This window comes from Giraffa tippelskirchi, chromosome 12 (genome assembly GCF_054371585.1).
Source record: "Giraffa tippelskirchi isolate mGirTip1 chromosome 12, T2T-mGirTip1v1.2.pri, whole genome shotgun sequence".
Classification (NCBI taxonomy): Eukaryota; Metazoa; Chordata; class Mammalia; order Artiodactyla; family Giraffidae; genus Giraffa; species Giraffa tippelskirchi.
This window is the reverse complement of record NC_137286.1, coordinates 52,329,189-52,401,277: the sequence shown is the minus strand read 5'-3', so window position 1 is coordinate 52,401,277 and position 72,089 is coordinate 52,329,189. Positions and strand designations below refer to the sequence as shown.

General features: G+C 45.5%; 1 long non-coding RNA gene across 1 annotated transcript; it reads left to right on the top strand.

Moving 5' to 3' along the window:
• Positions 1-17,867: 17,867 nt before the first annotated feature.
• LOC145529760 (uncharacterized) lies at positions 17,868-64,424 on the top strand. Its single transcript, XR_014071330.1, has 10 exons — positions 17,868-17,965; positions 25,202-25,257; positions 25,782-25,945; positions 29,234-29,359; positions 30,352-30,408; positions 42,397-42,483; positions 43,012-43,197; positions 58,665-60,458; positions 61,330-61,459; positions 63,135-64,424. It is a non-coding gene; the product is annotated as an uncharacterized LOC145529760 (long non-coding RNA).
• Positions 64,425-72,089: the final 7,665 nt, after the last annotated feature.

Sequence of the window (72,089 nt, the reverse complement as noted above, 5' to 3'; positions counted from 1 at the left end):
GTTGAAAAGGCAAGTGTCCAGGCATTTACCAGACCTGCTGAACTGGAAACCCCGAGGGGGCTGGTGACGATCTATAATTAACAAGCAATTAGTGATTCTGAGGCACCCTAAAAATACCTTACCTCCTGGCCTTTTAAAGGCTGAGGAAAGAGAATCTGTGTTTTTTAGTGCGAACTCCGTGCCAGGCACTAGGGTTAGGCATTTTCTTAATTCTGTGATGTAATCCTCCCACATTTTACAGGAGACTGAACCAGCAAATTTCCCATGTGTGTAAAATGTTAACGTTTGTGCACAATGGTTGGTATAAGCTTACATGTGCTACTGTATTTGCTTGTACTTCGTATGCATAAAATATCCCTAGGAGGAGATCAAGAAGTTGTTGATAGTGCCTTCAGTTCAGTTCAGTCGCTCAGTCGTGTCCGACTCTCTGCGACCCCATGAATTGCAGCACGCCAGGCCTCTCTGTCCATCACCAACTCCTGGAGTCTACCCAAACCTATGTCCATCGAGTCAGTGATGCCATCCAACCATCTCATCATCTGTCGTCCCCTTCTCCTGCCCCCAATCCTTCCCAGCATTAGGGTCTTCTCCAATGAGTCAACTCTTCGCATGAGGTGGCCAAAGTATTGGAGTTTCAGCTTCAACATCAGTCCTTCCAATGAACACCCAGGACTGATCTCCTTTAGGATAGATTGATTGGATCGCCTTGCAGTCCAAGGGACTCTCAAGAGTCTTCTCCAACACCGCAGTTCAAAAGCATCAATTCTGCGGCGCTCAGCTTTCTTCACTGTCCAACTCTCACATCTATATATGACCACTGGAAAAACCATGGCCTTGAGTAGACAGACTTTTGTTGGCAAAGTAGTGTCTCGGCTTTTTCATATGCTATCTAGGTTGGCCATAACCTTCCTTCCAAGGAGTAAGCGTCTTTTAATTTCATGGCTGCAATCACCATCAGCAGTGATTTTGCAGCCCCCCAAAATAAAGTCTGACACTGTTTCCCCATCTATTTTCCATGAAGTGATGGGACCAGATGCCATGATCTTAGTTTTCTGAATGTTGAGCTTTAAGCCAACTTTTTCACTCTCCCCTTTCACTTTCATCAAGAGGCTCTTTAGTTCTTCACTTTCTGCCATAAGGGTGGTGTCATCTGCATATCTGAGGTTATTGATATTTCTCCTGGCAATCTTGATTCCAGCTTGTGCTTCTTCCAGCCCAGCGTTTCTCATGATGTACTCTGCATATAAGTTAAATAAGCAGGCTGACAATATCCAGCCTTGACGTACTCCTTTTCCTATTTGGAACCAGTCTGTTGTTCCATGTCCAGTTCTAACTGTTGCTTCCTGACCTGCATACAGGTTTCTCAAGAGACAGGTCAGATGGTCTGGTATTCCCATCTCTTTCAGAATTTTCCACAGTTTTTGTGATCCACACAGTCAAAGGCTTTGGCATAGTTAATAAAGCAAAAATAGATGTTTTTCTGGAACTCTCTTGCTTTTTCGATGATCCAGAGGATGTTGGCAATTTGATCTGTGGTTCCTCTGCCTTTTCTAAAACCAGCTTGAATATCTGGAAGTTCACAGTTCACGTATTGCTGAAGCCTGGCTTGGAGAATTTTGAGCATTACTTTACTAGCGTGTGAGATGAGTGCAATTGTGCGGTAGTTTGAGCATTCTTTGCCATTGCCTTTCTTTAGGATTGGAATGAAAACTGACCTTTTCCAGTCCTGTGGCCACTGCTGAGTTTTCCAGATTTGCCGGCATATTGAGTGCAGCACTTTCACAGCATAATCTTTTAGGATTTGAAATAGCTCAACTGGAATTCCATCACCTCCACTAGCTTTGTTCGTTGTGATGCTTCCTAAGGCCCACTTGACTTCACATTCCAGGATGTCTGGTTCTAGGTGAGTGATCACACCATCGTGATTATTTGGGTCGTGAAGATCTTTTTTGTATAGTTCTTCTGTGTATTCTTGCCACTTCTTCTTAATATCTTCTGCTTCTGTTAGGTCCACACCATTTCTGTCCTTTATCGAGCCTATTTTTGCATGAAATGTTCCTTTGGTATCTCTAATTTTCTTGAAGAGATCTCTAGTCTTTCCCAATCTGTTGTTTTCCTCTATTTCTTTGCACTGATCGCTGAGGAAGGCTTTCTTATCTCTCCTTGCTATTCTTTGGAATGCTGCATTCAGATGGGAATATCTTTCCTTTTCTCCTTTGCTTTTCGCTTCTCTTCTCTTCCCAGCTATCTGTAAGGCCTCCTCAGACAGCCATTTTGCTTTTTTGCATTTATTTTCCATGGGGATGGTCTTGATCCCTGTCTCCTGTACAATGTCACGAACCTCTGTCCATAGTTCATCAGGCACTCTGTCTATCAGATCTAGTCCCTTAAATCTATTTGTCACTTCTACTGTATACTCATAAGGGATTTGATCTAGGTCATACCTGAATGGTCTAGTGGTTTTCCCTACTTTCTTCAATTTAAGTCTGAATTTGGCAATAAGAAGTTCATGATCTGAGCCACAGTCTGCTCCCGGTCTTATTTTTACTGACTGTATAGAGCTTCTTCATCTTTGGCTGCAAAGAATATAATCAATCTGATTTCGGTGTTGACCATCTGGTGATGTCCATGTGTAGAGTCTTCTCTTGTGTTGTTGGAAGAGGGTGTTTGCTATGACCAGTGCATTCTCTTGGGAAAACTCTATTAGCCTTTGCCCTGCTTCATTCTGTACTCCAAGGACAGATTTTCCTGTTACGCCAGGTGTTTCTTGTCTTCCTACTTTTGCATTCCAGTCCCCTATAATGAAAAGGACATCTTTTTTGGGTGTTAGTTCTAGAAGGTCTTGTAGGTCTTCATAGAACTGTTCAACTTCAGCTTCTTCAGCATTACTGGTCGGGGCATAGACTTGGATTACTGTGATATTGAATGGTTTGCCTTGGAAATGAACAGAGATCATTCTGTCGTTTTTGAGATTGCATCCAAGTACTGCCTTTCAGACTCTTTTGTTGACCTTGATGGCTACTCCATTTCTTCTAAGGGATTCTTGCCCACAGTAGTAGATATAACGGTCATCTGAGTTAAATTCACTCATTCCAGTCCATCTTAGTTCGCTGATTCCTAGAATGTCGACGTTCACTCTTGCCATCTCCTGTTTGACCACTTCCAATTTGCCTTGATTCATGGACCTAACATTCCAGGTTCCTATGCAATATTGCTCTTTACAGCATCAGACTTTGCTTCTATCACCAGTCACATCCACAGCTGGGTATCGTTTTTGCTTTGGCTCCATCCCATCATTCTTTTTGGAGTTATTTCTCCATTGATCTCCAGTAGCATATTGGGCACTTACTAACCTGGGGAGTTCATCTTTCAGTGTCCTATCTTTTTGCCTTTTCGTACTGTTCATGGGGTTCTCAAGGCAAGAATACTGAAGTGGTTTGCCATGCCCTTCTCCAATGGACCACATTCTGTCAGACCTCTCCACCATGACCCATCCGTCTTGGGTGGCCCCACACGGCATGGCTTAGTTTCATTGAGATAGACAAGGCTGTGGTCCGTATGATCAGATTAGCTAGTTTTCTGTAATTTTAGTTTCATTGTATCTGCCCTCTGATGCCCTCTCACAACACCTATCGTCTTACTTGGGTTTCTCTTACCTTGGACATGGGGTATTTCTTCACGGCTGCTCCAGCAAAGTGCAGCCGTTGCTCCTTACCTTGGACAAGGGGTATCTACTCACGACGGCCCCTCCTGACCTTGAATGTGGGGTAACTCCTCTCGGCCCTCCTGTGCCCACGCAGCTGCTGCTCCTTGGGCCTGGGGTAACTCCTCTCACCGCCGCCCTCGGCCCCTGGCCCCCGGCCCGGCCTAGCTCCTCTCGGCCACGCTTCTGCGTGGAGCCATCGCAGCCGCCTCGCTTCCAAGTGCGTCAATAAGGACGATAAGGACGATAGTGCCTTACGTCCAAGGAAAGGAGGCGGTTTGCCAGAAGGACTGAGTTGGGAAGATTTTTTTTTTTTCTGTAAGGCTTTGTAAATTTTGAATGTCTGCCACATTGCTTATGAAAAATTAATCACTAGTCAATGTAAGAAAGAACTGGAAATTTTATTTGAGCCAACCTGAGGGTTGCAACCTGGAAGACATTCAGAAAGCTGGGAGGACTGTTCCACCTGTTAGATGTCAAAGCACAGTTATGTAAGTTTTTGAGGCAAAAGGATAGTTTGTCAAATGACGTGTTGTTATTGACCATTTGCAAACTCTAAATCTATGTATACAAAGTGAGTCAGTATGGGTCGTGGGTCAGTACGACCCTTTACCAGATTAAGAAAGATGGTTATCGCATAGGGAATTATGACCTTTCATAAGATGAAGAAGGAATGTTATCTCCTAAGAATGTCTGGTTAATGCAGGTGAACATCATACACTGATACACTTCGAGGGAGGAGGCCCAAGCAGGCAGAGAAAAAAAACTTACATTTAAATTTTCATCTCTTGCTTTAAGGTATGAATTTTATTTCATCAATATGAATCTATATCTTATTCCAAATAAAATTAAACAGAAAATTGGTGTTCAGAATAGTATTAGAGGGGAAACTAGTATCGGCATTCAGATCTGACTGAATTCCAGTGATCTACTGACTACACCTGATGCACTTTTTTTTTTTCTGACGCACTTTTAAACATAAAATTCTCTACAAATTTGAGGTGGTGTTAGGTTATTAATAATGAAATATTAGTTAGAAATTTAGTTTCTATTTTTAACCTTTGAAAAATGACCCTAACTCTGGTCCATATATACATGACACATTGGTGAATGAAATTGTTCTTATGTTGATTACTAATAACAGCTATACAATAACTGTAAAACAGACCATAAATGTAATACCTAGCCTCTGAGGAATATTGATGTATCATTAATTGACAATTGCCAAGAGATTGGAGCTCTTTCAGTAGCAATGGCAAAGTGTTCTTATTCCCAAGACTAGTCACTGGGAAGAATTTTATCGGTATATTTTATATCAGGTTCCACTTAAAATTAATTATGTATAAATAATGCTTTTTATTTTTTCATGAATCTGTATCTAAAGTATATGAAGAACATCCGGGGGTTGGAAGATTGATCATTTATTCTGCTAACGTTTTTTTTTTTAATTGGAGGATAATTGGTTTACAATGGTGTGTTTGTCTCTGCCATACAGCGACATGCATCAGCCATAAGTACGTGTATAGTCCCTCCTTCTTCAGCCTCCACCCCCCATGCCACCCCCCCATGCCACCCTACCCCTCTGGGTTGTCACAGAGCATGGAGTTGAACTCCTTGTGCTATGCAGCACCTTCCCACTGGCTATCTGTTTTACACAAGGGAGTGTATACTTTTCAATGCTGCTGTCTTAGTTGATCCCACTCTCCCCTTCTCCCGCTGTGTGCAAAGTCTGTCCTCTATGTCTGCGTCTCTATTCTAGCCCTTATTCTGCTACTCTTTATGGGAAATTACAAAGGCAGTTCAGGGCTGTGTGTCTTTGGCATGTTACTTAACCTTTCAGTGTTCCAGGTTTCTCATGTGTTGAAACAGATCGTGAAAGTACTTGCCTTAGAGGCCTGTTGTGAGGATAAATTGAGTTAAGGTATGTTTTGCGCTTGGAACAGGGCTTGGCACAGAGATAAATCTTTACTTGAAAAAATAAAAAGAGATAGAAATATAGCTTGATGACAGTCCAGAGGAGGAAGATGTCAATGTTTGCTCTGTGCCTGGGTGCATGCTCAGTTGCTCAGTTGCATCCGACTCTTTGCAACCCCGTGGACTGTAGCCCGCCAGGCTCCTCTGTCCATGGGATTCTCCAGGCAAGAACACGGGAGTGGGTTGCCATTTCCTCCTCCAGGGGATCTTCCTGACCCAGGGATGGAACCTGTGTCTCTTGCATCTCCTGCATTAGCAGGCAGATTCTTTACTACTGTGTCACCTGGAAAGCCGGATGCCTAGAACTGTTCTGTGCCTAGAATTTTATTGTTAAAGGGCTTGTAAAGATGTATGAGTAGACAATTGCTCCTTGCAGTGGCATTTGGTCCCTGAAATTAGGAAATTGGCTCTCTGTAGTGATTCCCTAAGGGCTTCCCAGGTGGTGCTAGAGCCTGCCTGCCAATGGCAGGAGACCTAAGAGACACAGGTTCGATCTTTGGGTTGGGAAGAGCACCTGGAGGAGGGCATGGGCGTGTGTGCAGTGCACGCAGTGATCCTCTAAAAGCTACAACTTTTCTCCGAGAAGAGACTGCAGTTTCCCTTAAACCCATGGCTGGGAGGTGCAGTGACATACTGGGGTCGGCTGGTGGGGATGAAGGCGCACTTTTGGTGAGATCATGTTGGCAGCTTGAAATTGGTGACAATGCAATGATTTATCCCCCAGAAGTAGGTGGACACTACAAATCCAAGGCTTTTGCGGGAGAACTGCTTATTAAACATGTATCAGCAAACCACAGCGCGTCCCCCCACTGCCGCTGCTGGGAGAAGCCCAGAGCGGGTACCTAGCTCCCCTCAGGTTGCCCGGGGTTACAGTCTGCCTGGACTCGGCAGTCCCTTAGTGGTCTTGGGGCCAGTGTTTCAATAGCTTTAGTCTCTTAAACCAAGCTAGAAGCAAAGGGTGGATCACGAGCTTTTCTGGGTCAGTCCAGTATTGCAGAAGTTATTTCCGGGGACAGAAGAGAAATCATGCAGTCTGGGCAGCCATCTGTTCCTCCTGAGGAAACTTGCATCCTTAGCAAAAGGGAACTTGCGACCAAAAGGGCGGCGGCGGCGGCGGCGGCGGCGGCGGCGCCACAGTCTTCATGATGGGAGTGTCTGTGTTTCTGGAATTGAGTACTCCAAAAACTGTGTGTGTGTGTTTAGACCTTTTTGGAAGTGGAGTATTATAGATAGAAGGGTCTCTGCCTAGAGGGCTTTATCTAAAGTCAGTCAGGGAAGGAGGTGGATGGAAGAAGAGGGGATTTTCTACAATAGAGGAAGCCATTTGTTCATTCATTCATTCAACAAACCAATAATAAGTGCCCATCTCAGTGGTTTTCACATCTACATTAGAATCACATGAAAGAAAGAAAGAAAGTGAAGTCGCTTAGTTGTGTCCGACTCTTTGCGACCCCATGGACTGTAGCCTACCAGGCTCCTCCATCCATGGGATTTTCCAGGCAATAGTACTGGAGTGGGGTGCCATTTCCTTCTCCAGGGGATCTTCCCGACCCAGGGATTGAACCCGAGTCGCCTTCATTGTAGACAGATGCTTTACCATCTGAGCTACCAGGGAAGTCCAGAATCACATGGGAAACTTATAAATTTGCTTCAGTCTATGCTGATGGTGTTTGGTTGTCTGGGAGGCTGAATGACGGCTCCCCTCAAAAGACATCCTGATCCTTGGAATCTGTGACTGTTTCTTCATTGTGTTTAAAACAATAAAAGTCTTTGCAGATGTGATTAAGTTAAGGATCCTGAGATGGGGGCAAGATTTAATCTTCCCCAGAAGCAGAGAGAAAGGAGTGGGACAGATTTTCCTTTTCTGTTTAAAAAAAATTATTTATTTTTAATTGGAGGACAGTGACTTTACAATATTGTGTTGATTTCTGCCATACATCAACAGAATGTTCCTATGTCCCCTTCCTCTTGAACCTCCCTCCCAGCCCATCCCACCCCTCTAGGATGTCACAGAGCACAGGATTTGAACAAATTCCCCCGGCTATCTATTTTACATATACTGATGTATATGTTTCAATACCGCACTCTCAGTTCGTCCCACCCTCTTCTTCCCCCACTGTGTCCACAAGTCTGTTCTTTGTGTCCACGTCAGATTTTCCTTTTGAATCTTCAGAAAGAGCCCGGCTCTGCCAACACTTGAATTTTGGACTTCTAGCCTCTGGAACTGTGAGAGAACAAATTTCTGTTGTTTTAAGCCCTCCAGTTTGCGGTAAATTGTCACCACAGCTGTAGGAAATGAATACAGGGTGGAAGACTGGTTTTGAAGTAGCACTTTACGTATGATTTAGCAAAGATCCATGCTGGAGATAAAGGGTCGCTCCTGGTAAACGTCACAGAGGTTCATCCCTTGACTGTCCCTGCTGTGTACAGATCAAGAACCCTTCCACAGTAGGTCTGGGTCTTAGGAAGCTGTATTTTGAAACAAGAAGGAAATAAACCCTCCTATGATTCCTGCACACTTGCACCTCCATCCATCTGTTATGTACCAGATGTTATGGTAGACATTAGAGATACAAAGAGGATAAATAGATGAATCGCCTGTCCTAAGGGAGCCTACAGTCTAGCAAGGGAAAGATGCAGGAATAGGATCATTTCAGTAGAGTCTCTTAAGTGTCAAGTGATAATAAATATTTGTCGAGCCGTTTCTTGGTGCTAAGTGCCCTCTCTCTATGCCATCTCTCCTAATCCTCCAGCTCCAGGAGGAAGGTATTAATATCCCCTTAGAAAAGGGAGTCTTAGAAGGTGAAGCAGCTTGTTTAATTGCACCCAGCTGGTGAGTGGAAGAGCAGGATTGCTAGGGCAACGCTGGGAGGGGCATTCCAGGTGTGAGCTACTGCATGGTCAAGGGCAAAAAACATGACCGTAGGGGAGAGAGCCGAGTCCAGCTGGGAACTGCCCGTAGGTTAACGTGGCTGGAACGTGGAGCGATGGAAGAGGGGTGAGACAGATGAGGCAGGAAAGACAAGTGGGAGCCTGCACCTTCAAACTAGGGCAGGCTACTTCTCAACCGAGGTGCCAGACACCCCCTCCCCGCCCCAGGTAGCCTGGAGGAAGGAACCCTGGAACCTCAAGAGCTTGGCCAGAACAGTGTGGGATGAATGTGCCCTTGCAGGAGACTCTGTCTTCCTCCATTTATCCCTCCCCCACCCCCCAGCATTCTTGTGGCTTAGGGTTGGTGTGCGTGCAGGAAGGGAAGTCCTTTCAGCTGTCTTATCCTTAAATGCAACAATAGTGCAAAACTTACAACTAGTCATCAGCAATTTTCAGATGTTTCAAAATGAAGAAGACAAACCAGCAAAGTCCGTCTTACAGCAAATATGAAAAGAAAATTGCACTGTCAGGCGACCTTTGTCCCCTAGGGCAGAAGGGCAAATGGGAATATAAGTGGGAAGGGACTAAGGACCAGAGTCCACTAAACAAACAACAGAACTGTGTGCTGGTACTTTGTATATCATTTACTCCACAGGGCAACCCTGTTTTAATTTTAATCTATTTAATTGATTATTTTTGCCATACCACACGGCATGTGGGATCTTAGTTCCCTGACCAGGGATGGAACCCACGCCCCCTGCATTGGGAACATGGAGCCTTATTCATTGGACCACCAGGGAAGTCCTCTTTTTATGTTTTGGTTCTTTTGACATCTTCCCTATTTCTGCTCCAGTCTCTGTTAGATTTCTTGTGCCTCCTTCAGCATACCCATCTTTCCACATTCAGTTGCTGGATTTCTGCGCCCAGGGCGTTGGCCTCATCCAAGTGGCCTTCCTTTCCTGTCTTCATGCCCTGATGGTCTGGTCTCACCCAGCCCAACCGACTCACTTGATTCTGTCTTTGAGCTCTAGACTCAAAGTTTCCTTTGCCTTCTGGAATTTTCACTGGGATATCTCAAAACCCCCTCAAAGTCAGCATGTCTGAAACTGAACTCAGGCTCTCTCTGCTACCCAGCTACCATTTGAGACCCCTGCTCCCTTCATGTTCCCTTCCACCTGCTGGCCTGTCTGAGCTAGACAGTGAGGGGGCATCTCTGGCACCCTCCTTTCCTGCACGAACCCTAGCCTTTGGGTTCCGGTCCTTTCCCTACCTCTCAATCCTTTCCCTTCATCTCCTTGTCCCTGCCCTGATCCAAGACAGATCCTTCCCTGGATTCCTGTGGTAGCTCTCAAACTGCTCTCCAGGCGTCCACGTGGCTCCCCCTTCAGCTGAATCCCCGGGGCAGACCCAGTTCACTTGTCAAAATGCAGATCTGACGTGTGTGTGTTCAGTCACTCAGTCATGTCTGACTCTTTGCCACCCCGTGGACTGTAACCTGCCTGGCTCCTCTGTCCATGAGATCTTCCCAGCAAGAATACTGGAGTGGATTGCCATTTCCTTCTCCAGGAGATCTTCCTGACCCAGGGATTGAACCTGGGTCTCCTGCATTTCAGGCAGATTCTTTACCTGCTGAGTGACCTTATCAAGTACAGATCCAATCTAGTCACCCAGCTCTCTCCTCCTTGGGCTTTAAAACCCATCAGTGGGTTCCTGCTGCTCTTTGCATCTAGACCCACATCCCCCCAAAGAACAAGGCCCTTCATGGCCTGCCTCCTGCTGGTCCCTCCGGGATGGGCAGCTCCCATCCTGCCGCCCTGCTCTTTGGGCTAACTGTGGCCTGCTCTTTGGGCCAACAGCCAAGTGGCCTAACAGTCGTCCTGCTCATTAGGAGTTGTTGATAGGCCCACCCCTCTGCCTGAGCACTGCCTTCCCACCGCTCACCTACCAACTGCTGTTCTTCCTGGGATCTCGGCTCCTCCGCCTTTTCGTCACCCCTTTCTTAGGGACGCTTTCCCCACCCCACCAGGCTGGCTCTTCCCCAATGCGCTCTCACAGCACTTACTGTGTGTAAGGAATAGGTCTGCTATTTTATTTTGATGTGATGCTCTGCCTGTATCCTCACTTAAGACTATCAGGTCCATAGACAGGGTCGATGTCTTCCTTCATTGATCCCTGTATCCTAACTGTGGTGCCAGGCAAATAGCAGGCACTGGATACACACTTGCGGAAAGAATGAGTGAGTCAACCCTGAGTGACAGAAGTAGTGCCGGGTTCTGAGGACCAACATTAATAACCAATTACTTAGCACCGTTATTGCCATCTAGTGGTGACTGATGTTACTATGCCCTTGGGCCTGTTCTCTGTCTTTTGGTTGCCCTTGACGGAGACCTGTCACAGTGCTCCCGGAGGGAATCAAAGCATGAATAATAGATTCTAGTTAAGAATTTGCCTTGTTTCCCATATTGTAGTAGGCACTCAGGACACTACCTACCTGATTCCTCAGCAGAGGGCATGTAAGCTGCCTTCTCAAGGTCTCAGGCTAAGGAAGAGACCTGGAATTCAACACCAGGGTAGAGAGGCTGCGTTTTTCCACTGTGCCCCACTGCTTCTGTGTTTCTGTCATTTATTACATGGAACGTATGCGTAAGAAAACTGCAATCATTGTAGTGGTTGCAGAGGGACTGAACAAAACTCCCTTCAATGGCAGAAAATATATTTTGTAGCCAGAGAGGCTTCTAGGGGGCTCTTGTGGTTCAATAACACGTCTGAATTCACAGACAAACGCTGTGAATAACTGGTTATGCTGCAACCAGTGAGTGCTCTCATTTTAAAGGCCCCAGGACAATTTGATACGCAGTATTTCTGGATGGTTCACGGGTCTTTCTCGACATATCTTTCCTAGGCTTTTTGACTTTGTGGCCTAGGCAACTGTGGCCTTCAAGTCTCTACAAATTTTCAGGTCTTTTATGGAGTAAGTTTTTTTTTTTACATCTTCATAAACTGCCTTTGAGATCTGTTACCACAGATCTACCTTGAATGTTTTTTGAAACAAGATAGAACATATGTAAAGCGTATAAAACAGTAGTTCTTTCCTTTATGTTTATGACAAGTTTATGTAAGTAAATTTGGAGGCGTGGGTAAATTTGATAACATTTTCTTTCTATCTGTTGAGTAAATTGTGCACTTACTGAGGAGCCAAAGGAGTTAGTAAAGGAGCCAAAGAAAGTGAAAGTGAAAGTCACTCAGTCGTGTCCGACTCTTTACGACCCCATAGACCATACAGTCCATGGAATTCTCCAGGCCAGAATACTGGAGTGGGTAGCCTTTCCCTTCTCTAGGGGATCTTCCCAACCCAGGAATCGAACCCAGGTCTCCCACATTGCTGGTGGATTCTTTACCAGCTGAGCCACAAGGGAAGCCCAAAGGAGCCAAAGTAGTAACTAAAAAGAATCTACTGTACAGCATAGGGGATTCTACTCAGGGGTCTGTAAAGGCCTACATGGGAAAAGAACTGAAAACAGAGTGGAGAGGGGCTTCACTGGTGGTCCAGTGGTTAAGACTGCCAGTGCAGGCGACGTGGGTTTAATCCCTGGTCTGGGAACTGAGATCCCACACGCCACGCAGCACGGGAAACTAGGATCCCCCCACGTACTGATTGGCGTGGCCAAAAAAGGTAAAAAAGAATGGATATATGTATATGTATAACTGATTCACTTTGCTACAAACCTGAAATTAATACAACATTGTAAAGCAACTGTACTCCAATATTAAAATTTAAGAAAGAAATGGAAAAAAAAAAGGAGCCAGAGTGTTAACTTGAATCAGCAAGTTGGGTGGAGGAGTAAGAAATGTACTGTTTAAAAGACACCCGTAGTGAATTACGTAATAGGGAGAAGGTTTTAAACTTGAACTTGCATCAGCATCACCTCGATTGCTGGGGTCCCAGCCCTAATTTCTGATTCCTATGGGCTTGAGAATTTGCATTTCTAACCAGCTCCCAGGTGATGCTGATGTGGCTGCTCCAGGGACCGCACTTTGACAGCTAGAGCAGTGTGTTGTCATTGTTTAGTGCTCAGTCGAATCCGACTCTTTGCGACCCCATGGACTATAGCCTGTCAGGCTCCTCTGTCCATGGGTTTCTCCAGGCAAGAATACTGGGTGGGTTGCCATTTCCTTCTCCAGGGGATCTTCCCAACCCACAGATCGAACCCAGGTCTCCTGTGTTGGCAGACAGATTCTTTACTGCTGAGCCACCAGGGAAGCCCACTAGAGCGGTGACTTATATCCTAATTTACTGCTGTTTCCTGCTTTCTGTCCTTGGACAGGTCAGGATTCCCCAAGCTTCACTGCTACTCTTCTCCCTTTGGAGGGAAGCAGGACAGAGGGATTCCTTTTCAGCTTCAGTCTCCGTGGCTCTGACCTGGCAGCGGTCAGTGAGCCTGGGCTGGCTCCCCTGGTGCTCCGGAGTGCTTCACTAATAACCTCTATTGTGGCCAGGTGGGGATCTCACACTGGTGGCCTTGGGAGGTCCTCTGGTCCAGTGGTGTTAGCCTTTCTGGAAATGCCTGTGCCTGCCCCCTGTTGATGTGTGCATTTAAGACCTTTGGTGGAGGTTGTTATCATTTCTTTCCTTTTTTTTTTTTTTTTTAAGAATTGAACATTTAATTAATTAATTTTTGGCTGCACTGGGTCTTCATTGTGACGCACGGTTCTAGTTGGTCTGAGGCTTGTGGGATCTTAGTTCCCTGACCGGGGATCAAACCCAAGTCCCCTGCATTGGAAGGCAGATTCTCAACCACTGGACTACCAGGGAAGTCCTTTGTCATCATTTCTTCCCAAGGTTGTGCACCCATCTCCTCTGGGCCTGGCCTCCTGCCTGGCTCCCTCAAGTCCAGTCTCCACACAGAAGCCAGAGCCCTCATAACACACAGGTTAGATTGATGATCTGCATAAACCTTTCAGAGTATTTACTTATTCTTACAGAACGAAACCTCCTCTTTTTAGCACGGTACCTGACGTCTTTATGTCTGGCTTCTGCTTATCTCTCCATTCTCTTCATTAGTGCAGTTTTTTGATTTCTGACATCCTGAACTTTCTGCCTAGAATGTCCTCATGTCATGTCTTTGCCTGTTTAATTCCTTTTTGTCTTTCTTAGCACACGGATAAGTCTTATATAACTCTGTGTGATTCTGGCACACAGGTTTATGGAAAGATTGGACAAATGTGTGCATAAATAAATAAGAATACAGAAAATGGTCTTTTAAAAATTATGGTAAAATATAAAATTTATCTTCTGAACTATTATTTAGTGTATGTTAAGTATATTCAGAGGCTTCCCTGGTGGCTCAGACAGTAAAGAATGCACCTGCAATGCAGGAGACCTGGGTTCAACCCCTGGGTTGGGATGATCCGCTGGAGAAGGAAATGGCAACCCGCTCCAGTATTCTTGCCTGGAAAATCCCATGGACAGAGGAGCCTGGCGGACTACAGTCCATGGGGTTGCAAAGAGTTGGACGTGACTGAGTGACTAAGCATATACAATATTCCACTGTCTGTATACCTAATCTTGTTTATCTTTTCATACAGAGAATGGATTTTTTTTAAAAAATATTAAGTTTATTTATTTCTTTGACTGTACTGGGTTTTAGTTGCAGCATGTGACCTCTCAGTTGTGGCATGTGGAATCTTGTTCCCTGACCAGAGATTGAACCTGGGCCCCCTGCATTGGGAGCTTGGAGTCTTAGCCACTGGACCACCAGGGAAGTCTTCAGAGAAAGGCCTTTTGTACAAAGATTTAATTTGCAGCATTGTTTGCAATAGCAAAAGGTTGGAAACCATCTAATTGTCTATGTGTAGGGGATCAGTGACTTAAAATAACCTTACAGTGGAATACCACGTGGCTGTGATAAAGAATGGGCCTCTCCATCTGTACTGACAAGAACAGTCACCACGATAGAATACTAGGTAATGAAAGCTGTACAGAGCTCTTTACTTTTGGTATACGACCCAGACAAAACAGAAGCAGGGCCTGTGCACAGACTCACGTGCTTTCCACAGTGCCAAGGCCGCCTCTGGGAGGCGGAACTGGACGATGTCCTTTTCTCTAGGTGCTTTTTTATATCTTTTGCATTTTGTACCACGTGTTATGTATTATTAAATAAGAGAAAAAAAATAAATATAAATAAATAAATAAGAATGTTGCTGCTGCTGCTGCTGCTAAGTCACTTCAGTCGTGCCCAACTCTGTGCGACCCCATAGACGGCAGCCCACCAGGCTCCCCCATCCCTGGGATTCTCCAGGCAAGCGTACTGGAGTGGGTTGCCATTGCCTTCTCCATAAGAATGTTGAAAAGAAAGCAAATAACCTTGTCCAGAGGGAGAAGAGCTTAGTTCCCTGTAGATCTCACACGGTGAAGGGTGCTTTATACTTACAAAAAATTATTAAAAAGCCCATAAGAAAGACCCACATTAAATTAAACTTGGTTAGTCAATTCTCCTGATTCTCAAGAAAGATTAACCTTGGATCTAATTCTTTGACCACCTCAGGAACTTTATCGTAACTAAATCTTAGCAATGATATAGCAATCAGATCTATGCAACTGACCTGAAAAAGTTCCATCCAGATGAACTGAAGGACAAAGCCTCAGCTTTTGACCCTGTGGCTCTCAGTAGCTGTGCTTTCTTTCATTTTTTAAAAGACTTTATCCTTTATTTATTCTTGGCTGTGCTGGGTCTTCCTTGCTGTGTGGGATTTTCTCTCATTGTGGCGTGTGGGCTTCTCATGGTGGTGGCTTCTCTTGTTGCGGAGTGCTGGCCATGGGGCACACGGGCTTCAGTAGTTGTGGTTGCCCGGCTCTAGAGCACAGGCTCAGTAGTTGTGGTGGACCAGCCTAGATACTCCGAGGCTTGCGGGATCTTCCTGGATTAGGGATCAGACCTGTGTCTCCTGCATTGGCAGGCGGATTCTTTAACCACGGAGCCACCAGGGAAGCCCCCCTCAGTAGCTGTTTAATGCAGGTTTCTGAGCAACTGCTCCTGTAAAGCATTCTGAAGCAGCAAGGAGAGCTGCTTTGAGATGAATTTGATAGTCTGGGCCCAAAGGGGCCATGGTCTCCAGATCGGCGTAAAGGATAGGCCTGCCTGCAGAATGAATGTTTGTTCATGACTGAAGTACCTATTTGTATTAATCGCCATCAACTGTATCACTGTCTCATCAATGTCCGAACAAGTCAGGCCCATCTGCCAGTGTTTCCTCTGACTTAGGTTCGATTCCTGGCCAGGGAACTAAGATCCCACATGCCGTGTGGTGCAGCTAAAAACAAGCAGATGAAAAACACCAGAGACTTCCTCTCTTCTGCTTCTTTCTGTTGCAGGAAGGGGGACTGCTTCCAGGGCCTGAGAGTGGGCTTTTGTCTAACACTCGGAAATGAATTGTCCAAGGAGACAACGCTTGCTGACAAAGCAAGAAACTTTATTGGGAAGGGGTACCCAGGTGGCGAGCAGGAGGGTGAGGGAACCCAGGAGGATTGCTCTGCCGTGTGGTTCACAGTCTTGGATTTTATGGTGATGGGATTAGTTTCCGGGTTGTCTCTGGCCCATCATTCCAATCAGGGTCCTTCCTGGTGGTACATGCATTGAGAGGGATGGATTCCAATGAGAAGGATTCTGGGAGGCTGGTGGGACATATGGACTGGCATCTCCTGTCTTCTTTTGACCTTTCCCGAATTCTTCCCATTGGTGGTGACTTGTTAGTTCCATGTTCGTTACCAGGACCTCCTGGTAAAATAACTCATGCAGATGGTTACAGTGGTGCCAGGGTGGGCAGTTTCAGCCAGTGGTTTCCCCTAACACTGTATTTCTATGACAAGCTGTAGAAATGGATTCACTTCTAGGAGGGTACGTAGCATAGGAGCCAAATGGTACAGTGCAGGAAGAGATAGTGATGTGTTTGAGTGTCAGTGATGTGGACGAAGAATGGCGCCTGTCACATTAGTAAACAGAGGAAGTTGCCGTCAAACCATTGGCCAACACAGCTGCCTCAATGGTGCACCCTGAGGGGATTCAGGATGGGGAAAAACAGAATACCGGCCCTAGATAGCTAAGGTGCGTATCAAACGAATAATTTCACTAAGCCCAGACTGTGGCATCTTCCCATACATAGAGAAGTGCTAAATTCATTAACTTGAGATTTTTCTTTAATTAGCAGTAATCTTTGATGTTTGACTACCTGAGTTTTTTGTTTGTTCATTTAAAAAAAACATAATTTTATTTATTTTTGGCTGTGCTGGGTCTTGATTGCTGTGAAGGTTTTTCTCTATTTGCAGTGAGTGGGGGCTACTTTCTAGTTGCGGTGCACAGGCTTCTCATTGCGGTGGCTTCTCCTGTTGCAGAGCATGGGCTTTAGGGCGTGTGGGCTCCGTAGTTGTGGCACTTGTGCTTGGTTGCTCTGAGCCATGTGGGGTCTTTACAGATCAGGGATCAAACTCGTGTCTCTTACATTGGCAGGCAGATTCTTTACCACTAAAAAGGGAAGCCCCATGTGGTTAGTTGTTTGTTTTGCAAAAGCTCCTATACATTCTAGCTCCTCCCTTACCTCTTTGGAATAGTCTCTCAGATGCTGTATGCATCCCAGAATTAAATCCCCACTAAGTCCACCAAATAAAACATAGTTCTCAACTTTTAGGTTGTGCAGTTGTTTTCAGTCAACAGTGAGTATAATGTATCCACTCAAATCAGGGGTTACAGGTCTGTATGGGGTTAAGAGTCACTGGGAGCTTGTCAGAGACACTTGGGATCTTTGGCAACCAGGACCAAGCCACTTCCTGCTGATATTTAGCCTACAGATGCAGAAGCACCTGTTCTCTCCACCAAGACACATGAACTTTGTGAAGCTTGGTTTCACATTTCAAATGCAAAGAAAATCGCCATCCCCAGCCCCAGAGTGAGGTAGCAAACGTGGAAGGAGCTCTGAGATGTGGAGATGACCCTGGGTCCATCACTTTCCAGGGGAGATGCTCTGCACAGCAGGAACTTGAGATTTTTTCCCAGTGTAAAGTGGGGCTGATTATATAGGGCTATGGATTTAGCAAGGCTTCCCAGATGGCTCAGTGGTAAAGAATCTGCCTGCCAATGCAAGAGACGTGGGGTTCTATCCCTAGATCAGGAAGATCCCCTGGAGGAGGAAATGGCAATCCATGCCGGTATTCTTGTCTGGGAAATGCCATGGACAGAGGAGGCTGCTGGGCTACAGTCCATGGGGTCACAAAGAGCTGGACGTGGCTGAGCGACTGAGCATGCGTGCGTGGGTTTAACAAAGTTCTGTTGAGACCAGGAGCCTGCTGGATCTGCTCCTGTGACTTGCGGTGGATGAGGGAGGAACGGAGGGAAGAGAGGGCTGCCCTTCTTGGATTGGAACACGGTGGGTCTCGGGCCATCCAGTGGCTTGATGGCTGCTGTACAAGTGGCTCCTCATCTCTGAACTGTGCTAATCAAACAATTCCAAAGGGTTGCCCGCCCCAGTGGAAGGATATGTAAATCTGACTCAATTCACAGCGTCTCTTAACAGTTCAATTGAAACTGCATCTCATTTAAGCTCATTCATAACCGTCATTGATGGAAATAGCAGCAAATGTGGAGGAGCCCACCACAAGGCCTGATAATTACCTCACAATGAAAACCCAACTGTAGGAACATCACCGTTGCCATGACAACCACGAGGGAAGCCTGGTTGCCCACGGTTACCTATGTTACCAGATGTCAGTGGCGCCTGAGTCTTAGCTTTGAATGAGCCTCAGGAGCATAATGGGGAAAGGCAATGGGAGCTGTATGAGTGGTTTAGAATGAAAGAATCTCGCTGCACCCACAGGGATCTTTTAATATCCTTTTATTTTGTTTTTAGCCCTGATGGGTTCATGAAGAGTCTGTCTCATTGCAGGACCATTGAGTTGTCATCTTGGAGCCAGAGAGTTCTAAAATGAGTCCTCCTCTGAAAGGCCTTTCTTTTTTCATTTAAATAGTCTTTGTTTAATTAAAAAAATAAGGGCTTCCCTGGTGGTTCAGTGGTAAAGAACCTGCCTGCCAGTGCAGGAGACAGGGGTTCGATCCCTTGTCCAGGGAGATCGCATACACCGCAGAACAACTAAGCCCATGTTCCACAACTATTGAGCCTGTGCTCTAGAGCCTGGGAGCTGAAGCTATTGAGCCCACACACCACAACTACCGAAGCCCGAGAACCTAGGGCCTATCTGTGCTCCGCAACAAGAGAGGCCACCAAAATGAAAGTCCATGCACTGTAACTAGTGAGTAGCCCCCACTCTCCCACAACTAGAGAAAGCGCCCAGGCTGCCATGAAGACCCAGCACAGCCAAAAATAAATTAAAATTATATAAAATATTTTAAAAACACGTAATGCAAATATGTGGTTTAAACCTCAAAAATGCAAAACGTATAAAGGAAGCTCTCTTTCTCATCATTGCTCTCCATCTTCCTTTTTCCTATCTTGCCCCAGAGATATTTTTTTATGTGTGTACAAGTCAATATAAGAACTATTCCTTTCCCTTTTCTTTTTACATGAATATGTAATATACACAAAAGAATAATGTATCACACACATTGTTCTGCACCTTGCTTTTTTCCTTCATGAATCTTGATTTTGTCTCATGTCAATCTGTAGAGTGCTTCCTCAATCTTTTTAAAGTGTAAAGTATTCCATTATACGAATGTGCCAAATGTATTCAAGCAGCTTCTGTTGATGGGCGTTAAGGCTGTTTTCAAGACTTTACCATCACAAAGAAGGTTGCGAAGATGAGCCTTAACTTAATGCCATTTTGCATGTGTGAGTTATCTGGAGAATAATTTCTAGATGTAGCTTTGCCAGGTGTATAGGTTTGTCACTTTAAAGTGCCATCCAGAGATCTTGAACTGATTTACATCCCCTCAATAAAGGATGTGAAGCCGTTTCTCACAGCCTCATGGAGTATCTTGTCAAACTTTTGGGTTTGTGCCAAATTGGTCTGTGAGAAATGGTATCTCGGTAGGGTTACAATCTGCAATTTTCTTGTATGTATTTAATTTTAGTGAGCTATCTATTTAGAAGGGCTTCCCTCATAGCTCAGTTGGTAAATCATCTGCCTGCAATGCAGGAGACCGGGGTTCCATTCCTGAGTCAGGAAGATCCCCTGCAGAAGGAAATGGCAGCCCACTCCAGTATTCTTATCTGGAGAATCCCGTGGACAGAGGAGCCTGGTGGGCTACAGTCCATGGCATCGCAAGAACTGGACATGACTCAGCGGCTAAACCATCACCACCAGCCATCTATTCAGAGGTTTTGCCTATTTTTCTGTGGTGTTATTGGCCTTTTTTCTTAGAGGGAACTCTTAACATATTAAGGAGATTAGCCCTTTGTGATATGAGTTTCAAAGTTTTTTTCTTCCAGTTTGTCATTTTTACATTTGACTTTTGACAATAGAGCGTAATGGGTCAGAGCACAGGTTCTTGCACCCCGCTGTCTAGCTTCAGTGTCCGGCTCTGCCCATAAACAGGCTGGGAGGCTTTGGATGCTTGCTTCTCTGTGCTTCATCTCCCTCTTCTTTGAAATGGGGATCGTAGTACTGACTGTATATGGCTTTTTCATCTTTTACGTATCTTTAAATTGTCTTGTCTCAATCTGTAAAGTGCTTCCTCAATCTTTTTAGAGGGCAAAATATTCCATTATATGGATGTACCAAATACTAGTCAACCAGTTTCTTTAAAGATTAAATGCTTAATATATTTAAAGTGTTCTTAATGCTCTCTATATAACATAGTAAATTCTATATTTGATACCTATTATTATTATTTAAATTCATCACATCAAGGCAAATAGATGGGGAAACAATGGAAACAATGACAGACTTTATTTTTTGGGGCTCCAAAATAACTGCAGATGGTACTGCAGCCATGAAATTAAAAGACACTTGCTCCTTGAAAGAAAAGCTATGACCAACCTAGACAGCATATTAAAAAGCAGAGACATTGCTTTGCCAACAAAGGTCAGTCTGGTCGAAGCTATGGTTTTTCCAGTAGTCATGTATGGATGTGAGAATTGGACTATAAAGATAGCTCAGCACTGAAGAATTGATGCTTTTACACTATGGTGTTGGAGAAGACTCTTGAGAGTCCCTTGGACTGCAAGGAGATACGACCAGTCAATCCTAAAGGAAATCAGTCCTGAATATTCATTGGAAGGACTGATACTGAAGCTGAAGCTCCAAGGCAACGGCCACCTGATGCGAAGAGCTGACTCCTTGAAAAAGACCCTGATGCTGGGAAAGATTCAAGGCAGGAGGAGAAGGGGACGACAGAGGATGAGATGAGATGAGATGGTTGGATGGCGTCACCGGCTCGATGGACATGAGTTTGAGCAAGCTCCGGGAGTTGGTGATGGACAGGGAACCTTGGCTTGTTGCACTCCATGGGGTTGCAAAGAGTTGGACACGACTGAGTGACTGAACTGAACTGAATTATTTAAATTATTATTTAATGGTTCCTGGATTTTGTGTCATAGTTAGAAAGGCCTTAAGAAACTTTCCCTATGCCCTACTTTGCACTTTCTGTTGTTCTTTTCTTTTTTTTTTCGGCTGTGCTGGGTCTTCCCTGTGGCGTGGACTTTTTCTAGTTGTGGTGCATGGGCTTAGTTACCTGTGTGTGATTTTGGCTCCCCATCCAGGGACTGAACCCATGTCCCCTGCATTGGAAGGAGGATTCTTAACTACTGGACCACCAGGGAACTTCCCTTTCTGTTGTTCTTTTCATGGATCTTTATCAGGGAAGCAGCATAGCCACCTGGTTATGAGTCAGACAAACCTGAGTTTCAGTGGCAGCTCTGGCACTGACTAGCTAAGTGATCCTGAGCAAGTCACACTGCTTCCCTACATGGGGATTAAAATGCCACCTAGTCACAGGCAGCAGTGTGAACTGGTGCTGTGGCTGGCACTTGGTGAGTGTGCACGCCAGATAAGTGGAGGATGCTGCCTTTAATATCATGGTGCCAACAATACTTCAGCCCAGTTAGTTTCACTTCTCTCTTTCCCATTGCCTGAGGACAGGGATCGCATTTCAATCTGTACCTTCAGAAGGGTACCACAGAAAGGGAAAGGGAAATCGCTCAGTCGTGTCCGACTCTTTGCGACCCCGTGGACTGTAACCTACCAGGCTCCTCCGTCCATGGGATTCTCCAGGCAAGAATACTGGAGTGGTTTGCCATTTCCTTCTCCAGGGGATCTTCCCGATCCAGGGATCGAACCCAGGTCTCCCGCATTGGAGGCAGACGCTTTAACCTCTGAGCCACCAGGGAAGTCCGCGGTACCACAGAAGAGGCTCAACAAATCCTAGTTGATGAATGAACAGAGAAACCAGCTCAAAGCACTGCAGAGATTGCTTTAGTTTAGATCATTCCTGGCAGTTTGCAAAGGAGAAAACCGAGGCAAAGTGATTTGTCCAAGGTCAGAGTCGGAACGGAACGTGGAGCTTTTGTCTTCAGTCCAAAAGGCAGCTGTTGGCCTGCCACCTTCCATGCCATGTTGGTCCCAGGCTAGGAAGGGCAGGGCTCAGTGTCCTTCATAGCAGACATCCCTGCCCATCAGAATATGTCAGGGTCCTCCACTCCAGCTTCTGAAGCATCATTTATCATTCTTGTTCATAGTGGACCCATTAAAATAGAAACACACACACACACACAAAATGTGTGGACTTGAATTGAATTTCTCTGGATCTTGTTTCCTCCATCTCTAAAATGGGAGCGATCATTCATTTGTTCACTTGTTCATTGAACAAATGTTGATAGAGCCTCTGCAGACTCTTTCTGGAACTATGGTAGACACTGCTTCTACAGAGATGGACAGAGTGAGAGCTGTGTACACAGCGAGCTCAGAGATGTGCAGAGCAACCGCCTGGATGGTCCAACAACAATGCCTGCCTCTTCTTTAGATTGCTCAGGCCTCTATAGGACCATGGATGTGGGACTTTGGAGAACACAGCCAAGTCACAGTTTGTTTGGCATGCGGTAGAGTTAAAGAAACTTCAAAGAGGATGTGACATTTGAGCTGCCTTTTGAAGGACACCTAGGTGTACCGAGTTTATTGACCGTGGTGTCATTTATAGATTTTTCTTGGCTGATGACTCCCTTTATATGACAGGCTCTGTTGGGAGCAGCTACAGAGGTTGGGCAGGAACTCTGGTCTTTGTTCTTTGATGTGTTGATGCTCCCTCTAGCCAAGTTCTTATAACCCCCACTTCAACTTTTGCCCCCACTGTGCAGTTGCCAGAATTGACCAATAAAAATACAAGACTCCAGGCACATGGGAATTTCAGATAAAGAATCTTGGCAGGGGACATGCTTACAATAAAAATGTATTTGTCATTTATCCAAAATGCCACCTTAACTGGGGACTTGTATTTTATCTAGCAAACCTACCCCAGTAGTGCATGCAACAAAAAATTACTGGAGTCCCTTTTTTTCCCTAGCAAATTGCTTTCTTGCATAGAGAAAATTCAGAATGATTCTAGCCCTGATGTTTCCCTCAGCACCCAGAGTTTGTCAGTGGAAAGCAAAAACCCCATAAACTGGTTTAATGACAAAAGGTGGCATGGATACACATGTTTCCTGGCTCTTTCTGCTGAGAGGGCCTGAAAGAGTGACACCCCAGTAACAAAGAGCACCCTCAAAGCCTGCATCTTAGTCTCTAAATCCCACTCCCCAATAAAAGGGACTAGGGTCCCTTGGAAATACCACTGATTGTAGGATTGCAGTAAGGAAATTATAAGATGATCCTGGAGCATCTTGTAATGACAGAAAGTAAAAAAGTGGCCAAAAAATAGAACAGAAGGAAACCAAAAATGGATGAAGATCAGTCAAAAGGACTTCGGTTTTCTCCCTCTATTGGCTGGCAGGAGGTGAGCATCGAAGGACAGTTTGTCTACTTTTTAGTAAGCTCTGAGGGTAATCTCAGAGTCCTCTACTTTGGGACTGTAAGTAAAACTAGGGGGCAGCAGACCAAGCAACTCGATATCCTATAATACAGCATGTTCAGGTGGGCGGGACATGGGTAAGTCCATGCTGATCTTTCATAGACACCAACACATACTGTAAGGCAATTATCCTTCAATTTAAATAAATAAAATCCTATAATACAGGCTTTCACTGAGAAGACAAGGTGAGAAGAAAGACCAGTATTTTATATGAGCTGTTATAGGACACACTGTTAACTCTTTCTCCTCTAAAATGTATTAATATTTTGGCAGATATATCCAAAATTTTCAAAACAGCCATGCCCCTGTGATAGAACCTTCTAGAAATTGCAATATATTTCAAGGAAGTCATCTGAATGCAACAAAAAACTGCTCAAAGATATATATATTTCACTGTTATTAATAATGTGAAAAAATAGGGACTAATTTAAAGTAAATAATGGATTTTGCCCAGCCATAAAAATAATGTTCATTAAAATACAAAGGTCATATGGAAATATGTTTATATTATGAAGTGAGGTGGAACTAAACTGGTTTCACTATTGCATAGTCTGAGCAACCTAGAAAATTTGGAGAGAATATATATACAGCAACATGCTAACTATAATTATTATAATAATACCATTGGGTAAAAAGATTTTTCATTCATTTGGAAAAAAAAATATTTTTTTCTATCTAAGTGCGGAAAAGCATAAGGAAGAAAAAGCACATGGGTGATTTTCTTCTTAGTTTTGAGTTTTCAAAAAAAAGAGTAATTTGATAATTTAGAGTCAAGAAGTACTGGAAAGGACTTTCCTGGAGGTCTGGTGGTTAAAGCAGGAGGTCCACCTGCCAGTGCAGAAGCCATGGTTTCAATCCCTGGTCCAGGAAGATCTCACAGGCTGCAGAGCAACTAAGCCTGTGTGCCACAACTCCTGAGCCCTCCCAGCAATAAGACCCAGTGCAGCCAAAAAAAAAAAAAAAAAAAGAAGTACTGGAAAACAAAAGTATGAAAAAGAGTGGGCCCCTCCCAACTTCTCCCTTCTCTCCTTGGGAACACTGTTCAAGCCTTTAATTCTTCCCACCCTTCGTCACAATATCATGCTTAGGTCGCCATTTCTTGGTTTATTGATTTTAGACATTATCTGTCGGCTTCCTGATATGGTAGGTGGAAATTTAGTTCTCTTATACCCATATAGTGGATGAATAGTGGCCTCCCAAAACTCACGTCCACTGGAACCTTAGAATGTTGTCCACTTTACTTGGATATACTAGAGTGTTTTCAAATGTTAAGGATCTTAATTTAAGGTGGGACATAAATCCAGGGATTGGTGTTGTAAGAAGAGGAGAAAATATACATAGAGACACACACAGAAAAGGCCAGGCTTTTGTGGAGGCAGAGACTGGAGTCAACGCAGCCCCACCCAAGGACTGCCAAGGTTTTCTGGGATCTACCAGAAGCTGCAAGAGAAGCATGGAACAATCTGTCAACACCTTGATTTCGGACTTTGGGCCTCCAGAAATGTGAGAGAACACATTTAAGTCCCGCAGGTCGTGGCAGTTTGCTACCAGCAGCCCTAGGACATGGGTACAACTGCATCTCTGTCCGTTAACCTCCGTGTGTACACTATGACTTCTTCTAACCGTGTTTTCTTTTCAAACTTTCCAGTGATGAGCACACGTGACATGTATGAAGAGAGAAAATGAACTCTGATAGGAAAGAGGGTGAGGATGTGAAAATGCAAAGCTAGAGGAAGAGCAGGCCCACTCAGCGTCCGACTGTGTGCTCAGGCCCGAGATGCACGTGCGTGAGCACTCAGGATGAAAGACCAGCCAGCTGTGTCAGCAAGATGGCTGTGCATTCCAGAAAGTGCTTTCCCAGGAAGAAAACACTGTAAGCCATTCAGTATTTCACTGTTTGTTTTGGAAGTTCCTGAAAACCAATTTATTCAAATAAGGGCTTGTGCATTGGAACACATAGCCCCATTCTCAGAACAACTGGCTGCTCACCTAGACAAAACAACCACCAGCCAAACAGCTGTTTACTAACAGACACTGGCTCTAGGGCCCTTGCCTTCCTGTGGCCACTAGTCCTAAACTATAACTTCATGAACTCTGCCCAGTCTTTTTTTTTTTTTAATGTTATTATTTATTTATTTACTTATTTGGCTGCACCAGCTCTTAGTTGCGGGACGGACCCAGGACCTTTGATCCTTTTTACAGCATGTGGAATTTTTCTTTTTTTTTAGTTGCAGAGTGCGGGATCTTTAGTTGCAGCATGTGGGATCTAGCTCCCTGACCAGGGATCGAACCCAGGCCCCCTGCGTTGGGAGTGCATAGTCTTAGCCACTGGACCGTCAGGGAAGTCCCTTTGCTCGGTCTTGAACCACTTGAGCTCAGACACCAAAACCCTGTAGGTATCTGCCCTGATCTCCCTGTTCTGAGACCCTCCTGGGGCTGGTCAGACTGGAGAGGCTGTCTGTGACTGTGGTCAGGAAAAGGTCATGGCTGTGTGATGGCCAAGCTGTTCTGGTGGTCCTTTGGGGAGGTCGGCAGTCACCAGCATGTACGTCTTTGAGCGTGTGTATTGGGTGCTTGCTTGTGTGAGAGTGTCTGTGGGAGGAAATAGGTGTGCATGTGTGTGTTAGGCCGTTGTTGCTATTTAGTCACTAAGTTGTGTCTGACTCTTTGCAACCCCATGGACTGCAGCCCGCCAGGCTTCTCTGTCCATGGGATTTTCCAGGCAAGCTTACCCCGGGTGGCTCAGTGGTAAAGAATCCCCTGCCAAGCAGGAGAGTCAGCTTCGATCCCTGTGTTGGGAAGATCCCCTGAAGAAGGAAATGGCAACCCACTCCAGTATTCTTGCCTGAAAAATCCCATGGACAGAGGAGCCTGGCAGGCTACAGTCTGTGGGGTTGTAGAGTTGGACCTGACCGAGCTACTGAACAACAACTACAAATAATGGAGTGGGTTGCCATTTCCTTCTCCAGGGGATCTTCACCTGGAGATCGAACCCACCTCCCCTGTATTGGCAGGTAGATTCTTTACTGCTGAGCCACCAGGGAAGCCCGCTTGTTAGTCTGTAGAGCACAGTAATTTATGAAAGGTTTTTCTCTCGCAAAGTCAGTGGGATCCTAGAGGATTTTAGAGAGAGAGAGGATGACATGTTTAAATCAGTGTTTTGGAAAGGCCTGTGATCTCAGGTTTGAGATAACTCCCAGGGCCATGGAAAAAGGTTTAGAAGATAGTCATACAGTTCGAGCATTGACGTGGACACCACTGCTAAGCAATGGTGAAATGGATTAAAAAGATGGATGTGCATTCTTTGCTGCTCTCCCATCAACAGGTAGAGCCTATTTCCCTGCTCTTTGAATCTACGCTGGCATTGGGACTCATTTTGACCAACTGAAAGCAATGAAAGCGGCACTGTGTAACTTCTGAGACTAGGCCTTCAGAGATCGGCGGCGCCTGCCTTCATTGCTGGAATGCTTTCTTTGGAAGGCTCATTCAGAATGCTGCCTTTTGAATCAAACTGTATAAAGTCTGAACACCTTGAGACCACCATGCTGTGAGGAAGCCCAAGCTAGCCGTGTGAAAAGAGAGGAGCCACATGAAAAAACACAGAGGAGTGAAGCCTTGAAAACGCCCCTCCAGTTCAGACCCAGCTGAATTTAGCTGAGTGGATGACCCTGGGAGATGCTGTGTGGAGCAGAAAGCCACCAGTGGGGCCCTCTGAGTTCCCAACTCACAGAATCCAGAGCAAGCCGCATGCTTGTTTGATGCCAGTTGAGTCACGGAGTAGTTGTTTATTTGGCTGCACTGGGTCTTTGTGTGGTTTTCGGGCTTCTCATTGCAGTGGCTTCTTTTGTGGAGCACAGGCTCTAAGTGTGTGGGCTTCAGTAGCTGTGATATTGTAGGCTTAGTTGCTCCTTGGCATGTGGGATCTTCCTGGGCCAGGGATTGAACCTATATCCCCTGCACTGGCAGGCGGATTCTTAACCACTGGACCACCAGGGAAGTCCAATACAGTAGTTCTTTATGCAACACCTGGCAACCCAGACAAACAGATAACATTTCTTGATTATTCCATGCAGTATAGTGCCAGGCAATAGTGTTAAGATGTCCTATATCCACGATTTGCTGTGCAGATTCAATATGATCCCAGCCACTTAGACTTTAATCTTCATGATTAGCATTAGCTATTTTCTTGAAAGTTGTTGTTGTTCAGTTGCTAAGTCGTGTTCAACTCTTTAAATGCACAAAGAATGCACATCCATCTTTTTAATCCATCTCACCGTTGCTTGGCAGTGGTGTCCACATCAATGCTCGAATTGTATGACTACCTTCTAAACCTTTTTCCATGGCCCTGGGAGTTCTCTCAAACCTGAGATCACAGGCCTTTCCAAAACACTGACTTAAACATGTCATCCTCTCTCTCTCTAAAATCCTCTAGGATCCCACTGACTTTGCGAGAGAAAAACCTTTCATAAATTACTGCGCTCTACAGACTAACAAGCGGGCTTCCCTGGTGGCTCAGCAGTAAAGAATCTACCTGCCAATACAGGGGAGGTGGGTTCGATCTCCAGGTGAAGATCCCCTGGAGAAGGAAATGGCACCCCACTCCATGAGCTGCAGTATGCCGGGCTTCCCTGTCCTTCACCATCTCCTGGAACTTGCTCAAACTCATGTCCATCAAGTTGGTGATGGCATCCAACCATCTCATCCTCTGTCGTCCCCTTCTCCTCCTGCCTTCAATCTTTCCCAGCATCAGGGTCTTTTCCAATGAGTCAGCTCTTCAAATCAGGCTCTTCACATTCTTCTTGAAAGTAATATCTGTTGTATTCCTAACTTTTCTTTTTATTCATAAGTAATTACTGAATGAAAAATTTCTATGTCAAATAAGATGTGAGCCAAAAAGAATCTAAATTTGAATCCTGAATTAGTCACAGATGCTATCTTTCAATAACTCTTTCGGAGGAAAGAAGGTAGAGAACTAAGCCTCCCCTCCTTAATTCTTGAGGCCAGAGGGGGATGCTGAAGATGAGGGGAAGGATGTGAGGGAGAGGAAGGGTGGAACTGAAGGAATTTTGGATCCAGGCAGAGGGGAATCAGAAAACGCAATTGAGAGGGAGCACCAGAGAAAAGAGATGGTGTGGAGAAGCCTGGGGCTCCTGCTCTTGGTCTGGGCTTCCTTGGCAGGCTCTGAATCTCAGAGAGGGATGCTAACTTTGGATCTGAACTGACTCCTGGCCTGAAGTGTGTTTCTCGCTTCCTTCCTCCAGAATCCTCATTCAATGGCCATCCAGCTCCCGACCCCCATAGAATTCCCATGGAAAACCTGGGTTTGGATGAAGACTTACTATTTTTATTTTTTGGAGGTGAGAGGTTGGTAGTAGGTAAAGAGAGGCTACTTCTACTGAACTGATTAGTTGAGAAATATTTGCCTCCTTGTATTTCAGTAGCCTGGGATAATCCACCCCTTAATGAGGAGTTCCACCAGCTATGAATTGATATGCAAATCTATGCAAATAACATGCAACTCTTCCTGGGGTTCTGGAGACAGGTCTTTGTTTTCAACAGGATTACTTTACTGGGCCAATTCAATGGGGTAGAAAAAGCCCTTTGCAAATGAGATTTTCATATTAATAAGAGCTGCCATGGATTGAATATCTGACACTTGATGTATCTATCTGTTTAAAAGCCTCCAGCACAGAACTGGGCAACCTCCAGATACTACTTAGGAGCGAGAGCCCAGCTCTGCCTACCAAGCCAAAGAATGTGAAAACCACGATCTTCGAGAATGCTCCACCTCTGCTATTAGCCTGAGGTATTTCACCCAAAGAGCCAAGTTTAAAAGCTAAAATGTCAGTGTCAGTTTCTTAATTTCAACTCGAGAAAACTTACAGAGTAAATGTATGATAAGAGTGTTTAAAAACAGCACTTTCTTTTTCTGATGATAAAATAATAACTATTGACAAGCAGATAAAAATGGGAGTTAGGTACACATTCTGAGGCTACGGACCTAGGTTTGAGCTCAGGTCTACCACTTCCTAACCGTGAGAAAGGGGCCAAGTGACCTTTTGTTTTTTTGAACAGTAATCCTTTTTTTCTTAAACATATATATATATATGATTTATTTTGACTGTGCTGGGTCTTCATTGCTGCAACTGGGCTTTTTCTGTAGTTGCAACTCTCTAGTTGTGGTGTGCAGGCTTCTCATTGCAGTGGCTTCTCTTTGCTTTTTTTTTTAATTTCTATTTATTTATTATTTATTTATGTTTTTGTCTGCACTGGGTTTTTGTCGCTGTATGTGGGCTTCCTCTGGTTGCAGCTGGTGGGGTCTACTTTCTAGCTGCGGTGCTCGGGCCCCTCACTGCCGCAGCTTTTCTTGTGGAGCCCGGACCCTAGCGCGCAGGCGGGCTCAGTGGTTGTGGAGCGTGGGCTTAGCTGCTCTGCGGCCTGTGGGATCTTCCCGGAGCAGGGATCGGATCCGTGCCCCCTGCGTTGACAGGCAGATTCTTAACCTCCCGACCACCAGGGGTGTCCACCAGGGGTCCGCGGGTGGGCTTCGGTACTTGCACTCCGGCTCAGTAGTTGTGGGTCGTGGGGCCAAGTGACTTTTAACCTCTTTCTGAGTCTCAGTTTCTCTGTCTCTAGTCTGGAGATAACTCACAGGCTTGATGTAAGGATCAACTGAGTTTATCCATGTAAAGCCCTTGATGCTTTTGATATTCACGTTGTACCATCTATAGCCAGTGAGGATCCTTTAAGTTGGCTTATGTGCCATTTTGAAATGACCCCATTTTTCTTGATAGATAGCCTCCCTGCTTTCTGCACAGCTGTCCCTGATATGTCCTTCCTCAAACTGAGAACCAGGTACGTTTGCATGATCTCTAGTTACCTTTGTGGGGAATGGTTATTAGATGCCACAGTCTGAGAGGTACCATACTCTGTACTACTATTCAGGCTTTTTCATTGTTTCTAAACCTTTTCAGTGGCAAAATAAAAATGAATAATGTGTTAATACTGATACAGATGGATCATTACAATCCGGATGGATCATTCTGAGGCTTTTACATAACCTCTTAGGTTTTATCCTTGTGTCTGTTTCCCATAGAGTGAAAATTTTGATTTCTAATCTCATTAATATAAAACCCACAAACCTATAGCTAGATTGATTAAAAAAAAAGGAGAAAGAGCTCAAATTACTAGAATCAGGAAAGAAAGAAGACCGTTATGAGTGATCTTACAGAAATAAAAAGTGAATCTGAAAGGAGGTACTATGAACAATTGTATCCCTATAAATTAGATAAACTAGATGAATTGGGAAAATTCTTAGAAAGATAAAAACCACTAAAACTGACAAGAAGAAGTAGAAAATCTGAATAGACCTATGACAAGTGAAGAGATTAATAATCAGAGAACTTTCCACAAAGAGAGGCCAGGCATTGAAGGCTTTGAAGGCTTCACTGGTGAACTCTTTCTTCTTTTTCAAGACACTCAGTCATGTCCCACTCTTTGTGACCCCATGGGCTGTAGCCCACCAGGCTCCTCTGTCCATGGAATTCTCCCGGCCAGACTACTGGAGTGGGTTTGCCATTCCCTTCTCCAGGGGATCTTCCCGATCCAGGGATCAAACCTAGGTCTCCTGCACTGCAGGCGGATCCTTTACCATCTGAGCCACCAGGGAAGCCCTTTTCACTGAGTGGAAGCCATTCCCAAGGGAATAAGGGAAAATTATTCAGATTCTTTCTATGATTCTAAAATGAGACGAAGACATCATAAGAAAAGACAGGGGAATGGCTACCCGCTCCAATATTCTTGCCTGGAGAATCCCATGAACAGAGGAGCCTGGGGGCCACAGTCCATGGGTTGCAGAGTCGGACATGACTGAAATGACTAAAAATACTGTACACCACAGGGAACTTTATTTTATTTTAAAATGATTTCTTTAAACACTTTTCTAGTTTGAGTATGTAACATGATTGTAAAAAATTAGAAAAATTATAGAATTGCAATTGTTAATGTGGAAAGTCCAAATTGGCCATAATCCAACTCCTAGAAATAATCTTTGTTACTGGTCTGACATATATTCTACCAGATTTTTTTTCCTTCACTCAAGGAGAAAAATCATTTCTCAAGTTACTTTTCAATGAAATTACCTATTATGTGATTCTTTATTAGCACTAGGTTTTTGTGAAGATTATTCAGTGATGCTTTGCACTGTGTCTCAATCCTCTGAGAAGTTTAGCCATTGTTAGAAAGTCGTGGAGAAAGGTGATATGTTAATTGTTTCAAGGAATCAAATGTGGGAGATGGTGTATGTTTTGCAGGGTGAAGAATATAGCAGTGGGGAAGTCTCAGATCCAGAATAGAAACACTTGGGCAAAGCACGCAGGGCCAAGCCTTGCCCCAAGCTCTAGATTCCATCCAGTAGGACATAATCTAATGGGCGTGGTGAGTCTGGGGCCCAGCAGAAGCAAGGAAGATCTGTTATTCCAGTGCCTACATAACACTGGACCATTTCTTCAAATTTTCTGTCTCCGTGCAGATTTCAAGCCTCTCACTCTTCCCTCCCATCCTAGGAGCAGGCTGTGGATTTGATGCATACATCATCTGTCTTATGTTGTTCAACTGTAAATTAAAAAAGAAAAAGATAATTTAAATGCATAAGCCCTTCCTTCCATAAGTTGAATCATTACAGAAATTCTTTTATACCATAAATTCTCTGTTTTTGAGTTCTTAATTTTGACTTTTCTTTCAGCTGGCCTTAGTATGTCTTCAAGTAATTTTTTCACAAAGCAACATGCAGGATATGTTTTCTAATCCTTAGACATCTGAGAATAACTCTCTGTTGCCTTTACACGTGAAAAACCTTTTTACTAGGTTGAAAAATGTTTGCAACCTTGCTACTCAAAATTGAGTAGATATTACTGTATTGTCTTTTGGGACTTCTTACTATTGTTGCAGGAACCCTGGGCAGTGTGAGTTTTATTCCTTTGTAAGTGACCTAGGATTTATGCTGGAGTGTTTCTTTTTTTTGTCTTTTATTTATTGTTTTAAAATTAATTTAAAAAATTTTTTTTGTTTTTTGGCTGTGCTGAGTCTTTGTTGCTGTGAGCAGACTTTTCCCTAGTTGTGGCAAGCAGGGGGCGGCTCTCTAGCCATGGTGCTTGGGCTTCTCCTTGTGGTGGCTTGTCTTGTTGCAGAGCATGAGCTCTGGGGCTCGTGGGCTGCAGTAGTTGTGGCTCGAGGGCTCTAGAGTGAGTGATCAATAGTTGCGGCACACAGACTTAGCTGCCTGTGGCACGTGGGATCTTCCTGGACCCGGGATTGAACTCGTGTCCCGTGCATTGGCAGGTGGATTCTTAGCCACTAGATCACCAGGGAAGTCCTCCTTTATCTTTTAAATCGCTTACTGGGATATATTTAGATGTGTGATCTAGATATTCCGTTTTCCCTCTAGATCCAGTCTCCATTTACCCCAGCCTGCTTCGGTCCTGGGATTTTTACACACGGAATCAGCTGACTCCCATGCCCCTGAGCTTCTACTTAGTTGGGCCACTGGACGGTGTGGGAAAGATCAGGGGCAGGAGAACGCTGGCATTCCTTCTACAACTCTCTCTGGGTTCTGATACCACGCCCCTTCGCCTCTTTACACCTAGGGATGGTCATGACGAGTAAATTCTCAGCTGGTTCTGTATGAGTCCCCTTTTCTTGATTATTCTGGGGACTGCGGCTTGTATGATTTCTGTTGACTGATTTCCAGGATCTTGATGATTCCTTCTGTTATAGCCAGTCTACACGCGAACTATTCAGTGGTTTCTGTTTGTTTCAATTTCAGATTTTGCATTTTTCAGTTCTAGAATTTTCATTTGGTTGCGTTTTAGAGTTTCCATTTCTTTGCTCATATTTTAATTTGTTCATTCATTGTGATCATATTGTTCTTTAAGTCTTTGAACATATTTATGTGCGTGTGTACTAAGTAGGTTTAGTTGTGTCTGACTCTTTGCAGCCCTGTGGACTGTAGCCCGCCAGGCTCCTCTGTCCATGGAATTGTCCAGGGAAGAATACTGGAGTGGGTTGCCATTCCCTCCTCCAGAGAATCCCCCTGACCCAGGGATCGAACTTGTGTCTCTTCTGTCTCCCACACTGGCAGGCAGGTTCTTTACTGTTGGTGCCACCTGGGAAGGGATTGAACCTTCGTCATGGCAGTGAAAGTGCCGAATCCTAACCACTGGACCCCTAGGAACCCTTATAGTAGCTAATTTAAAGTTAATGTCTACTAATCCCAACTTCTGAGCCATCCTGGAATCAATTTCTTATCTAGATCTAATTAGATGTCTTATTTTTATGATTTATCTTATTATTATGTCTCATTTACTTTTGTTTTCACCTGTCTAATAATTTTTCTTATTGACACTGGACTTTGTGGGGGACGTACTGTAGGGAATCTCAAATCTGTCTTCTACCTTTGAAGAATGTTGAGTTTTGTTTTAGAAGGTAGTGAAATTACTTTGTTGTTGTCATTCAGTCACTCAGTTGTATCCGACTCTTTGTGAACCCATGGACCACAGGACACCAGGCCTCCCTGTCCATCACCAACTCTCAGAGTTTACTCAGACTCATGTCCATTGCAGAGAAGGCAATGGATGGTGGAGCCTGGTAGGCTACAGTCCATGGGGTCGCTGAGAGTCGGACACGGCTGAGCGACTTCACTTTTACTTTTCACTTTCACGCATTGGAGAAGGAAATGGCAACCCACTACAGTGTTCTTGCCTGGAGAATCCCAGGGACAGAGGAGCCTGGTGGGCTTCCGTCTATGGGGTCGCACAGAGTCGGCCACGACTGAAGTGACTTAGCAGCAGCAGCATGTCCATTGAGTCAGTGATGCCATCCAACCATCTCATCTAGTCCCCTTCTCCTGCCCTCAATGTTTTCCAGAATCAGGGTCTTTTCTAATGAGTTGGCTGTTTGCATCAAGTGGCCAAAATATTGGAGTTTCAGCTTCAACATCAATCCTTCTAATGAATATTCAGGATTGATTTCCTTTAGGATTGACTGGTTGGATCTCCTTGCAGTCCAAGGGACTCTCAAGAGTCTTCTCCAACACCACAGTTCAAAAGCATCAATTCTTCAGTGCTCAGCTTTCTTTATGGTTCAACTCTCACATCCATATATGACTACTGGAAAAACCATAGCTTTGACTAGATGGACCTTTGTTGCAAAGTAATGTCTCTGCTTTTTAATATGCTGTCTAGATGTGTCACAGCTTTTCTTCCAAGGAGCAAGTGTCTTTTAATCTCATGACTGCAGTCACCATCTGCAGTGATTTTGGAGCCCAAGAAAATCAAGTCTGTCAATGTTTCCATTGTTTCCACATCTATTTGCCGTGAAGTGAGGGGACCAGATGCCATGATCTTAAGTTTTTTGAATGTTGAGTTTTAAGTCAGCTTTTTCACTCTCCTGGTTCACCTTCATCAAGAGGCTCTTTAGTTCCTCTTCACTTTCTGCCAAAAGGGTGGTGTCATCTGCATATCTGAGGTTATTGATATTTCTTTTGGCAGTCATGATTCCAGTTTGTGCTTCATCCAGCCTGACAATGAAATTACTCTACATCACCATAATCTTGTGGAGGGTTGATTTTGCACTTGTTAGGGCAGGTCTGTTTTAGTTTTACCATTGCTTTTCAAGTGAATACCTTTGTCCTAGGAGGTGGTCTTTATTCCTTCATCTGGTCTTTATGAAGTTTCAATGAAAAGCTCTTCTGTCTTGGGAGGACGTGATCTACAAACTGTTTTCCCTGTAGTGGGCATGTGCTGAAATCTCAGCTCAGCTCTTTAGTCCTTGCAGCTGTTTTCCTCTTGGGGTCTTTGTAGTCTTGCCCTATACGTGTGCAGTTCTGGGGTCAGCCAATAATTTGAAAGGGGTTGCGATGGAGAGTTTGAGTTTACCTCCTCTGTGGCTTCCTCCATTTTGTGGAATTCTGTGAGTCCCTCCATTCACTAACCAGTTGCTTTTGCAGCCCTTGAACTTCTCCTATGATTCCACGGACCAACAAATCTCCAGGCTCTGCCTGACTCTATCTGCCATGCCAGACAGACTGGGGAGTGAGCAAAGGCAGGAGCCATATACACGTGGACCTCACCTCACGTGATTCCCTTTCTTCCAAATGTTAAATCTTTTTCTCTTTCTGTTTGTGCTGGTCATTCCACAAGTGTCTTCAAACAACTGTATTTATTAACACCCAGAGCTTATAACTGTGACCATCAGGAGGAATAGTCTAAAGTCATGCTGAGTTACCATGCTATTACCGAGCCACTATTATTTCTTGCCTGTATTTTTAAATTTGCTTTCTTGTACCCTTGCTCCTATAGCCTGTCTCACCTCAGTAAGTAATCCCATTAGAACATTGAATCTGACGATGCTATTTTTTTCCTTATAAGCCAACCACTGGCAGCCCATCTCCCTCAGAATAAAGCCCCAATCCTTGCAGTCAGCTGCACTGCCCTCATTGTATCCCCCACCCCAACTCTGTCTTATCTCTCTGACTTGGTGTCCCCATTATTTTACATTTTAATCACTCTGTTCTTGCCAAACTGATCCTCTTCCTACTCCTTCACTTGCCTCAGGGCCGTTTCCATTTCTGTTCTCTCTTTCTGGAATAGGTTTCCCCCACCCTATTTAAACTTGTGAGTCCTTACACCCCTACCTACTCTCACAGTCTTTTTAAAAAAAAATATTTATTTTTTTGGCTGCACCAGGTCTTAGTTACCGCACGTGGGATCTTTAGTTGTGGCATGCAGACTCTTAGTGGCAGGGTGTGGGATCTAGTTCCCTGACGAAGGATCGAACCCAGGCCCCCCTGCATTGGGAGTGCAGAGTCTTAGCCACTGGACCATCAGGGAAGCCCTTCACAGTCTTTTTACCCTAATTTACCTTATCTTCATCATGCTTGCAGTCAACTTAATAATTAACTGTCTATCTTCATGAGGATGTAATTTCCATGCAGGCAGGGATTTTTGGTGTTTTGTTCACATCTGTATTCCTGGGACCTGGCATAGATGAATGCTAAATGAATTTTTCTCCACTGGGACTCATATAAGCTCAGCTCCTTAATACTGAAAACATGTCTACCGTAGTTCCCGGCTATCATGAAACTGGCATGTTTTATCTTGGACTATTTGTCTTTATTCCTATGGAGTCTTCCCTACAGCCCTTGCCTTACAATGCTGATCTCCTGGGACACACACTGTGGAGTGTGATAAAACGTCAATGAATTAGGTGTCTGTGGAGTTTGGGTTATTATTATTATTATTTTTTAATCAGAAATAACCTTAGGAAAATCTGATACCTTTTAAATTTGTTCGTATCACATAAATTATATGAGGTTCTAGTGTTTTTAGAGTTAATAGGATAGAGATAAGAAAAAGGAGATAATGGTTTAATCATTGACATAATACATTTTATGCCTACACATAGATTATGCATTGTTGACCTTTAAGTTAATTTAGGCTTAATGAGATGGTGTCATCATGTTTGAAGACTTAATATAATTATTTTATTATGTTTTTAAAAAATTATTCCCTGAGCTTGTGCATGTTTTATACCTCATAAAGGCCCATGTGTATTGCCTTCTCATTGAATATATATATTTTTAGCTGTTTTCTGATTTGAGGTTTGCAGAAGTCTGATCTCTTGAAGGATGGTTTTACTCAAATGTTTAATTTTCCCAGGCATTCTACAACTTTTGTTTTTCAATGTTTTTCAATGGAGACCTGTATTTCCAAAAGAAATTAAACTTTATGTTCTGAAAATAGATTCTTTAGATATTCCTGGGGCTTCTCTTCAGATCCAGTGGTTAAGCTTCCGCCTTGCAGTGCAGGGGACCTGGGTTCTATCCCTGGTTGGGGAACTAAGATCCTGTCTTTTGTGCAGAGCCACTCCTGCCCCCACCCCCCGCCCCCCGCCAATAAGTAAATAAGAAAAAGAGGGGTTTGCAACAGGCATCTTTATCATCCTGGGCACAAACTGAATAATGAATGGAGAGCTCAGCTGACACTGAGCTGAATAATGAATGGAGAGCTCAGCTGACACTCAGCGGCAGGCCCTCTAGTGTTCCATCTTGAAAATGCAGATTGATTTCTGAACAACATTGCATCCACCCTTGTGGCAGAAAGTGAAGAACTAAAGAGCCTCTTGATAAAAGTGAAAGTGGAGAGTGAAAAAGTTGGCTTAAAACTCAACATTCAGAAAACTAAGATCATGGCATCTGTTCCCATCACTTCATGGCAAATAGATGGAGAAACAGTGGAAACAGTGGCAGACTTTATTTTTTGGGGCTCCAAAATCACTGCAGATGGTGACTGCAGCCATGAAACTAAGACATTTACTCCTTGGAAGAAAAGTTATGACCAACCTAAACAGCATATTAAAAAGCAGAGACATTGCTTTGTCAACAAATATCCGTCAAGACTATGGTTTTTCCAGTAGTCATGTATGGATGTGAGAGTTGGACTATAAAGAAAGCTGAGCGCCGAAGAATTGATGCTTTTGAACTGTGGTGTTGGAGAAGACTCTTGAGAGTCCCTTGGACTGCAAGGAGATCAAATCAATCCATCCTAAAGGAAATCAGTCCTGAATATTCATTGGAAGAGCTGATATTGAAGCTGAATCTCCAATACTTTGGTCACCTGATGTGAAGAGCTGACACCTTGGAAAAGACCCTGATACTGGGAAAGATTGAAGGCTGGAGGAGAAGCGGGTGACAGAGGATGAGATGGTTGGATGGCATCACCGACTCAATGGATGAGTTTGAGTAAGCTCCAGAAGTTGGTGGTGGACAGGGAGGCCTGGTGTGCTGCAGTCCACGGGGTTGCAAAGAGTCGGACATGACTGAGTGACTGAATTGAACTGAACTGAACTGATTGCGTCCCAGGGAGCCCCAGGGTCTCCAGCAGAAGCCAGAAAATCAGAAGGGAGGGACGAGGAGGCTGAACAGCTGGACTCTGGCCTCATCCCCTTCAGCCACAGAAGCTGCTGTTTTATACATTTTTTTCATTTGGGTACACTGCTTAGCTGTTACATGATAAAATAGTTATTTTGGCGCTTCAAAAATAAAAATTTAAAAAACAATAGAGTATAAGCATGTGAAATCCAAGAAGTGACTGTACTGTACATATTCATTTATATAGTTGGATTTTAGGATTTCAGCAGTATTTCCACATATAAAACATATAAATGCTGGAACTAGCACCAAATAGCTAGTTAGCTTATGGTGGAATTGAATGTCTGTGTGTTTTCATTTAAAAAAATTCAACAAACAACAAGCATGACCCTGGAGATTATCACAGGAAGTGAAGTAAGTCAGACAAAGACAAATATGATATCACTTATCTGTGTAATCCATAAAGTGATACAGATGACCTTATTTTTAGAACAGAAACAGACTCACAAGCATAGATACCAAGTTGATGATTACCCAAGGGGACAGTGGAGGGGTAAATTAGAAGTGTAGGATTATCAGATACACACTTGTGTATATAAAAGAAATAAACAAGGACCTACTGGAACAGCCACAAGGTCCTCTGGGATTTGCAGAGCCACCCAGCTTCAGTGTGGACCAAATATCGTTTTCCTGGCAGTGAACGGACAGCGGTACACAGAGGTTAGTGGGGCTCAGTGATTAGCAACAGAGAGTGAGTCATTTAACCTGTTGATCTACAATGATGTGTTCATTTCTACTGCACAGCAAAGGGATTCAGTTATACACATATGCATACATTCTTTTTCATATTCCTTTCCTTAATGGTTTATCACAGGATATTGAATATAGTTCCCTGTGCTATACAATGTGTATGTGCTCAGTTGCTCTGTCCCGTCTGAATCTGCAACCCCATGGACTGTAGCCCTCCAGGCTCCTCTGTCCATGGGATTTCCCAGAGAAGAATACTGGGGTGGGTTGCCATTTCCTCCTCCAGGGGATCTTCCCCACCCAGGGATTGAACCTGTGTCTCCTGCATTGCAGGTGGACTCTTTACTGCTAGATGAGCCACCAGGGAAGCCCGTGCTAACAATAGGCCTGTGTGTCTATCCATTCTATATAGAGTAGTTTGCATCTGCTAATCCCAAACTCCCGGTCTATCCCTCCCCCACCCCATTCCTCCTTGGCAACCTGAAGTCTGTTCTCTTGGTCTGTGAGTCTGTTTCTGTTTCATAGGTAAGTTCATTTGTGTCATAGTTTAGGTTCCACATATAAGTGATATCACATGGGATTTGTCTTTCTTTTTCTGCCTTACTTCACTTAGTGTGATCATCTCTAGTTGTATCACTGTTGCTGTAAATGGCATCGTTTCCTTCTTTTTAATGGCTCAGTAGCATTCCATTTCTCCAAAGAAGACACACATGGCCAACAGGCATATGAAGAGATGCTCAGCATCACTAATTATGAGAAAATGAAAATCAAAGCTACAATGAGGTACCACCTCATACCAGTCAGAGCGGTAGCATCTTCACTCACACATCTGGTCAGTGATTCTGGATGATGACTGGACCTCTCCCACAAAACAAGTGACTTCTCCATATGATCTCTTTGATTCATTTATTTCTGACTGCACCGGGTCCTCTTTTCTACGTGAGCTTGAGTTAGTTGCAGCAAACGAGGCTGTCTCCCTTGCAGCGCACTGGCTTCTCATTGCAGGGGCTTTTCTTGTTGCAGAGCACAGGCTCTAGATGCACGGGCTTCAGTAGTTGCAGCTCATGGGCTCAGCAGCTGTGGCACACGGGTCTAGTCACTCCAAGGCATGTGGGATCCTCCTGGACCAGGAATAAAGCTTGTGTCCCCTGCCCTGGCAGGCGGATTCTTCAGCACTGGACCACCAGGGAAGCCCTCTATGTGGTCTCTTGAATAGACTAGTTTGGGCTTCCTTACAGCACGGTGGCTGGGTTCCCAGCGTGGGGAATCCCAGGAGGTAGGAAGTAGATGTTTTGAGGGCCTGGACACAGTTATATTGTCATTTTTGCTCTATTCTATTGGCCAAGGACTAACACAGCCCAGATTCAGCATTGACATCAACTCATGATTGGAGGAATGGTAGAGAATTTGGGGGCTCTGTTTTAAAACTACCACCGTCCCCTACATTATAGAGGGAATCACGTCTCACTTCCATTCTCATAGACTGTCTGACTTTAGGCAAGTTCTTTGTGGTAGAAACTACTGTTGCTTGTCAGTATCTATGTCTGCTCTCTTCCTCCTAGGAACACCGGTACAGTATTTCCCAGCCTGTTGCATGTAGGTGCGGCAAAGAGATTAGTTTTAGCTGGTGGAGTGAGAGCAGAAGCGCCATGTGTCTCCTTGCGTTGAAGTAGGTAAGAGCCATGGGTTTTCTCACTCCTGCTCACCTACCAGCTAGATGCAGAGGAGCCAGAGGTGGACGTGGATGCAGGAGCTGGTGGAGTCACAATATGGAAGTAGCCTGGGTCCCTGAACGATGGCTAGAGTGGATCCCTCACCCCATGCCCTCTGCACACAGTAACAGGGAGGAGAGGGAGGCCTTCATCGTGTTAAGTCACCAAAGTGTTGGGGTTATTTGTGACAGCAGTCAGCCTACCCTAGTACATTAACCAACCTCTCTGAACCTGCTTCCTTACCTGAAAAGGTGGGTATTATCAATAGCTATGATGAGTACCCTCATAAGAATTAAGTGAAATAATTTAATGCACAGCACCTGGCACATAGGAAGTTCTCAATCGTGGCTCAGATGGTAAAGAATCTCCCTGCAATGCAGGAGACCTGGGTTTGATCCTTGGGTCAGGAAGATCCCCTGGAGAAGGGCATGGCAACCCACTCCAGTATTCTTGCCTGGAGAATCCTATGGACAGAGGTTACAGTCCATGAGGTTGCAAAGAGTCAGATATGACTGGGTGACTAACACTTTCAGTGTCATTGCTACAAAGTTAATATAACGGCCAGTTGGAAAAGGAGGCAGGCTTGTGTCTGGGAGGATGGCGGTCCAGGAGGAGGGGAGCAGTAGGCTGGCCATCATCATCACCATCATCAAGACGCCACCTTCATGTGTTGAGCCCCTGCCTGGGCCAGGCTCTGTTTTAGAGACACTTCACTTGTGTTCAGGTCAGTCCCCCAAGGCCGGTGCTGTTAACCTTGGGGTCACAATGAGGCCTTTGGGGCCAAGAGCTGCTGCCAAAGCCGTCCAAAGTCACACAGACAGGCTGGCCTTAACACATTATTGACCAGAGACATGTTAACATGTCTTTTGTTGTTGTTGTTGCTGTTCAGTCGCTATGTTGTGTCCGACTCTTTGCGACCCCATAGACTGCAGCACACCAGGCTCATCTGTCCTTCACCTTCTCCTGAAGTTTGCTCAAACTCATGTCCATTGAGTCGGTGATGCCCTCCAACCATCTCATCCTCTGTCTCCCCCTCCCCCTCCTGCTCTCAATCTTTCCCAGCATCACGGTCTCGGAATGTTATTGACTGGAGTGCTTCAGTATTCACTTACCTAATAAATCACCGGCCACAAGCGTCAGTTTCTGCAAAAATCCCGTGGTCAGTAAAGAGTTAACCGCAGCCCTTCTGACCTCCAAGCCTGACTCCTTTTACTGCAGGGGTGACAAATGTGACATGTACATAAAAGAAAAGAAAAAAATGAGGCCTCTGTCTGCTTACCTCCTCGCTGGGGAAGTGTTGTTTTTTCCTTTGGAGACTTTCTTTACTTCACATTGTAAGGATTTACTTTTATACATTAAATATATATTGGCTATGGCTTGGCTGCCAATGTGGAAGGCCCCAGCTTCCTTCCCTCTCCCAGGGTCCTTTGGCCTCTCTCTTCTGTTTGAACTCCACAGGCATGGTGAAGTCGACCAGTGGAAAAAGGTCTGAATCTTGTGAACCAAGTCCAAGTGTGTGAGGCTCCCTGCAGCTTAGGGTCTCCTGTGAGTAGAGCGGATGTTTTAAAGCCCTCTCAGTGACACCGGTAACCCGAGGTGGGATTGTAACTCCAAAGCGGTGCTTTTTTTCCTGTGTGGTTTGCCAGAAACAACTTTATTTTATTTCTTTTGGCCTCACTGTGCAGCATGTGGGATTTTAATTCCCCAACCAGGGATTTCCAGTTCCAGTTGAGCTATTTCAAATCCTAAAAGATAACGCTGTGAAAGTGCTGCACTCAGTTCAGTTCAGTCGCTCAGTCGTGTCTGACTCTCTGCGACCCCATGAATTGCAGCACGCCAGGCCTCCCTGTCCATCACCAACTCCCGGAGTCTATCCAAACCCATGTTCATCGAGTCGGTGATGCCATCCAACCATCTCATCCTCTGTCGTCCCCTTCTCCTCCCGCCCCCAATCCTACCCAGCATCAGGGTCTTTCCCAATGAATCAACCCTTCGCATGAGGTGGCCAAAGTATTGGAGTTTCAGCTTCAACATCAGACCTTCCAATGAACACTCAGGATTGATCTCTTTTAGGATGGATTGATTGGATCTCCTTGCAGTCCAAGGGACTCTCAAGAGTCTTCTCCAACGCCACAGTTCAAAAGCATCAATTCTGCGGCGCTCAGCTTTCTTCACCGTCCAACTCTCACATCCATACATGACCACTGGAAATGTGCAGCAAATACGGAAAACTCAGCAGTGGCCACAGGACTGGAAAAGGTCAGTTTTCATTCCAATCCCAAAGAAAGGCAATGTCAAAGAATGCTCAAACTACCGCACAATTGCACTCATCTCACACACTAGTAAAGTAATGCTTAAAATTCTCCAAGCCAGGCTTCAGCAATACATGAACCATGAACTTCCAGATGTTCAAGCTGCTTTTAGAAAAGGCAGAGGAACCAGAGATCAAATGGCCAACATCCGATGGATCATCAAAAAAGCAAGAGAGTACCAGAAAAACATCTATTTCTGCTTTATTGACTATGCCAAAGCCTTTGACTGTGTGGATCACAATAAACTGTGGAAAATTCTGAAGGAGATGGGAATACCAGACCACCTGACCTGCCTCTTGAGAAACCTGTATGCAGGTCAGGAAGCAACAGTTAGAACTGGACATGGAACAACAGACTGGTTCCAAATAGGAAAAGGAGTACGTCAAGGCTGGATATTGTCAGCCTGCTTATTTAACTTATATGCAGAGTACATCATGAGAAATGCTGGGCTGGAAGAAGCACAAGCTGGAATCAAGATTGCCAGGAGAAATATCAATAACCTCAGATATGCAGATGACACCACCCTTATGGCAGAAAGTGAAGAAGAACTAAAGAGCCTCTTGATGAAAGTGAAAGAGAAGAGTGAAAAAGTTGGCTTAAAGCTCAACATTCAGAAAACTAAGATCATGGCATCTGGTCCCATCACTTCATGGCAGATAGATGGGGAAACAGTGGAAACAGTGGCTGACTTTATTTTTCTGGGCTCCAAAATCACTGCAGTTGGTGACTGCAGCCATGAAATTAAAAGACATTTACTCCTTGGGAGGAAAGTTATGACCAACCTAGATAGCATATTAAAAAGCAGAGACATTATTTTGCCAACAAAGGTCTGTCTAGTCAAGGCTATGGTTTTTCCAGTGGTCATGTATGGATGTGAGAGTTGGACTATAAAGAAAGCTGAGCACTGAAGAATTGATGCTTTTGAACTGTGGTGTTGGAGAAGACTCTTGAGAGTCCCTTGGACTGCAAGGAGATCCAACCAGTCCATCCTAAAGAAGATCAGTCCTGGGTGTTCATTGGAAGGACTGATGTTGAAGCTGAAACTCCAATACTTTGGCCACCTCATGCGAAGAGTTGACTCATTGGAAAAGACCCTGATGCTGGGAAAGATTGGGGGCAGGAGGAGAAGGGGATGACAGAGGATGAGATGGCTGGATGGCATCACTGACTCGATGGACATGAGTTTGGGTGAACTCCGGCAGTTGGTGATGGACAGGGAGGCCTGGTGTGCTGCGCTTCATGGGGTTGCAAAGAGTCGGACACGACTGAGCGACTGAACTGAACTGAACCAGGAACTGAACTTTTGTCCCGTGCACTGCAAGGCAGATTTTTTTGTAAATTATTTATTTTAATTGGAGGCTAATTACTTCACAATATTGTGCTGGTTTTTGCCGTACACTGACATGAATCAGCCACAGGTGTACATGTGTCCCCTGTCCTCAGCCCCCCTGCCACCTCCCTCCCCATCCCATCCCTCTAGGTTGTCCCAGAGCACTAGCTTTCAGTGCCCTGCTTCTTGCGTTGAACTTGCACTGGTCATCTGTTTCACATATGATAATATACATGTTTCAATGCTCTTCTCTCAGATCATCCCACCCTCGCCTTCTCCCACAGATTCCAGAAGTCTGTTCTTTACATCTGTGTCTCTTTTGCTATCTTGCACATAGGGTCGTTGTTACCGTTTTTCTAAATTCAATATATATGTGCTAATATACTGTACTGGTGTTTCTTTTTCTGACTCACTTCACTCTATATAATAGGTTCCTGTTTCATCCATCTCATTAGAATGGACTCAAATGCATTCATTTTTATAGCTGAGTAATATTCCAATGTGTATATGTTCCACAGCTTCCTTATCCATTCGTCTGCCTAGGCGGATTCTTAAGTAATGGACCGCCAGGGAAGTCCCCAGATGCATCCTTCATTTCTCGATTGCCTTGAGAAGCAAGGGCAGCTTTGTCTGCAATTCTACCTGAATAAGAAAGGCTCAGGAAACTGCTGAGGAGCAGGTGCTTACCATCCTGATATTAGATCTTGCTAGATGAAGCAGTTTTACTAGATTAACCAATGATTGATTTCTCTTCCTTCCTCTTCCTCCCCTCTGAGGTATCAGTTTTGGTTTTAGCAACATAACCCCCTGCATAGACCTATAGATCTGTAGGTTTAGAGTCAGTCATTAAGGAGTGTCCTTTGACTGCCTTTACTTTATGTGAACAAGACAGTCCTTCTATCATCTGTTGAAGAGTGTGTGGAGCTGAGACACCAGATGAAGATGCGTGTTTATAATATCTTTCACTTACATGGTTCCTCTTCTGGCTCTGATAAAACTTTAAACATAAAACATACCTTCCTTTTTATTTCACAGGTAGTTTCTCTGTCACAGGCAGGATGAGTAAAACCAACTTCTACATTTAAGGTTATCTTTGAAATATTTATGAATATGCTCAAGGATAAAAAGGCTTTGACCACTTGCTGCTAAAACAATCAGTGAAGCTGATTTTCTTCTAGAATATTATTTAGTATTACTCTTGTTATGTTATTATAGAATATTATACAATTCTTCTGCAATAAAATTCAGAAAGCTATTTTGTTATTGCCTAGATGGGAGGGGAGTTTGGAAGAGAATGGTTACATGTATATGTACAGCTGGGTCCCTTTGCTGTCTTCCTGAAACTATCACAACATTGTTAATCGGCTAAACTCCAATATAAAATAAAAACTTTAAAAAAAAAAAGAAAATAAGAAAACTATTTTGTTCTTTAAAATAGTTGTTAAAAAATCTTTGTAGCTGTTTAAATCTTCCCTGGTAGCTCAGCTGGTAAAGAATCCAGCTGCAATGCAGGAGACCCCAGTTCAATTCCTGAGTTGGGAAGATGCCCTGGAGAAGGGATAGGCTACCCACTCCAGTATTCTTGGGCTTCTCTGGTGGCTCAGACGGTAAAGAATCCACCTGCAGTGCAGGAGACCTGTGTTTGATCCCTGGATTGGGAAGATCCCCCAGAGGAGGGCATGGCAACCCACTCCAGTATTCTTGCTTGGAGAATCCGCATGGACAGCGGAGCCGGGTGGGCTACAGTCCGTGGGATTGCAAAGGGTCGGATACGGCTGAGCAACTAAGCGCAGCCCAGCAGCTGTTTATAAACTAACACAAGATGGTGCCAGAGAGCTGAAGTGGAAAGGGATTTGCTTTCAGGGACTGGAAAGACTTGAGTGAAAAGGGGTGGCCTGGGGTTGGGGGGTATTTCTGAGAGATGGCATCTCGGGGTGCCGTGAAGCAGGGGGAGCTAGCACCCCCCCTTTGCCCACCATTGCCAGCTTGACTCTCTTCAGGAAGCCTTTCCACAGCTTTGCACTAACTTTTCAGCCCTGGTGGAAGAGGCAGGTCGGCCGTGAGCAGAAGATGGAGAAAGAGGGAGAAGAAGGCTGTGAAGAGCAGAGAAGCGGCTTACCAGGCTGTTCTCGGGTGGGGGGCGCCTCTCACAGGGGGTGGCCGGCAAGTCTCTGCCTCCTGGTGGCCACAGACACAGGCAGCGGAGGGGAACAGAGGCAGCCACTCGCGGGCGAGCAGAGGTCACGGCTTCTCCATGGGCCCACTTTTAATTAATTGATTAATTAGGCTGCTTTGGGTCTTCGTTGCAGCACATGTCACGCGGGATCCTTTGTTGCGGCACGCGGGCTCAGAGGAGGAGATGGTTGGAAGGCATCACCGACCCAGTGGACATGAGTTTGGGCAAACCCTGGGAGGTGGTGAAGGACAGAGGAGCCTGCCGTGCTGCAGTCCACGGGGTCCCAAACAGTCGGACGCAACTTAGTGACTGAAAACAACAACAGGCTCAGTCGCCCTGCAGCGTGTGGGATCTTAGTTCCTGGTCTAGGGATTGAACCCACATCTCCAACATTGTAAGGTGGATTCCTAACCACTGTTCCACCAGGGAAGTCCCAGGCCCACATTTTTAAAGTATGGAGAGCTTAGTTTTTTTAGAAATTGTGGTAAAATACACACAGCAAAACAACATTTGCATCTTTTTCAAAAAACCTTTTTCATTTTTGGTAAAACATAGAACATGAAATTTACCATTTTAACCATTTTAAAGTGTATCACTTGATGGCATTAAGCACATTCACAGTGTTGTGAAGCCACCATCACCGTCTCCAGATCTCTTTTCATCTTGTAAAACCAAAACTCTGCACCCATTCACCAGCAGCTCCACACTCCCCTCTTCCCCAGCCCCTGGCATCCACCATTCTGCTTTCTGTCTGGATGAATCTAATGACTCTAGGGACCTCAGGTAAGTGGAATCATACAGCCTTTATCCTTTGTGTATCTGGCTTATTTCACTGAGCATAATGTCTTCAACGTTCATCCATATTGTAGCAAGTTTCAGAATTTCCCTCCCTTTTAAGGCTGAATAATATTCCATTGTATTAATATGTGTAGACCACACTGTGTTTATCCATTTATCCATCAGTGGACACTTGAGTTGCTTCTAGCTTTTGGCCACTCTGTAGAATGCTGCTATGAGCATATGTATACAAATATCTCTTTGAGTGCTTTCTTTCCCTTCTTTTGAGTGTATACACAAAAATGGAATTGCTGGATCAAATGAAAATGCTATGTTTAGTTTTTTGAGAAACAGCTATGCTGTTTTCTACAGTGGTTATACTGTTTAACGTTCTTACAGCAGTGCAGAAAGGTCCAAATTCTCTACCTCCTCACCACACTTGTTAGTTTCTGTTTTTTTTTTTTTTATCCTTAAAGACTAATCTAGTTGAGGTTCAACTTAAAAAAAAAACAAACCAACTCTTTATTGAATTTGTTACAGTTGATTCTGTTGTTTCAGTTCAGTTCAGTTGCTGAGTGGTGTCCAACTCTTTGCGACCCCATGAACCGCAGCACGCCAGGCCTCCCTGTCCGTCACAAACTGCCGGAGTCCACCCAAACCCATGTCCATTGAGTCAGTGATGCCATCCAACCATCTCATCCTCTGTCGTCCCCTTCTCCTCCAACCCTCAATCTTTCCCAGCATCAGGGTCTTTTCCAATGAGTCAACTCTTCGCATGAGGTGGCCAAAGTATTGGAGTTTCAGCTTCAACATCAGTCCTTCCAATGAACACCCAGGACTGATTTCCTTTAGGATGGACTGGTTGGATCTCCTTGCAATCCAAGGGACTCTCAAGAGTCTTCTCCAACACCACAGTTCAAAAGCATCAATTCTTCAGCGCTCAGCTTTCTTTATCGTCCAACTCTCACATCCATACATGACCACTGGAAAAACCATAGCCTTGACTAGACGGACCTTTGTTGGCAAAGTAATGTCTCTGCTTTTTAATATGCTATCTAGGTTGGTCATAACTTTCCTTCCAAGGAGTAAGCGTCTTTTAATTTCATGGCTGCAATCACCATCTGCAGTGATTTTGGAGCCCCCCAAAATAAAGTCAGCCACTGTTTCCACTGTTTCCCCATCTATCTGCCATGAAGTGATGGGACCAGATGCCATGATCTTAGTTTTCTGAATGTTGAGCTTTAAGCCAACTTTTTCACTCTTCTCTTTCACTTTCATCAAGAGGCTCTTTAGTTCTTCTTCACTTTCTGCCATAAGGGTGGTGTCATCTGCATATCTGAGGTTATTGATATTTCTTCTGGCACTCGTGATTCCAGCTTGTGCTTCTTCCAGCCCAGCGTTTCTCATGATGTACTCTGCATATAAGTTAAATAAGCAGGCTGACAATATCCAGCCTTGACATACTCCTTTTCCTATTTGGAACCAGTCTGTTGTTCCATGTCCAGTTCTAACTGTTGCTTCCTGACCTGCATACAGGTTTCTCAAGAGATAGGCAAGATGGTCTGGTATTCCCATCTCCTTCAGAATTTTCCACGGTTTATTGAGATCCACACAGTCAAAGGCTTTGGCATAGTCAATAAAGCAGAAATAGATGTTTTTCTGGTACTCTCTTGCTTTTTTGATGATCCATCGGATGTTGGCCATTTGATCTCTGGTTCCTCTGCCTTTTCTAAAAGCAGCTTGAACATCTGGAAGTTCATGGTTCACATATTGCTGAAGCCTGGCTTGGAGAATTTTGATTATGTTCTGTTTTTTTTTTTGGCCGGGATATGGGATTTTAGCTCCCTGACCAGGAATTGAACTCACAGCAGCTGCACTGCGACAGTGAAGTCTTAACCACTGGATGGCCAGGGAACCGGGGAAATCCCCCTCACCTTTTTTTTTTTTTTTTTAAGATGTATCTATTTTTAGCTGTGCTGGGTCTTGGTTGCTGTGCACAAGCTTTCTCTACAGTTGCGGCCAGTGGTGGCTCCTCTTCGTTGCTGTGTGCGGGCTTCTCACTGTGGTTGCTTCTCTTGCTGCAGAGTGTGGGTCAGCGGTCGCTCTGCGACGCCTGGGATCTTCCCAGACTGGGGATTGCACCCGTGTCCCATGCATTGGCAGGCGGATTCCTAAGCACTAGATCACCGAGGAAGCTCCCCGCCCCCCTTTCTATAATAGCCGTCCTAATTGGCATGAAATGGTCTCTCATCGTGGGTTTGATTTGTGTTTCCCAGAGAAATCGGTTTTTCTTTACTTATTTGAAGTCACAGTCTTTCTTCAGTCACGAGCTTGTGCAGTGGTGAAAACCGTGGGGTCCAGGGTGTGACCCCTTGAGAGTCCCAGTGCCACAGCTCTGTGATGTCAGCGAGTCCCAGTGGCTCTGAGCCGCAGTATCTCCACCTGACAGAGAGGGTTCATGATAATTCCTTCCACACAAGTTGGTTGGAGGAAGACACAGGTAGGGCGCAAGGAGCTTTCAGCACGGTTCCTGCACGCAGTAAGTGTTCAGAGGAGGCAGCCATGGATGCAGAAGCCCCGTGCGTAACTCAGGTAATCAGGAAGGTGCTTAAGTTCATCTGGCCACAGACAGCCTTCCAGTTCCTTTCATCTGTATCGGTGCGCATGCTCAGTCACTCAGTTGTGTCCGACTCTTTGCGACCCCATGGACTCTAGCCCACCAGGGTCCTCGACCCATAGGATTCTCCAGGCAAAAATACTGGAGTGGGTTGCATTTCCTCCTCCAGGGGATCTTCCCCACCCAGGGATCCAACCCGCATCTCCTGTGGTTCCTGCATTGCAAGCGGATTCTTTACCGCTGAGCCACCAGAGAAGCCCTTCCTCAGTATCTGCTTTCCCCCAAATCTTGATCCTGTGTGAAGCATCTTTAGCAGAGAGGAGCCCCCTCTGAGCCCTGCACTAACTCGTTTCAAGGGTCCTTCGTGATACTGGAGTCTAAGACTGTCATTGGAGGTCACTGAGCCTATTTCCGAGTCTCAGGTGGAACAGTTTAGCGTCACCAGCATCTCCCTGGGATCCCAGGAGCCCTTTGGAACTCTTGGACCACAGTCATTCTTCCAGATGATGACTTGCATGCCAGGGCTCCCGCCCTGAAGGCTCAGCTGGGCACAGACCGACTAGCACGTGTGGATGACACCTGGAGCTTCCATCTGCTCAACTCAGCTTCCTCTGTGAAGAGTCCTCCCTGGGGCAGGAAGGGTCTGCTGACTCCGGGACTATGAACTGGCAGGCCTCTCGAGGAGACAAAGCGCTACCATGACTAGAAACATGAAGGGATGCTTGGAGGAAAATGGGTCAGCTCGAACTTCATTAAATGTGTTCGCCCTTTGCAATTTGGCCAGAGTGAGATGTGTTTTGAAACAGAATGTGGCAAGGTCACCCGAAGTCAGGAAACTTGGGAGGAGAGTGGCTGGGGCGGGACATGGGGCCTTTTTCTTTTGAGGAGCTGGTGATAAATTCAGGATGATTGGTTTTTGGAGCTTGGCCAGGAGGTTTCTGTTCACTGTGCAGGAACAATCCTTACAGGCGGAGATAGTGTCTTCCCAGGGCAATTAGGGAGCGGCAGAAACAGGATGGCCAGGCTGATGCACAGGAGCAGAGAGGCCAAGGGAAGGGCTGGCTCAGGGCACACGGGGACCTCACATGGCTCCCCAGGGGCTGACCCAGGCTCCTCGGGGAGCTTAGGTATGTGTTGGGAATGGTGGGCAGGTTTGGAGTCAAGAGCTAATAGCAAGGAGAGCAAATGTCACAAGAGCCCCCAAAGAGCATCCTAGTTGTCTCCATGGCAACCTCAGAGAATCCATGAGGGTAGGTGATCATTCCAGGGTTATTCACACCCCTTCCTTGACAAATGCTCAAAGGCAAGCCCCCAAGCCCTGGATGGTGGAACTGAACCCGTTTCATTTTGTGTGTAGCCAGGGGCTTCCCTGGTGGCTCAGTGGTAAAGAATCCGCCTGCCAATGCAGGAGATGTGGGTTTGATCCCTGGGTTAGGAAGATCCCTGGAGAAGGAAATGGCAACCTACTCCAGCATTCTTGCCTGGGAAATCCCATGGACAGAAGAGCCTGGACTCTGCTAGAGTCCATGGGGTCTCAAAGAGTCGGGCATGACTTCACGACTAAATGAAGACAAACAACAGGCATCTTGAGAAGATTCTAGGATAAGCTACCCCTTGGAGCCTGGGGTTTGATTTACCAGCCTGGGCAGGGTCACCGACGGGGGACACACGATGACCACCTCTTGTTTTCACTCAGGAAGCTGCTCAACCACACTGTCCCTGGGTCAGTGGCTCATTGCTCTGCAGAGAACATTAAAAGCATCCATAAAAGAGATATCACAGATTTCGTTGGCCATAAACCTCAAAGATGAATTTCCTCACCACATTTTACGAGTATGGGTTTTAAAGCTTCACAGTGGGGCTGCCCTTCTCCAGGAGCCATGAACTTCCTCCTGGGGTGATGATTTGTGTTGTTCACTCAGCCAGGAGACGACCTCAGACGATACATGAGGGCTCAACATATGAAACTGACAAAGGCCATTACCCTTTGTTTTCTTTTCCATGGGTGGCAGAGGGGAGATGTCAGTCCATAGATGGGATCCTCTGAGGAAGCTACAGGGGGGATGACCAGAGGTGCTGTGGTCCCCAACAGTATCCAGAGACCCTGAGGGTTAGAAAGAACAGGTAGCATTAACATGTGCCACTTGCCAGGTGGCACCAGTGGTAAAGAATCCTCCTGCCAATGCAGAAGATGCAGGTTGGATCCCTGCATCCAGAAGATCCCCTGGAGAAGGGAATGGCAACCCGCTCTAGTATTCTTGTCTGGAAAATTCCATAAACAGAGAAGGCCTTGGTAGGCTGCAGTTCATGGGGCTGCAAAGAATCGGACATGACTGAGCACACACACATTATGAGGGGAAGGCAGTGAGATGAACAAAACCATAGATCGTCAGAGCTGGACCAAGTGTTTGGGATCGTTCACCCCAGTTGGTTAAATTTACAGATGGAGCACCAAGCCTCATCACATTTGAAGCTTCATTCAAGGTTATCCAGAAGCCTCAAAACTTAAAAATGATTCTTTAATTACCAAAGCAAAGTTTCCTTCCTTAAGTGGGGCAGTTAAATGAAACACAAGCCTTCATTTGTGGCCTAATAATAACCCAAAAGTTTTCTCCTGCCCTAAATGAAGAAACCTCATTAACAAATGGGTCTTTTGTTCGAGAGAAGCCACAAAGCATGGCCTGTTTCCCCCCCCTGCTTAGAAGGACAGCAGCAATTAGAGCTTGTGGCTTAGGCGGTGAATTTTTGTGCCTTCTCTGTGCTTACAGAGAGATTAGAGTCATTAATGAGAAGCTAATGATCCAGCTCTCAAATTTAACTAGAGTTCACTCTGTGTTTCCTGGAAGAAATACAGAAAACTCCCTCCACCCCTTCCTCTAACCTGTTGTGGTGAATTCAGGCTAACCCTGGAGCAAGGGGCAGATTTGCCAAAGCTGGGCTGATTAAACCCCAACTACTTTGGCAAAACAATTTCCCCAAGGAATGTGTTCTCAGCAAGGACATAACCCCCAGACAATGGGTGTGTATATAATATGGTTGGGAAACCTGGCTTCCCACTCCACTGGCCTTGTTTTTCTTCTGTCAGAGCTTCCATGACCCAAAAAAGATCTGCTTGGTCACATTTTGTTCACAGCTGGCTTGGCTTCAAACTGTGTCACTCTCCCTGTTGTCATCTCGGACATTGGTTTTGAAACAAAGGCCTGGCCTTTTGTTTTCTGTATTGACAGTGTTGTGTTCTTTGTTTTCATGATAGAAACTGTATCAGATCTGCACAATACATAAAAAGCTGCTAGCCTATGCCTGGGCTTCCCCAGTGGCTCAGACGGTAAAGAATCCGCCTGCAATTTGGAGACCTGAGTTCGATCCCTGGGTTGGGAAGATCCCCTGGAGGAGGGCATGGCAACCCATTCCAGTATTCTTGCCTGGAGAATCCCCATGAATAGAGGAACCTGGTGGGCTACAGTCTGTGGGCTCACAGAGAGTCGGGCACGACTGAGCGACTGTGCACAGCACAGCCCGTACCTGGCACACAGCGGATGCCCAGTGCTTAAGTCTGGGATTCCCTGGAAGCAAAACCTGAAACATACTGTCAGGAGTTGGGGGAAATGAGACAAGGGAGGGCAGGCAGCCAGCAACGGGCTGTTATGAAGCCACCTCCCACTGTCAGCAGCTGGATATTGGAATGCAGGCTGCAATAGAGAATTACCCCGTCCAAGGGGCCAGGGAGCTGGGGTATTTATACTCCACCTTGTCAGTGGTTGGTTGAGCACTGGAGTATGGATGACTTGGATGCCCGCTGATCTTCTACATCTTGGAGACAGCCTCAAGCAAAGAGATGACACTGGCAGGGGCAGTCAGCCAGCGCACTGGGTATGGCCAGTGTAGGACACTAGCTGTCTCATCATTATTATATTCTTTTCCTCTCACTTCTTTCTTACTTCCTACCTTGGTGTTTAAATTTGTCCTGCAAACTTTCCTCTGTGTCCCACCACTGCTCCTTCCTCATCTGTCCGTCCCTCCCCTGCTCAGGGATGACGGTGGTCTTAGCTTGGACTCCCTCAGAAGCAGAGTCTGAGTTCGAGTGGTTGATTTTGTTGGGGGGTGGTCCCAGGAGCCGTTGGTCTTCCCCAATGGCTCAGATGTTAAAGAATCTGCAGGAGATGTGGGTTTGATCCCTGGGTCCAGAAGATCTCCTGGGGGAGGGAATGACAACCCACTGCATTATTTTTGCCTGGAGAATTCCATGGAAAGAGGAGCCTGGTGGGCTACAGTCCATGGGGTTGCAAAGAGTTGGACTTGACTGAATGACTAACACTTCCACTTTCGGGAGGTGTTGGCGGGGAGTCAGAGGTGAGACAGGGAAGTGAGCCAAGAGAGCAGGTTGGTGAGCCCATTATCGCTGTGGGCACCTGGGTGCAGTCCCCCAAGGGCTTCTGAGAGGTGGTGCCAAACACACTCTACATAGCCTCACCGCATCCCGGCCCCAGGGAGGGGAGGACAGAGAATCTGGATGCCATCCCAGCTCCTCTCCTGCACTGGTCGAGGGCTGTCCCTCCTTCAAGGGCAGAGAGCCACAGGTGGGCACGGGAGGGAGGTGCTGGGCCCCCGGGTCTGCCCCATGACCGTGTCTGGAGTTGGAGCTGCTGCTGTGTGCTCACGCTCGCCTGCTTCCTGTTTACGGGCGAGGGAAGTGGGGAGGAAGCAGCTTGCCGAGGTCACGCAACCTGGGCAGTGGCCATTCTGGTTGCAGAGCCGGAGCTCTTGATAGAAGCTGTATCAGATCTGCACAATACATATAAAGCTGCGAGCCTCTGCCTGGTGGCTCAGACAGTAAAGAATCCGCCTGCAATGCAGAGACCTGGGTTTGATACCTGGGTTGGGAAGATCCCCTGGAGGAGGGCATGGCAACCCACTCCAGCATTCTTTTGCTGGTGTCTGCTTTGAGGTGTCCTGTCTGCCGCTGGCCCGGTGCAGTTGGCTCTCTTGGCCTTGACCTTGAGGCCATCCCTTGTGAGCTGCTCTCTTGGGGAGCTCTAGGGCTTCCCTCCTTGGCTCCAGCGGGCTGTGGCTTGGATGCGTCAGAAACACAGGGCCGGGGTCCCTCCTGAGCCCACTTTTCCTGTGAGGTTCTTGGGAACTGGAAGTTGAGAGGCTAAAGGCCCACAGTTAGCCAGGGATGGAGTGGGTTCCCGGTCACTTGATTCTCAAGCACTGTGCTCTCCCTGGGTTGGGGTTTGGTGATCAGGCATTCCCGCCCACTGCTGGATGAGTGTAAATCGCGGACATCTCAGTGGTGGACAATATGGGTACTGTCAAAATTACAAATGCACATAGTTGTCCACCCAGAAATTCCCCTTCTGGGAAGTTGTCATGTAGATATACTCCCATGTGTGTGAAGTAGTCTGTATATTTAGTGGTCCTTGCGGGATTGTTTGTGCTAAAAAGACTGGAAATTGCCTCAGTGACCATCTGTAGGAAACTGGCTAAAGTAGGTCATGTGGCCGTAAGAAAGTAAGGAAGTGGGGACTTCTTGGTGTTCTGGTGGTTAAGAATCTGCCTTCCAGTGCAAGGGGTGCAGGTTTGATCCCTGGTCAGTGAACTAAAATCCCACATGTCTTGGGGTAGCCAGAGAAAGCCCACACACCCCAGCAAAGACCCAGTGCAGCCAAAAATGAAGAAAAGAAAGTGAAGAGGTGTACGGCCTATTTATTTGTTGGAGGAAAACCCCAAGGGGCAGAACAGCGCTGTAATTTGCATAAAGAAAAAAGTATGTGTGTATTCGATTGCTTATGTCTATCTCTGGTAGGAGACCCACCACTGATTGCCCCTAGGAAGCTGGAGTCTGGTAGAAAGGAAACTTTCTCTGTACACCCTGTGATGTCTTTTGAATGTCACATCATATGGATACATTGAGAACCTACTAAAAATAAAATGTAAACATTTACTGTGTTCTTTTGTTTTATTGCATTTCACTCTGAAAGCCCAGTCTTCTTATCTGTAATATCAGGAAAATACTATTTGTTTCAGAAAGTGATGACCCTTATATCCATTTTTTTCTTCTTTTTTAGCACTCATTGCCTGTATGTTTAATTTTAGGAGCAGTTGACTTGGTCTGTCTCTACTCCTCCAGAAGAAGCCCCATGAGGGCAGAGCCTGGGTATTACTCGCTCACCACTCTAGCTCTAGGGATCCACATTTGGTGGATGCAAAACAAAAACATTTTGAGGGAATGAATAACTCAGTGAAAGCACTTTGCTAATTAGAACATACTCTTCCCCCGACCCCCATCTTCAAGGGATGCAAATCCAGACTGATTTTATTTTATAGTTTGACCTCAATTTAGGTTCAAATTTTGATCAATATTCTTTTTTAAAAAAGTTTTATTGAAGCATAGTTGATTTACAATGTTGTATTAATTTCTGCTGTGTAGCAGAGTGACTCAGTTATGCACATATATACATTCTTTTTTATATTTTTTATATTATTTATATTGCATTCTCTTCCATTATGCTTTTTCCCAGGATACCAAATATAGTTCCCTGTGCCATACGATAGGATCTTGTTTTTCATCCATTCTATATGTAATAGTTTGCACCCACTAACCCCAAGCGCCCAATCCTTCCCTCCCCCCACCCTTGGCAACCACAGGTCTGTTCTCTATGTCTGTGAGTCTGAGATATATTCATTTGTGTTGTATTTTAGATTCTGCATATAAGTAATAGCACATGATATTTGTCTTTCTCTTTCTTACTTTGCTTAGTATGAGAGCCTCTATGACCATCTATATTGCTGCCCATGGCATTATTTCATTCTTTTTAATGGCTGAGTAATATTCCACTGTAATATTCCATGTACCAAGTCTTTATCCGTTTCTCTGTCCATGGACATTTCGGTTGTCTCTGTGTCTTGGCTATTGCAAATACTGCTGCTAGTGAATGTAAGGGTGCGTGCAGTCTTTCGAATTATAGTTTTGTTGAGAACATGCTCGTTATGTTTTTGTCATCACTCATTTGCAGCATCAAATTGCGGGAGGCAGCCATGCATAGTGGCTCAGACTATCCAGGTTCAGATAGCAGCTCTGCTGCTGATTAGCTGTGTGACCATGGCAAGTTACTTAAACTCTCTGTGCTCTAGTTTCTGCATTAGTTGTTTGGGAGCTGTGTAAGTACCTACCGCATAGGACTGCTGTGAGGATACAAAAAGTTCATATACCTAATGCTTAAACCAGTACCTGCATTCTAAATGTGAGGTGCTGTGATTTGCCCTGACTTTGACACTTTTCCTGTTACAAATACTCAACTGTATGATTCTGGCAAAACTTCCAGGATTTGGGAAGACCTTTAAACAAGTAGGAACGCTTCTCTGCTTGTATCCCCCTTCAATTCTTTCTTTCCTGGAGTGTTAAGGTGGCTTGTTCTCTGAATGTGCTCTCATTTTTCCAGAGAAGACTATTCTGGAACAAAGGTTCCTCACTTAGAGGACGTTGGCCTCCAGGTGACTGATTGTGTGTGTGTGTGTGTGGGGGGGGACTGTTTCTCGACACCTCGAGTCTCTGCACGGTCCTGAATTTCCCCGAAGAGCCCCCTTAGCCCCCTGCCAGCCTGCCCCACGAAGCCGCGCTCCCTAGTTTCCTCCAGGTACCGCCTGGGTGGAATGAGATCCCCTGGAGGAGGAAATGACAACCCACTCCAGTAGTCTTGTCTGGAGAACCCCATGGACAGAGGAGCCTGGCGGGCTACAGTCCACGGGGTCGCAAAGAGTCAGACACGACTGAGGTGACTGAGCACGCACAGCTTGGGTCCCAGGTGGGTCCAGCCTCTCCTGCGTGAATCTGGGAGAGTTGAAGTCAGCCCAGGAAGACAAGGAGCAGCAGGACACCTCGGAAACCGTCTGTTTTCTGTGTGAGCTGCTGTGAAAAGGGAGGCTTTTGCTGCGAGCTCACTGATGAGTATTGCTGAAAACCGTGGCTTAAGTGGCCTTGATGGAGACGCACAAAGGACACGGACAGTTGGAGCCGAGAGTGCTCTGCGGGGCTCGAGGCTGGTCCTGTGGGGAGCTCGGCTGGGCCCATCGAAGTGCATTGGGAGAGCAGCTTTGAGGACGCTTTCTCAGCGTCTGTCTGCATTCTGATGGGCCCTTCCAGTGCTCTTAGCCTTGCTCTGAGCATCTGGCCTCCTCTCTGACAGGCCGGGAGAGGCTGGGCCTCCCGCCCTGCCCTCCTGAGCTCTTTCATCTCGTGCTTGCCTTGGAGCCGCTGTGCTTGCTGGTGCTGCTGGAAAGTCTTATTCCTGCCGGGAGGCCGGATGCCTGGCAGGTGCTGGCTCATTAGTGCCAGGCATTCTCCACAGAGCCCGCCCTGCTTGTCTCCCAGAGCGGGCGCGGCTACCCCGGCTTGGCTCACTGGCTGTGATACCAAACTCTCACACCAGGGCCTGGGCTCGGAGACCCAAAGCAGTCAGCTTTCTTTTCAGGAATCTCAGGAACATTTGCTTTTCATCTTGTTTCCTGACACAGGATAACATCTCATCAGAGTGGAACAAGCCTCGGTGTCCGCCCTCGCCACACCCCCTCCCACCCCGTCTGGGATGTCGCATGGCCATATGGAAACGGCAGTAAACACGGTCACCTCCGCGCTTCAAAAACTGAAGGCAGGACCGTGAGCTGGTGGCAGCCTGGAAGGGGAGAGAAGACACCCGGCCTCTTCAGATCCTAGGATTTAGCTCCTTATCTGCTGGATCCAGGGGGCAGGACGGAGGAGCAGTGAGGCTGAGGCAGGCTGTGGCCGGCTCCCTTTGCTGTTTAGTCCCTGTGCTCCAAGGGCCATGACAAAGGAAGAGAAACAGTGCCCCGAGCATGAGTTTTTAGCTTTTCAAAATAAGAAGAAGTCCAAACAAACAGACAAGCACACGCCCCCCAGCCCCCTCTGTCCACACGCCACCCCCTGAAAGTAGAACACCAAGCGGAGACCATGGGCTGATGGAGTGCGGCTATGTCTGGTCTGCTGATGTGTTCGGCCCACACAGTATTTTTTTTTTTTTCCTTCCAAGCTAAGCCAACATTTAAACATCGAGGGATTTAAAATAACAATCTGGAAAATCTGGAGTCCCTGACCCCACTTGTAGTTGCGAAACCAGACGGAGCCTTGGTGTTGCAAGGAGCGTGTCAGCGTCTTACCACCCCACTCCCTGATTCCCAGCTGGTCTTTGGCCCCTTTGGCATTCCTGTTTGCCATCTCTGATGTGAAAGGTCTGGCAACCAGCTGTCGTCACAGTATTTTTCTGAATTAAGCTTTCTGGAGCAGTGTGGGTATGGTTGCTAGTATTCTTCGATTGTTCTCCAGATTTGCCTTACTCCCTCCACCCCCTTGACTAGGTCGATTAACCTTCTTTTTGTATTCATATTAAGCCTAGCAGGTGAGCTTCCTCTTGAACTCTAAGACCTTGTTTAAAGAATTTTGCTATAGGACTTTAAGTTATTTGCTAAATTTGTGAATGTTCTGATTTGAATGGTTTTGAGAAAATGGGAAAGTGTAAGTGTGTAGATGTGTAAATAGTGGCGTTTTCCCTTGGTTTATAACTGAAGTTTCAGATTTGTGCTACAGCCTTGGGCCATGTCAGCTTAGTCATTTTTTTTTCCCCAAGAAATTTGTTTATTTCATATAAGATGTATTTATTGGCATAATGCTGTTCTAACATTTCCTTCTTATCCTTTCGCTAATTGCAGGATCTGTAGTGATGTCCCTCCTCTCATTTCTTTTTCTTTCTGGCAGAGCCACACAGCTTGGGGAATCTTAGCTCCCCAACCAAGGATCAAACCTGGCCCCTCAGCAGTGAAGGCCCTGAGTCCTAACCACTGGACCACCCAGGAATTACCTCTCCTCTCTTTTCTGATAACTAATTTAATGGTTCTTGATATAGCTATTACTTGACTATGTCCATGTATTCTATCGGCTTCCCTGGTGGCTCAGTGGTAGAGTCTGCCCGCAATGCACGAGACACGGGAGACATGGGTTCAGTCCCTGGGTCAGGAAGATCCCCAGGAGGAGGAAATGGCAACCCATTCCAGTATTCTTGTCTGGGGAATCCCATGGACAGAGGAGCCTGGAGGGCTGTGGTCCATGGCGGTCACAAAGGGTTGGACACAACTGAGCAACTGAACATACACACACATGTATCCTATATCTATCCGTATCATCTTATTATTATTTTTCGCTGTGCCATGCAGCTTGCAGGATCTTAGTTCCTTGACCAGGGATTGGACCTGTGCGCCTTGCAGTGGAAGCCTGGAGTCCCCACCACTGGACTGCCAGTGAGTTCCCACATCTGTACCTTCGTAGATTCTCCCAGTTGCCTCTTTTTTTTCTGAAGGGACCTCCTGGGTTATATTATAGCCACCACTGCATCCAACCAATCACCCGCCCTGAGAGTGCTTGGACCTCCCCTTTTCCTCTGCTAGGCAACTGGGCCAAGTAGCCATACGCCCAGAGTTTCTGGATTTGAATAAACAGCAGGCACCACTGTAGTTATGAGATCCGAGATCTGTAGGTTCAGGGGAGGGTCACCCCATGTGGGGAATACTGACTGATGGGAGACAGAGTGAGCTGGCCAGGACCAGAACGAGGGTGAGGTGAGGGAGCCATCGAAGGCCCAGAGTAAGGAGGCACCTGCTCTCAGCCCTGGTACTGCACCTTCATCCGGGGGTTTCACCTGCCTCACCCCTTTCTCTGCCCGGAGTTGGCAGAGCAAACTCCCCTGCTTCCTTTCTCCCACAGCCTGCTCTCAAGAGCCGGTTTCTCCTGCAGTCCACCCGCATCTCCATGTACGGAGTGACTCCACCTGCCGGGTGACCTGTTGTGCCTCTTTGCAGCAACACTCCGCAGTGCTTTCCCCCTTCCTCCATTCCTTCCTTTTGCCCCACCCTTAAAGCCCAGGGACAGTGTCCCCTGAATGAAGCGTAAACATCTTAGTCCTCGTCCCAGGCTCTGCTTCTTAGAGGATACCGCGAATGTGGTATGGAAGTCCAAAGACAAAACACTAGGTGAACTTGACTAGTAATTTGCTTTTCACCTTTTAATGAAATAGTGTAATAGAAAAAAAAAAAAATCAATTCTGATTTTTTGAGAAAAAAGTGCTAAGTTGCTTCAGTCGTGTCTGACTCTGTTTGACCCTATGGACTGTAGCCCACCAGGCTCCTCTGACCATGGGATTCTCCAGGCAAGAATACTGGAGTGGATTGCCATTTCCTCCTGCAGAGGATCTTCCCGACCCAGGGCTCGAACCCATGTCTCTTTACATCTCTTGCATTGACAGGTGAGTTCTTTACCACTAGCACCTTGGGTAAAAAGTAGAGGCCCTTAGTTGGATGTTCATAGGCTGGATTTGCTGTTTTCTTTGATCTGTAGGTTGTTAAAAAAAATTGAGCGGCCATTTAAGAATCAGGCAATTTCAAGTAAAAAAAAAAAAATGCAGATTTTTAAAAATGTATTTTGGGGACAGTGGAAGATTTGTCTGGAGCTGGGCATCAGCTGCCCCCGTGAGAAGGAGCGGATGAGCACACACCATCGGGATGTAGGCCAGGACTCCACGGCGACAAATATGCTCCTACATGTGGCCCCTCTCTCCATATTGATGCCTGGTTCCTTGTAGGCACTAGGTTTTAAAATCTCCAGGGTAAAGGAAATTCAGCTGCAAGTCTTGTTGGGATAGGACTTGCTTCTCAGAAAGCTTATGTACATGGTGGCTAATGGCTTATAGGTTGCTGAATCATCTGGTCCAGTTAATGTTCTTTGATGGACAGTGGGAGTCAAATCAAGTAATATGGAACACACACCAAGATCCTTCCTGCATCTGTGAGGAAGACTGTCCCTAAAAAATGACAGTGTTCTTGAGAGCTCTTGAATCACAAGAGAGATGGAACTCTCAGCTTAGCACCAGCAATGCTATAAGGAAATCTGGCAACAAAGCCTCTGAGAATTAGAATATAAATATATATATAGTGTATGTATATATAAATATACATTTGTATTTATAGAATATAAATTACAGTGCATGCATTATACATATATATATATGTGTATATATATATGTACACACACACACACACACACACACACTATATATTATATTGGGCCTTCCCTGGTGGCTCAGATAGTAAAGAATCTGCCTGCAATGCAGGAGTTCTATCCCTGGGTTTGGAAGATTCCCCTGGAGAAGGGAATGGTAACTCACTCCAGTATTCTTGCCTGAGAAGTCCCATGCATGGAGGAGTCTGGCAGGCTATGGTCCATGCAGTCACAAAGAGTCAAACATGATTGACTGACTAACACTTCACACTTCATATATTATATTATACTATGAGTCATATACATATTATACTATATATTATATACTAGTACATTATATATACTGTTTTTACATTGTATATTATGTATAGTATTATACATGTGTATGTATATGTAAAATATACATATAGTATTGCATTTAGTACCTACGTGTTCAGTCACTCAATCGTGTCTGACTCTTTGAGATCACATGGACTGTAGCCCACCAGGCTCCTCCATCCGTGGAATTTTCCAGGCAAGAATATTGAAGTGGGTGGCCATTTCCTACTTCAGGGGAAATTCACGACCCGAGGATCAAACCTGAGTCTCCTGTTTCTCCTGCTTTGGCAGGTGGATTCTTTACCACTGAGCCACCTGGGAAGCCCTGTATATGTAGTACATATAAATGTATACTATACAGTAGTATATACAGCATGTATTATATTCACATTGTATATATAGCATATACATTATTATATCTAATATATACAGCATATATATAAATTTTATGATGCTCTTGGAGTGTAAGACACTGAATCACTAGTTCCTGGTTGCTTGTACTAGATGTAAATCACGGGCCAATAAGGTGATGCTTATTTCAGCATGTGCTCCTTCCTGTCTTTTTTTGTTGGTCTCCCTCATTTCCTTCCTCTTATTGGTTTCAGTCTCTACCTGATCTATAAGCAGCTATGCTGAGTTGAAGAGGAACACTGTGTGGAAACCAGCAGCTTATTCTGTGGCTTCTCTTTTCTCCACTGCGGACATCCCTTCCTTAAAGTTGACTGGCACTTCAGTCTTTTCCGAGTGCTCTCACATCTTTCATCTCGGTAGCCCCCTCTGCGTCCTGTCCTTGAGAAGGACAGAGCAGCAGAACCTGGTGTAAGATGGAAAGTGAGCCGCAGGGAGGTTAAGTGCTTTGTCCTCCCACGATGAGCAGGGGTCCAGTCCCAGGTCTTTAGTGCTTCCCCGCTCAAGCCCCCACCCTGCCAAGGGGGGACATTTTCTAGCTTTAATTCTTCAGCCAGGATGATGGAACCAGTCCTTACACAAACCATGGGATGCAACCCAGTAGTGACATCCATTCAATGAGTGCAACCAGTTTTTGCAAATGAAATAGAAGAGCGTAGATCAAATCGAAGTACAGCAAAGAGAAGTACTGTTCAGTAAAATTTTGGATGAGAGTCTGCCACCTTTTTGGCTTCCCAGGCGCTGGCTGTTGCTTGGCTAGGGAGCAGATTTACATCCCTTTCGATGTGGATTTTTGAACACTGTGAAGCATCATCAGGGGACTTCAGGGCCAGGTTGTTGAGACCTGTCTTTCTTGCACATCTCATGATCCAAAGCTGGAATGCACCTCACAGTTGGTAGGACCTGCAATGTACCTACAATATTGGACTTAAAATACAATAAAAAACAAAAACAAGAAGACTGTGTATCCCTACTTAGAAAGGCTAGAACTAAAAAGATCATTGCTACTAGGTACTGGCAAAATGCTAACATATGATTTTAAAGAAAGAGTGACATTTTAATACGTTGCTCTGGAAAATTTGATAAATAAATGTATGGACCTCGGGGCCAACAGGTAGAAGAGCCAGTGCCGGGGAAACACAGGACAGGAAGAGGCAGAAGCAAATATAATTCCAGGATTAAATGTGACTTACAGCTGAGGACAAGGTCAGTCTTGAGAGGGCCGTCTCATGACCAGCAGAGTCATTAAGGGGTGGGAGAGTGTAGGACAAGTCAGGACGCAGAGACCACAAGGAAGGGGAGGGTGCTGAGGAGCTGCTTGTAGTAAGCGCTGCCCTGTGGGCTCACAGGGAGGTTTTCACTGAATATCCAGACAAACGATTACAAGCGTGAATGATCAATTAGTCTATTGACATTCATCATAGAGAAAAACCAATAGAACAGAAGCCAATCAATCCAGGAAGGTGGTTAATAAAAAATAAACACACTTTTAGCTTGGAGCACTCTTTGTAATTGATCACCTGTTTGACTAGCTTTTCTTGAAGATGTCTAAGGGAGAATCACAGTCAAACGATGCATCTTCTTTTAAGGGTACAGCAGGTTCCATATGTGGTTTTTAGTCCACATGTTCAAGTTTTGTGGTCTGTGGGATCATACCTCTGAAATGGCAGTGGGAGTCCACGGGAAAGTGGGCTGACTTACAAATATTTATTTTGCAGAAACAATTTTCAACTGGCAATCTAAAAAATGAGTAACAAAGAAATGAATAACAGCGGTGAAATGCTTATGATGGCCTGTGTATGTGAAGAAAAAGCAACAGTAGAGGAGGAGATAGAAGTTGACTTGGGATCTGTGAAGGAGTAGCGGCTGGGAATGTGGAAATAGAAACAGGCGCATGTGTGAGTGAGCAAGCGAGCAAGTCTTGCAGGCCAGAGAAAGGGCATGATTTCTTAGTACCTCCACGGGATCACAAAGAGTCGGACACAAATGAGTGACTTTCACTTCACTTCACTTTGAATTTCTTCAATCCTCCTTTCTCCATCCAGCATTGAACTTCCCCACGTTTCCCAGGAAATTTGATTCCTCTTCATCCAATCTGAATTATTAAACTTGAATTCACATAAACAGTGCTAAAATATACATGAAAGTGAAAGTGTTAGTCGCTCAGTCGTGACCCAGTCTTTGCAACTCCATGGACTGTAGCCCACCAGGCTCCTCTGACCATGGGATTCTCCAGGCAAGAATACTGGAGTGGGTTGCCATTCCCTTCTCCAGGGGACCTTTCTGACCCAGGGATCAAACCCAGGTCTTTTGTATTTCAGGCAGATTCTATACCTTTTGAGCCACCAGGGAAGCCCCATATACATAAAGTGAAAGTTGCTCAGTCGTGTCTGACTCTTTGCGACCCCATGGACTACACAATCCATGGAATTTTCCAGGCCAGAATACTGGAGTGGGGTAGCCGTTCCCTTCTCCAGGGGATCTTCCCAACCCAGGGATCTAACCTAGGTCTCCTGCATTGCAGGCAGATTCTTTTACCACCTGAGCCACCAGGGAAGTCCCCATATACATAAGGATATATTAAAATACATGGGCTTTCCGGGTGGCACTAGTGGTAAAAAAACCCACCGGCCAATGCAGGAGACATAAGAGACGCGGGTTCGATCCCTGGGTAGGGAAGATCCCCTGGAGAAGGGCACGGCAGCCCACTCTCGTATTCTTGCCTGGGAAATTCCATGGACAGAGGAACCTGACAGATTACAGTCCATCGGGTCGCATAGAATTGGACACGACTAAAGCAACTTAGCACACACATTTTAAAATATATAAATATATATGTGCATGCATGGTAAGTCACTTCAGCTGTGTCTGACTCTTTGTGACCCCATGGACTGTAGTCTGCCAGGCTCCTCTATCCATGGGATTCTCCAGGCAAGAATACTGGAGTGGGTTGCCATTTTCTCCTCCAGGGGATCTTCCTGACCTAGGGATCGAACCCACATCTCTTATGTCTCCTGCATTGGTAGGCAGGTTCTTAACACTAGTGTCACCTGGGAAGCCCAAATAAATATGTAAATAATTGCAAATATATAAAACATACATGTGTGTGTATATGCATTTACTCTACAAACCCCCAAACCCCTACACCAGCCTCAGTCTCTTACTGAATGAGCAGTAGTGGTGCTGTGGCCACAGAAGCGCACGTCCTGCGACACCAGCCTCCACCACTCTCAGCTGCATTTTCCTTTTCCGACTGACTCTTGGGCTCGCTTCCCTTCCTGCGGCTACACTGAGCTCTCAAGATGATAATGGAGCTGACCTGGGAAAGGCGATGATCATGGTTGGACTGAAGAGAGGGGTGGGGAATGGTGGGGGTGGGAGTGTTGAGTCTAAAGCCATGGCAAGCAAAAACCAAGGGCTGGAAATGTCCCTGGAAGTCCAGTGGTTAGGACTTTCACGGCACTTTCCCTGCAATGGGCCTGGGTTCAACCCCTGGTTGAGGAACGAGGATCCTGCAAGTAGTGTGTCCCCAAATCCCCCAAAGCAAAGAGCAAAACAATACCAAAAAAAAAAAAAAAACCACACCAGGGGCTGCTTTGTAAGGGAAGCTCCGGAAAGGAGCAGGCACACCAGCCCACAGGCTGGCCTGGTTCCAGGGTGCAGAGCTGCCCACATCCACACTCTCTCATTCTTCCTTGGACTTTAGAGGTACTGGGGATGGGCCCTGAGAAGATGCTCCACTGACAGCTGGTGTTTGTCTCCCAGGAGATTAGCCAAGGAGAGAAATATCTCCGTTAAGGTTCTCCTGCCTTTGCCTGCATGTTGCCTCCAGGCATCCACATGGTTCCCCCTTCAGCTGAATCCCCAGGGCAGACCCAGTCACCTGTCAAGATGCAAATCCAACCTGTGCTGTGCTCCGTCATTAAGTGACACTAAGTTGTGTCTGACTCTGCGACCCCATGGACTGTAGCCTGCCAGGCTCCTCTGTCCATGGGATTTCCCAGGCAACAATACTGGAGTGGGTTGCCATTTCTTTCTCCAGGGGAATCTTCCTGACCCAGGGATCAGAACTCGAGTCTTCTGCATCTCCAGCATTGCAGGCTGATTCTTTACCACTGCGCCACTGGGGAAGCTGGATCCTCAACAAATTAAGTAAATTAATACATTTATCAAATTAATAAAGTAATTTGTAATTAATCAATAGTTTTTTCTTGTGTGAAGCCCTTCCAGTTTGAAAGTTGTTTGGCTCAACTTTCTCATTTGCAGTTGAGGAAACTGCTTCTCCAGGAGGATAAGTGTCTTTTAAAACCACAACCACTTAGGGAGGACAGTCTTTTATATTCATACATGAAATCATGTAAAAACACACTCTGGGATTTCATTATTCTCTGCTGCGTGGGATTTGGTAAGAGATGGTAAAGTGGCTTATGTTTGCCTGCCTGACTTCCTTTCCTTTTCTCTTTCTTGGGTAATGGTACCCAGATTTCCTTGGGGGAATTCCCTCCCTCCCCACCAGTGTGTGTTGGCTTTTTAAGGCTGTCAATCAAAGTGTCCAGACCAATCCTGGACAAGGGGTGGGCACATGAGCCAGGCTGGGCCGTCAGACTCTCTTGCTGGGAACCCTGAATCCTCAGTAGGAGTGACACAGGGAAAATGTCTGGGCTCCATATTTATCTCAGCAGCGTAGCCCCCACGGGCTGTCAGTCAGCCTCAGCTCTCCAGACTCTTAGCTGTTGTTCAGTCGCTCAGTCATGTCCGACCCTTAGTGACCCCATGGACTGCAGCACCCCAGGTTTCCCTGTCCTTCACTATCTCCCGGAGTTTGCTCAGATTCATGTCCATTGAGTCAGTGATGCCATCCAGCCATGTCATCCTCTGTCATCCCCTTCTCCTCCTGCCTTCAATCTTTCCCAGCATCAGGGTCTTTTCCAATGAACTGTCTCTTTGCACCGGGTGGCCAAAGTATTGGAACTTCAGCTTCAGCATCAGTCCTTCCAATGAGTACTCAGGATTGCTTTCCTTTAGGATTGCTTGGTTTGATCTCCTTGGAGTCCAAAGGACTCTCTAGAGTCTTCTCCAACACCACAACTAGAAATTTTCACCTTGAAGTGACCAATGAAGCAGCTTTACATTCCTTCTTGCAAACCATCCTGTGTCTTTCCAACAGATTCTCATTAGTTTTGCAGTTCTGTGAGGTTTGTAGGATCTTAGTTCCCAGATCAGGGATCAAACTCATGCCCTCTGCAGTGGAAGTGTGGAGTCTTAACCACTAGACCACCAGGAAAGGCCTCTCCCATTTTGTTTAAAGAGATGTTTTTTTCCTTGCTTGCACCAAATACTCTAACTGGTAGAGCAGTTATCCTAAGTAATGGGCTTTTATAGTGAAATTATTGTTTTTGTTGTACTTCATCACAGTGTTCAAAAGCAAGATGGCTTAGCATGAAGACAGCCAGATTCATGGTCTTTGTCACATATCCACGCTAGGTTGTCCCAAATTCTCTTGCATTCACTGTCTCTAAAGACAATGCCCCATCTAAGATACTGGGCTCTTTTGGCTGACACGGAGCCCCTAATGCAAGAAAAGTACCCAAGTTAATTTTCTTAACATCTACCTTTGGCTTTCTCAGATTGAAAAGCCATTCCCTGCTGTATGTGTCCTCTGGCTACATTCAAATTGTAGCTTTGATTTGGTTTGCTTCCACCCTTTTCTGGTCAGTTTAGTGAGGTAAATCTATCACTTACGGCTGAAACCCCTCATTCGCTTGCTCAGAAGGCTTGGAAGGAGGGGAGAGAAGGATGAATCCAGGAACAGCTGGTGACAGATATTAGACCTCTGAGGTGCGCAGCTGCGACATTGTTCCAAGTAATACAAATATGCAGGGCGGTCCAGATGCAGCAGAGTCTAAGCCTGACCTGCCGGCAGGGGGATTAATGACTAGGAATGTAGTCTGGGTCTGGCCGTGTAAGTCAACGCTCCTAGCCTGCGATCCTGGATGGTTTTGTCAGTTGCTTGTTACTGTCAGCACTCCTGAGAATGCACAGGGGCCTCTGCCCAGAATAACACTGGGTTCGGAAAGTAAGGAAGCTGGAGAGGGAACTTCACCAGCTCCCACCCCAGCATAGAGATGCTATCAGAATCCACCTTGATTCCTTTCTCCTCTTCCTCTTTAACACATGAGGGATCCGCTAAGGTTGCGGCTTGGCTTTAGTGGGCAGGGGGTCTGTGTATCCTGGGGGCCCCAGGCCATTACCTGGAGGGATCGGACAGGAACTGGAGTGCTGGGTGGTGGGATGGACTGGGAGACTGGACTGACATCACTATTGATGTGCGTGCTGTGTTGCGCTAAGTCACTTCAGTCGTGTCTGACTCTGTGACCCCATGGACTGTAGCCCGGCAGGAATTTTGCAGGCAAGCATACCGAGTGAGTTAACGTTTCCTCCTCCAGGGGATCTTCCCAACCCAGGGATTGAACCCACCTCTCTTGCATTGGCAGACGGGTTCTTTACCACTAGTGCCACCTGGGAAGTCCCTTACACTCTTGATACTATGTATAAAATAGATAATGAGAGGCCACTGTATAGCACAAAGACCTCTACACAGTGTTCTACGGTGACCTAAATGGGAAGGAAATCCAAGGAAGAAGGGTTATATGTGTGCATGTGGCTGACTCACTTTGCTGTACAGCAGAAACTAACACTTGTACTCCAATTAAAAAAAACAAGAAAGTGGAGTGCCAAGATAAGTTGCCAGAGAAGGATTCCGTGTAGGGAGTGGTATCTGGGCACCTGTTGAATTCAAGTCTACCAAGTAAGATGATGAAAGGTATTACAGAAAGAGATGAATGCCAGCTAGTTTTATGGTGGTTACTTAGCTGTACTATTTCACTTTGTTCTATATAATTTTCTATATCCCTCACAAGGTTATTAGAATTTCAAAAGTGCAGGTCTCAGAGTGAATTTTTTCAGAGTCTTCCAGCATGGTGATAGACACGTAGAATATGCTAGATCAAGCCGTGTGCATGGGCTGATGAAATGTCCTTCCCTCTGCTCACAGCTGACCTTAACATTGACCTGTTGGGGCCAAACTGTAGCCCAGGAACATGGCTAATTAATTGCTTTTCACTCCAACAGCTCCTATAAAATGGACCAAGACTGTCTATTATAAACCCATTTAGAATTCTGCTTCTTTTCTCCTTCAGTTGCCAAGTAGCTGTCAGGCACCACTGACTCCAAGGCAATTTCTGGCCCTCCAATTTTCTGGGTAAGTCACTGGCCCTGTCTGGAAGTGAGCCAGTCACCTGGAATGTGATTTTGAATTAAAAGTTCACATGTTGCTTGGAAAGAATGTGGTAGTCATGGTCCTTAGAGGCAGAGGAGGAGATGGTAGAGGGTGGCTTCTGGTGATTGTTAGTTGGGGTGTAAAATGGAAATCTTCCCAGTGAGGTGGAAGGGCAGAGATCAGCATATAAATATTTCACTCTGATGCTTTGGGCTCACATCTGAGTCCAAGCTGCAACCTGGAGTTCTGATTCCTGGCATGAGCTAGCAGGTGGTGGGCTTTTTAGTGTTGGAGTGTTTAATTGAGAAGATGGGAACAAACCCAGACTGCTACTCTGAAGGGTTGTGAGCTGGTGGGCGGACTTGAACCCTCTTGTTTGAGGGCTTGGCACTGAGGTGCAATGCAGGGATTTCACTGATTAGAGATTCATTTCTTAAGTATTGCCCTCTCTGAAAAGCATCTGCTGAGTTGTTTAGTCAGCAAGTCATGTCTGATTCTTTTGTGACCCTATAGCCCACCAGGCTCCTCTGTCCATGAGATTTCCCAGGCAAGAATAGGGGAGTGGGTTGCCATTTCCTTCTCCAAGGGATCTTCCAGACCTAGGGACCGAGCTTGCATCTCCTGCTTTGAGAGTCAGTTTCTTTACCACTGAACCACCTGGGAAGCTCATCGGCTGAGGAGATGGAAGGATCAAGCTGTGAGCAGTGTCTTGTATGTTACAGCGAATTAACAGATCGTGTTTATCCCTTAGCGAGGCAGAAAGATGGATGCAAGGCAGCAAGGATGGGAAGAGGAGGGAACAGAGAGAAATGGACATTTATTAAGGACTATGATGTGCCAAGAATAATGCCCACATACCTCGTTTAATCCTCACATCCGTGTGAAAGAGCATATTTTGATCTCAGAGGCAGAGGGTTGAGTCAGACACCTCATTGTTGGTCAGTGCGACATCCCTTTCTTGTTTCGCTTATCTTTATACTGTTTTATCCTATTCTCTATGTCCATTTCCCAATCTTCATAATGACAGTCAGTCTCATATGTTTAATGTATGTCCTTTTATTTGTATTTGTGTGTGTGTTTGCATTTTAAACTTACATAAATGGTGTAGTAGATATCCTGTTTCATTCTTTTTTTTTCTTCACTCAGTGAGGTTTTAAAAACTTTTTACCTTGGAAAAATTTGGGACTTTTTCAAAAGTAGAATAGTATCGTAAACTCCAGTATACCCATCACTCAAAGTCAAATGTAAACTTGAGGCCAATTTTGTTTCACTTACACCCCACCCATTCCTATTCTTCACAGATTACTCTGAAACAGCATCATACTATTTCATCAATAGATACTTTTCTATGAACCTCTAAAATAAAATCATTATAATACATAATCATTACAGCATATTATCATACCTAAAAATTAGAAATAATCATTTATATCATCAACATTCAATCAGTGTTCAAATATTCCCTATTTTTGCATATTTTTAGGTTGAATCAAGATTCAAATAAGATTTATAGATTGTGATTGGTTGATATGTTTCTTGTCTCTTTTAATTTGTAGGTCTACCACTCCTAAAAGTTTATTTATTGAGGATGAGATCATTTATCTTCGAGAAGTTTTCCATAGTCTGGATTTTGCTAACTGTATGCTTGTGGTGTTGTTTAGCAGGTTTTTTAAAATAATTTATTTATTTTTGACTGTGCTGGGTCTTTGCTGCTGTTCGTGGACTTTAGTTGCAGAAAACAGGGGCTGCCCTTCCTTGTGCCCAGGCTGCTCGGTGCAATGGCTTCTCGGGTTGTGGAGCACAGGCTCTAGGCACGTGGGTTTCTGTAGCTGCAGCCCATGGGCTCAGTAGCTGAGGTGCACCAGCTTAGTCA